Here is a 60,948-nt window from a genome sequence, read left to right as displayed (position 1 = left end):
CTCAGTCTCAAGTTGCATGGTGTACGCAGATTATATATCTGTGAAAGATTATTCAAACACATTGTTGGGATTTTTGACAGGAGTGCACGTTTCAATTTTGATGACCAAAGTCTTGCGCATGTCTGTCAAGAGATCGATCATCTGACATGTGTAATCGATTATTTAAACAATTTGGACATTCGTGGAAAAAAACTCAACCATATCGAATCACAATATGATATTAAGTACATGGGAGAACACGTGGTACGGATCGAGCACCCACAATAAAACAGATTCGGCACATAAATCGGTTCAAATACTTTAATAAATTGGACAACCCAACGAGTTAAATGGAACCGGGTCAGATGAATAGGACTCTTACTTTATCCCTTTCAAATTTGAGATTCCCCTTCCTCTGCACCTCGACGACGAACTATGATTATGCTGATTCGGGGGTACCTAGGCGGAGCATGGTGGCAATGGTTTAGGGGTCGCTCACAATGCCTCTTAGGCGAATTTTCGATATAGTCGGTCGCCAGTTATTTGTAAGAATCGGTTCTCCTTATTTACCTTGAAAATAACCATGACTAGGAGAATCACCATTTTGGTTTCAAAGCTTGCTATGTTCGTTGAGAAAGACAAATGCTGAGTGGCTCGTGACCTGACCATGAAGGACAAATGCTGTTGTCGGCAGGAATCATCAATGGAACAAAGCAAGATAAAAATCTGCCACTGGGGTAAAGCTAGCCTATATTCCTTACCTCGAAGAGCAAACCAAAGGAAGCTCCAATTCCTTTAGTTTAGGGCCCTTTCTTCAAATGCTTTGCTTGGCTATCAACTGTGGAATAACCATATTGGATGCGTCATATTGACGCCTAATAGACTAACTCAAAGCCCATTTTGATGTTCATTCAAAGGATTCTTTATTTTGGTCTCAGACAGTACCACCCAACTGCGATACCCTATTTCCTTGTTGCCTGAGTATTGATCTCGTGAGTTCAGTGAGCAAGAGAGATGGCAGAATCCGCAGTGTCCTCTTTGGTTTCAAAGCTTGCTATGTTCGTTGAGAAAGAGGCGAAACTACTGAAAGGGGTGCGTGCAAAAATTGAAGTCATCAGAGTTGAATTTGAGCACATGAAGGCCTTCTTAAAACGTGCCGAGTCTTTGCAAGAAGATGATCCTGAGTTGAAGGTATGGGTGAAACAGGTCAGAGAGGTTGCATACGATGTGGAGGATGTTCTGGACGAATTCACACTCAACTTGGCAAGAGATCACGGACATGGGTTCATGAAGTACTTTCACAAGATCAAGTCATCCATACAGAACTTGAAAGCACGCCATCATATCTCCTCCAAGATAGATGATGTCAAGTCAAGAGTCCACAGCATCACCGAAGGGCATCAGCGATACAATTTGAAGCCATATGACGCAGAGCAAAGTGTGAGGGCATCCAGCAGAGGCGCCTCCTGGCACGATCTCAGGGAGGAGATTTTTCTTGTCGAGGAAGGTGAACTGGTGGGGATTGACCAGCCGAGAGAAAAGCTTATTAGATGGCTTGTTGATGGACAACCGGGACTTGAAGTTGTGTCGATATTAGGGATGGGGGGTTCAGGGAAGACCACTTTGGCAAAACGAGTCTACGACGATCGCCAAGTGAAAGCCTACTTCCAAAGCCATGCATGGATCAATGTCTCCCAGACTTATAATATTCAGAGTATCTTGAGGGACATAATTGCTCGACTACATAAAGAAATTCAGCAGCCGGTTCCTCAAGGATTAGAATCCATGAATATCACGAGCCTCAAACAGATAGTGAAAGACTTTCTGCAGCAAAAGAGGTACGTCATTGTTCTAGATGATGTATGGAAGTTGCAAGCACTAGATGGTATAAAAAATGCATTGCCTAATAGCAGCTTCTGTAGCCGAATAATAATCACTACTCGCAAAGCTGACATTGCTACTGTCTCTTCCCACCCATCAAAAGTTTATACCCGTATGCCCTTATCTCCAGAAGAGTCATGGTCCTTATTCTGCAAGAAAGCCTTCCGTGGGAAGCCCTGTCCTCCTCACATAGAACACCTTTCTCTACAGATTTTGAGAAAATGTGAGGGTTTGCCCCTGGCCATAGTGGCAATTGGTGGCCTTCTCTTTGCAAAAGATGACCAAGAATGGGAGATGATTGCCCGCAGCCTTGCTGCAGAACTAGAAACCGATGACAGGATGCAAATTTTCGGGAAAATTCTCAGCTTGAGCTACAGTGATTTGCCTGATAACTTGAAAAGCTGCTTTTTGTACTTGGGAGTGTTTCCAGAGGATCATGTGATTCAGTGTAGGAGACTCTACCGTCTGTGGATTGCAGAAGGATTTGTTGAGGAAAGAGAAGGGATGACACAAGACGAGGTTGCTGAAAGACACCTGAAGCAGCTTATAAACAGGAGTTTGGTGCAAATTGCAGAAACAAGAGGTGGAAGGCTAAGTCGTTGTAGGGTACATGACCTAATGCGTGAAAGCATCCTTTCTAGGTTAAGGGATGAAAACTTTGTTTCATTCGCATCTGAGCAGAGAAAAGAATTGAACGAAAGAGCGCGGCGTCTGTCAGTCCAGTCCACCAACAACAATGCACTAAACCAGCTAAATCTCCCCCGCCTACGCTCTCTGCTCGTTTTTGAGTTTGGAGAATCGTCAACCACAGATGAGCAACTCATCCCAAGTGGCTCTAAGCTGCTGAGGGTGTTAGATCTGGGAGGCTCGTCCCTTCACAACTTCCCCAGACAAATACTAGTCCTGTTCCACTTGAAGTATCTAAGTTTGAGAGGGACCAAAGTGCGCATCATTCCTAGTTCAATCGGGAAACTCCAAAGTCTGGAGACTCTGGATCTTAGACAGACGTTGGTCTCGGAGCTGCCTGTGGAGATAACCAAGCTCAAGAAATTACAGAATCTGTTGGTGTACCGTGATTCAGAGCTCACATTTCCTCCACCCTTCGGTCCTAGAAAGGGAATTTCGGCTCCCGAGGGCATGGGAGCGCTAAAATCACTGCAAAAACTGTGCTATGTGAAAGCTGGAGGTGGTCGGAGCAAGAATATTATGCAAGAGCTGGGAGAGCTAAGTCAGCTAACGAGGCTGGGCGTAACGGAGTTGAAGACAGACGATGCAAAGGAACTATGCCACTCCCTCGAGAAGATGACCAACCTTCGATCGCTAGATGTGACTGCAGAAAGTGAGTCTGAAGTTATTGATTTGGATATTCTGTCTTCACCTCCCCTGCTCCTGCGGGGTCTATATATGGAAGGATGTCTAAAGGAGCTGCCTCATTGGGTACCTCTGCTGAACAGACTGACCGGATTGCGTTTGGGATGGAGCAGATTGAAATCGAGCCCCCTAATTGCTCTCCAGAATTTGCCCAATCTGGTGGATCTTTATCTACATAATACCTTTGATGGGGAAACATTGGTTTTTGGAGATGGAGGGTTCCCAAAGCTGAAGAAGTTGCACTTTGAAGATCTGGAAAATCTGAGCTTTGTGTTGATGAATGGTCAGGCAATGCCTTGCCTTGAGAGTCTCTCCATTGTCGGATGCCGGCACTTGGACTGGCAATCATTACTGGTTGTTATCCGCGGCCTCGCAAACCTCAAGGATCTCGAATTCTTTGGGATGCCAGAAGAATTTGCTCTTGCGTTCTATCCGCAAAGCAGTAGCGGAATGAGGGAGGGTGTTGTGCAAGAGTGCTATGAGGTGGTGATGGAACGTAACCCGAGAGTCTCCTTTATCTGGCAGATAGAGGGTCACTGGGAGATGCATGATCTTAGCATCCAATCCTACAATGTCATCAAGGGTAGGGCGATGAGCCGCGATGAGGTTCTGCCTCAAGTTTCGTAGATCGTAGGGATATGCTGGCCCCCCTGCTAGTCCCTTTGGTCCGTCATTGATCCTAGAAGACCATCGTCACGAGCAAGAAGATCCTCCGCCGCTTTTATGACTCCTTCCATTATCGATATTTTTTATCTAAGAACTTTCATATCCCCGGGCTGCAATCTTGTTGCTGTTGTTGTCTTATTTAGTTGTCAGTGCTTTTTGTTCCTTACTTTCTGCATATATTATATTATATGGGTTGTTTTACTTTTAGCCTGTATGGAGTCAAACGAGTGGTTTGACTAAAGAAACGAGAAGAATTACAATTTTTGCGTCTTGGAAGATTACATGCCGTGAAAATAGACGGAGGATCGACAGATATGATAAATTGAATAGAGGACACAATTAACGTTCTGTCATGAAAAACAGAGCCAGGCAAATGTTACATGCGCCTGCTGTTTTTTGTTGTTCCCATTTTTATTTTATTTTTTCCAAGTATAGACAGCTTGGGGATAGAGCAGTAAAATTGACTTCTAAAACCTTTCCTTTATTGCTAATAATTCAGACGCATCTTGAGAATTAAATAAACTCGGACCTCAACATTGCATTACTCCTGGCTAATTTGTTTCTACGGCTTCCAATTTTGAGATCATTTAATTTATTGCTAATAAAAACATCATCGTCCGTTTGATTTAAGTTCTTTTATTTGTCGTCCAGACTGTTTTGCCTTTTCCTAGTTCCAACATAGGAATAATATATCTTTGGTTTTGGTGTGTGTAAGTTCTTATTGTTTTGTGGGATTTAGGTTCACATTTTGACGGGAAAAGTGTCAAAAAATTCCTAAATCTATTGCATTTGTGCCAATTCAATCATAAACTTTTTTTTTTGTGCAAATTCAGTTCAAAACCTTTAATTGGTAGCAATTCAATCATAAACCTTTTATTGGTACTAATTTAATCATAAATCGTTTGTACTTGTGTCAATTTAGTCCTAAGACTTTTTGCATTTGTACTAATTGAATCAATCCGATCAATTTTGATCGGAAATCGCTAACGTGGACGTCGATTGTCCTACGTGACACGGCCGGCGCTGACATGGAAAATTTTAATATTATTTTAAATATTTTTAATACTTTTTTAAAAGTTATTTATTTATTAGAATAATATTAAAAAAATCTACGTTGGCACTAGCCACTCAACATAGGATAACCGATGTCCACGTCGGTAATTTTCGATCAAAATTGACTAAATTGGTATAAAAACAAAAAGCTTAGGACTGAATTGACACAAATCTAATAAGTTTATGGCTCAATTGGTACCAATAAAAGGTTTATGATTGAATTGGCACCAATGCAAAAAGTTTTGAACTGAATTGACGCAAAAAAAAAAAAAAGATTTAAGGTTGAATTGGCCCCAATATAATAGGTTTAGAACTTTTTTTAACATTTTCCCCCTCGTGTGTTTGTGTGTGTGGCATGGAACTATTCCCAATGAATTAGTGAGTCAATAAACCAAATAGACCCAATAATACATCATCATGGCATCAGGATCGTCGAATCCATCCATTTGTGGATATCTTCACCTTTGGCCATGATCCATGAATGTCATGTCATATGTCTAATTTGATGTTTATTTCATCTTCCTCATATGCTATGTTGTCTCTTACTTAATATTTGTACTTATTGTAGCATGTCGACAAGGAACATGGAGGAAATTAAGTGGAAAAACAAATGATCTTAAGGGACTAAACAGTGCCTTCGCAATACTACTTTATGTAAAAAATTATAGGATTAATACAGCAAAAAATCTCAAACTAGTACATGTTAACACCTAAATTTTAATTTTCATTTATCATTTCATAAAAATGAGAATTAATAATGGTTCTCACAAAAATAATTTTATCATGCATAGCACATTTATTTTCCGTCAGTCAAAAGCATGTTATGGCATTTAGGGTCGGATGTCGGGTCAATTGAGCTTAATTTGATAGGCGGCTGGACCATACTAGTTTGCAAATTTCGAATAAGGCCCCGAGGGGATGCCGAATTTTTCATCATAATTTTGGACTTAAAACAGCCCGTTTGAGCTCTTAAAATTGCAAAAAGGCCTAAATTAATTATATAATTGATTAGTTAAGGTCCAATTGGGTTCGGAATGATAAAATGAGCCCACAAAAGCCTAGGATTTTGGTCCAACTTGTGGGAGTCCTCATTTGAACGAAAATTCTAGTTATTTTTAATAAATATGACTCCTTAAAAGTCAGAATTTTTAATCCGACGATCGATATCTAATAAAGTTTATGAATCGAACGGTCGTCGGTAAACCCTACGCTTGTGCGCAACCCTTTGTTCTATAAATACACAATTATGCCTAGGGTTAAGGGGGGAGGAGAATTGACACGTTCAGAAAATTTAGAGTATTCACGTGAGAGTTGAGGGGAAAAAGAAACAGGTTCTCGGCAAAAGCTCCTTCGGCGGCAAAAGCTCCTTCGGCAGAAGAATCACAATTTCTGGAGGGTTCGAGTTGCTATCCAGGAAACGATTTTGCTGATCTTAGGAGGCTATTCTACTGCTGTTTGGAGTGAAAAACAGCACCATTTAGAGACGATTTTCAGGCGAATTCGTTGCTTTTGAAGTACAGATTTACGGGCTCGATTCAAGGTAATCTCCCTATATTTTTGCAGTCCTACTTGATGACTTTTTGAGTTGAAAAGCAAGTTGTTTTGCCACCGTTTCAATGCTGTTTCGCGCTGTTTTCAATGCTGTTTCACGCTGGTTTGCATGCTGTTTCGCGCTATTTTGCATGTTGTTTTGTCTGAATCAAGTCCGTTTTTGATGTGTTTTATGATCTCTAACCATGCAGATTTTTGGGGGAGCATAAAGGTAAGTTTCTTGACTATTTCTACACAGATTTTGCATGAATTCCACGTTGAATTGCTGTTGTCTTTGGACTAAAACGCAGTTTTTTTGGGAATTCAAGAAGCAATTATTTTGTATGATCGAAATATCAAAACCCTAATTTTATCACAAGTTTCAAAAGTTGGATTTTAATTGGATTCATTCGACATGCTTTCAGAATAAAAAATTCTAAATTAGGAAATTTTATTTCCTAATAGGTAATATCCTTATCTCGATATATTCTGGAGATTGTTTGCACTCCTTGGATGTGAACAAATTGTTGATGAATATGGAAATTGATTTTTTCGGATAAGTTATGTTGCTCAATTTTAATTTCTGAACTTGAAATATATCTTGGGGATATTGAGCATATATATTTCTAGATCACTATGAGCATATCCTTGAACAATTTTGTCGCCAAATCTTGTATGTTCGAAATTTCTGAGTGAATCTTGAGATATGATGCTTATCTTCTTGGATGTTTTACATATCTTCCGGTGATGGATTTTGAGGTAATCCGATATCGACATATTTTCGAAATATTAGAACAATATCTCATGGCCTAATCAAAATTTTCGAAAATATTGAAGAAATCTTTAAATTTGGAAGTTATCTCGATTATCTTGAAAATCCTAAGAGATAATCTTTCCCATTTTAAAAGATATCAATCCTACGTGGATAGAAGCTCATCTCCTTGAAAATTTCGAAATCTTGTAGGGATTTTCGAAAATTCAATAAATATTTGCACATCTTTAAATAAAAACAGCCCATAATATATGCTCCCTTGTGCCCGACCCTTCAGAATATTAAATTGCAAGCCTTAACCATGATCTTATGGGATGGGACGGCAATTTAGTATAAGATTTTGTATTCTGCCCTTTGGCGAGAAGGGATGATGACATCTTATACCATTATTTGCATATTAGCTTGAATCCTCGAAAATATAGCAGATGAAATCTCGCTCTAGCCCGAATCTTCGGGAATGAGAAGATTTATCGGAAAATTCGGAAATTAAGGTATATTATGGGCATTTTTGTTTAACTTTGTTCAAATTCAAGCTTAAAAGAAATTCGAAAAAAAATAATAATAAAAGGGAAACAAAAAAAAAAAACATTCAATTCACATCATCAATCAAGAAAAGGCATTTTCATGAAATCCGGTACCGAAAGGGTGTTAATTAAAAATTAACATAATCAAGTCCCCGAACCCTAAATCTCTGGTTAGCAGAAAATAAAGTATTCTCCCATACTTTATTTAGGTATCTAATCTACCTACCAAAAAAGATTAGTGGCGGCTCCTACAAATGAAAAAAAATCAAACCTAAGTTGCGAATTGGTAGGGCTTGGGAGAGTCCGTATTAGGTTAGTTAATTCATCTAATTAACCTAATAATCCATTAACCTAAATTAATTTTTTAGATCGTGACAGTACACATGTGATAAATTTACTCCAAAATATTTTTTTACTATCAAAAACTCCAAACCGATACATGTGATGAATTTACCCCCATTCGTTTCCGTTAAATTGGGTTAATATCACGAAAAATTCCAAACCGATAAACATATGACAAACACATAGTAAAAATCTCAAACCGATACACCTCGTCAATTTTTTTTTTTTTTATAACCGAGATGTCCGCGCGGCCGGCGAGCTATGGCTCAAACCGGTGGTAGAGCACGACTATTCCTCGGGGGACACACCCCGTCAATTGTTACGTGCCATCAAACTCAATAATTTGATGGTAAAATTTAATGGAAACTAACGGAATGTAAATTTATTACAGGTGTAACGGTTTGGAGTTTTTCGTGGTCATAAAAATAATTTGGAATAAATTTGCCACGGGTATTTGAGGTTTTTCGTGATATTAACCCAAAAATGGATGGCCTAGACAGAATATTTGTCTGTGAAAGATTATTCACATGCATTGTTGAAATTTTTACATGAGGGCACGCTTCAATCAATTAAGATTATTCATTGTGATGATTAAGTCATCAAAATGTCTGTTAAGAGGATAATCTGATTTAGGTAATTGATTTTTAAACATATGATCATTGCAAAAAAAAAAATTAAACCTCGTTATTTTGACAATATTTCAGCTACGTAACTCCTTGCAAATGAGTAACTATCATCTCTAGGTTAATTACCAATTTTAGATAATTCAGACATCCCTTCCAAGCATATGTCGCAGCGAGATGCAGAAATTGTTGTATGGATCGAGTGTATATGCCTTGTGACCTTCCGGACTATCATACTTGGCAGGCATCGTGTGAAATTCATTGCGATGCACAAGTTTAGTGGTGCAGATGGATCCGGAGAGTGCAGGCACCGGGCTCATGCCGCGGTGAGCATTATTGTCCTCCTTGTAAACTAGAGTGCCCCCGGAATGCAATATACGTGAAATTTCTCCAATTTCCCAGGGTTATGGGGTGACTTAAATTGGTCACTATGTCGGATCGAAGTATAACATTTAATAGCTGATTTTAATTATTTAGGAGGAGATACATGCTAACTACAAAACTGTTCAAACACTTCTTCAAACTGGACAACCGACAGCATGGACATGGGTCAGATCATTAGAACTTATGTACTTTATCCATTTCTCATCTCAGGTTCGTCATCCTCCACCATCTGCAAACCGTGATTACGTGGATTTTGGGGTACCTAGGCGGAGCAGGGCGGCAAGGGTTCAGGGATCGGTCACTATGCCTCAGTTCAGGATCAATCGTTCATCCGCAAGGCGTTTTCTGCAGTTGCAAGTAAGGCAATGGCGTTAACAAAGAAGAATTCCACCGTGCGTTTTGGCCAAAGTTCAAGAGGCGTTTGTCTTCGCCCGCTTCCACTGCTGAGTGGATTGTGAGCAGACCAGTTACGGAGTAGCAAATTGCCAAGTCCCACTTGTCGGCTGGAATCCTCAATGCAACAGTGCAATGTGAAAATTTGCCCCCCTGGGGACCAATGAAATGCAGCGGGCAACTTGGCAGTTTGCTTAGTATCCTAATCAGTGTTGTAACATCAAAGTGCAGAAGTCATGAGAATACTTCGCCAAATAGACGCGCTCAAGCCTAGTTGGCCGTTCATTTAAAGGATTCTTTCTTTTGGTTCAGAAGGTACTTGCAAACCGCCATACCTATTTCCTTCTTCGCTAAGTTTTGATCTCGTGAGATCAGTGAGGAAGAGAAATGGCAGAATTCGCAGTGTCCTGTTTGGTTGAGAAGCTTGCTATGATCGTTGAGAAAGACGTGAAACTATTATTGAAAGGGGTACGTTGATAAATAGAACTCATCAGAGATGAATTTGAGCGCATGAAGGCCTTCTTCGCAAGTGCCGAGTCGTCGCAAGAAGATGACCCTGAGTTGAAGGTGTGGGTGAAACAGGTCAGAGATGTTGCATACGCTGTAGAGGATATTCTGCATGAATTCACGCTCAACTCGGCAAGAGATCACGGACATGGGTTCATCAGGTACTTTCACAAGATCAAGTCATCCATAAAGAACTTGAAAGCACGCCATCATATTTCCTCCAAAATAGCTTATATCAAGTCAAGAGTCAGCAGCATACGAGAAGGGCATCGGCGATACCATTTCAAGTCATATTTACCAAAGCAAAGTGCAAGTGCATCCACCAGAGGCACCTCATGGCCCGATCTCAGGGAGTATGCTTTTCAAGTCGAGGAAGGTGAACTGGTGGGGATTGACAAGCCAAGAGAGGAGCTTATGAAGTGGCTTGTTGTTGGAGAACTCGGACTTGAAGTTGTGTCAATGGGGGGTTCAGGGAAGACCACTTTGGCAAAATGAGTCTACGACGATCGCAAAGTGAAAGCCTACTTCCAAAGCCACGCATGGATCAGTGTCCCACAGACTTATAATATTCAGAATATCTTGAGGGACATAATTGCACAACTACATGGAGAAATTCAGCAACCGGTCCCTCAAGGAATAGAACCCATGAACAGCATAAGTGTAACACCCTAAATTTTGGGCAATGAAAATAGTGAAATCTAGTCTATGGAACGACTAGAAAATTTTAATTTGATGCTCAAAGTTTGGATGTTAAGAAATTAGAAATCGGAAATTTCCGGGACCGTTACTCGAATTGGAATAAATTCCGATTAAATGAGTAATTGCGTCTTAGAATTAGAAAATTCCATTAATCCTTGTTCGGGATAATTAGAACCGCCGGACTTCTCTGCTGCCCTGTTTTGACTTCTGTTACAATCGGTTCTGTGCTCAGCCCCTATTCGCCGTCACGCCGCCCTTCTCCGCCCACCTCCGGCCACCATAAACTCCCCGACACACCCTCGAACCATCCCCACCAGCCCCACGACCTCCCGCCGCCGCTAGAGCCCCCGGAACAGCCCCGACCTCCTCCCCTGTTTCAGTTTCCCCTGCTCTGTTTTGCTGCTGCAGCTGCTGTTTGCTGCTGCCGGCGCCACCTCCGGCCACCGTGAGCCACCACCGGCCACCAACATCTTTCCCCCGACCACCTTGCACCTCCACCATCAATCCCGAAGCCGATCGCCGCCCGTAGCCCACCGTAGGAGCCCAATTAGCCCCGGCCAGCTGCTGTTTCCCCTGTTTTGGGGCTGGGCTAGTTCTGTTGGGCCTGTTTATTGGGCCTGCGAGTTGGGCCTCGGCCCAATCTTCTGTGGGTTGTTAAATTGGGCTTTATATTAGACCCGTGGACTCATTCAATCAAAAGTTGGGCCCGTAGTTCGAGGATTTTGGTTCGCGATCCGTTCGAGCCCAAAGTTCGCGCTAAGGATTTTTCGGAGGATCGTCATTGGCTTAACCTCGTGCAATTAACGGTGAGTCGACCTCTAATCCTTGGCTAAGTTATTAATTACGTTTGGATTAGTTTAATTAGATTATTAGGGTATTTTGGTAGATTAATTAGGGCCGATTTAGGTTAGAGACTCGGTTTAGGTTAAATGGCCCTAATTAATTGGATTAATTTGATTGAGGCTAGTTTGGACGGAATAAACGATTAATTGATTGGCTTTGTTTGATCGTCGAGCGAATAATAGGTCAAGGATGAGCGTATGACCGATGGATGATCCGAATTTAATTACGTATGATTGGATTGATCGTTTGCCATTGAATTACTTTTCTACGCTCGATTATGATTTATATGAATTAATTGATGAGATGCCTTGGTAGATGGCTAGTCAAATTAATTGATTGGTTGAGTTCGATCACTTGATTTATGGATGCGAGGTCGCATGTACAACATATGCATTTGTGTGATTACTCAAGAGTTTTGTTGTGTGAACATATCGTGTGAGCATTTGACTAAATGCGGATCATAAACTGGGTATTTGTTGAGTGTGCTTGAGTGGTCACACGATGGATTACTCCTGTCAAGTTAGTACCGTGCCGCTCGTGCGGAATCATACCACTTGTCGGATGCACGTCAATTCGTGCCGTGCCGATCGTACGGATCACACGGATTGACGGATGCCGGTCGCAACTTGTGACGGAACGAAGCTCCTACGGGAATTCCCGATAGTGCCGTGTCGTGCCGGTCGTACGAGTCACACGGGCTATTAGATGCCGTCGCCGGAAGTAAGGGACGAAGCCTAGTCCCGCCAGTAGACACCGTCGGTCGTAGTGTAAAGTCACACCGGTCGTGTGCAATTGGGCCGGATGGTCATTAATAATCGGACCACGTGTGGTGTCTGCGTGTGTGATTGAAGTGACAATCATGATTGATATGTGTGGTATATTATGTCCAATATTGCATAATGCGTGATTTCAATCGGGTAAGCCGCATGTGATTGGAATAAATATATACTATATGTGATTGACTGTTAGGACTCTCTAGACGAATCAACGCCTTAGCCGGGCTTAGGCGTTGACTCACGGAGATTTTTATCTCACCCCGTGTTAACCATTTCGGGTCCACAGTGATGCGGCGACCCTTCGCCATGACTTCAAGGGTTCGTAGGCTTTTGGATAGGTACTGATGTAGATGTTGGGAGTAGATGAGAATTTAACCCTACCCGACCTTATACCTTTTTGTTGGTCTTAGAAAGCCGCCCCGAAGAATCGGGTTATATATGTAACTATAGCTCGATAGGGTTAATGATCATCTGTTTTTAGTACTGTATTGACAGTTGTTCTTATATATGACTGATGTTGTTGACTTTATTTCTATCCCCGCTGTTATTCTTGATTTGGGAGAATTCGCGTTTCCGCATGTGCGCTATAGTATGGATGGTCAATAACGCACCTGGGGTGTTATCTTTTATGACCAGAGGCGTTTTGGTAGGGATGCCGCGTACTCGAGAGTCGGGTCGTGACAATAAGGCTCAAGCAGATACTGAAAGACTTTCTGCAGCAAAGAAGGTACGTCGTTGTTCTAGATGATGTATGGAACCTGGAAGCACTAGAAGGTATGAAAAATGCATTGCCTAATAACAGCTTCTGTAGCCGAATAATAATCACTACTCGCAAAGCTGACATTGCTACTGTCTCATCCCACCCATCAAAAGTTTATTCTCGTAAGCCCTTATCTCCAGATGAATCATGGTCCTCATTCTACAAGAAAGTGTTCCGTGGGAAACCCTGTCCTCCTCACCTAGAACACCTTTCTCGGCAGATTTTAAAAGAATGCGAGGGTTTACCGCTTGCCATAGTGGCAATTGGTGGTCTTCTCTTTGCAAAAGATGTCCAAGAATGGGAGATGATTACTCGCAGCCTTGCTGCAGAACTAGAAAGCGATGACAGGATGCAAATTTTCGGGAGAATTCTCAGCTTGAGCTACAATGATTTGCATGATAACTTGAAAAGCTGCTTTTTGTACTTGGGAGTATTTCCAGAGGATCATGTGATTGAGTGTAGTAGACTCATCCGTCTGTGGATTGCAGAAGGATTTGTTGAGGAAAGAGAAGGGATGACACAAGAGGAGGTTGCTGAAAGATTCCTGAAGGTGCTTATAAACAGGAGTTCGGTGCAAATTGCAGAGACAATTTTACACGGAAGGCTAAGACGTTGCAGGATACATGACCTAATGCGTGAAAGTATCCTTTCTAAGTTAAGGGATGAAAACTTCGTTTCGTTTGCATCTGAGCAGAAAAAAGAATTGCAAGAAAGAGTCCGGCATCTGTCAGTCCAATACACCTGCAACAACGCACTAAACCAGCTAAGCCTTCCCAGCCTATGCTCTCTGCTCGTTTTTGTGTTAGGGAAATCGTCTAGCTCAGATGAGCAATTCGTCCCAAGTGGCTCTAAGCTGCTGAGGGTGCTAGATCTGACAGGCTCATCCCTTCACAAGTTCCCCCAACAAATGCCGGTTCTGTGCCACTTGAAGTATCTAAGTTTGAGAGGGACGCAAGTGCGGATCATCCCTTAACTCCAAAATCTGGAGACTCTGGATCTTAAGCAGACGTTGGTCTCTGAGCTGCCTGTGGAGATAACCAAGCTCACGAAATTACAGAATCTGTTGGTGTGATTCAGAGCTCGCATCTCCTCTACCCTTCGGTCCTAGAAAGGGATTTTCGGCGAGGACATGGGAGCGCTAAAATCACTGCAAAAACTGTGCTATGTGAAATCTGGAGGTGGTCGGAGCAAGAATGCAATGCAAGAGCTGGGAGAGCTAAATCAACTAAGGAGGCTGGGTGTAACGGACCTGAAGAAAGACAAATGCTGACTGGCTTGTGACTTGACCATGAAGGACAAATGCTGTCGTTGGCAGGAACTATCAATGGAACAATGCAAGATAAAAATCTGCCACTGGGGTAAAGCTAGCCTATATTCCTTACCCCGAAGAGCAAACCAAAGGAAGCTCCAATTCCTTTAGTTTAGGGCCCTTTCTTCAAATGCTTTGCTTGGCAGTTTGCTTCGCTATCAAGTATGGAATAACCATATTGGATGCGTCATATTGATGCCTAATAGACGAACTCAAAGCCTATGTGGATGTTCATTCAAAGGGTGCTTTCTTATGGTCTCAGACAGTACCAGCCAACTGCTATACCCTGTTTCCTTCTTGTCTGAGTTTTGATCTCGTGAGTTCAGTGAGCAAGAGAAATGGCAGAATCCGTGGTGTCATGTTTGCTTGAGAAGCTTTCTATGTTGGTCGAGAAAGAGGTGAAACTATTGAAAGGGGTACGTGGAGAAATTGTACTCATCAGAGATGAATTTGAGCGCATGAAGGCCTTCTTGGCAAGTGCCGAGTCGTCGCAAGAAGATGACCCTGAGTTGAAGGTATGGGTGAAACAGGTCAGAGATGTTGCATACGATGTGGAGGATATTCTGGATGAATTCATGCTCAACTTGGCAAGAGATCACGGACATGGGTTCATGAGGTGCTGTCACAAGATCAATTCATCTATAAAGAACTTGAAAGCACGCCATCATATCTCCTCCAATATAGCTGATATCAAGTCAAGAGTCAGGAGCATTGCCGAAGGGCATCAGCAATACCATTTCAAGTCATATTGCACAGAGGAAAGGGCAAGCGCATCCACCAGAGGCACCTCTTGGCACGATCTCAGGGAGGACGCTTTTCTTGTCGAGGAAGGTGAACTGGTGGGGATTGACGAGCCGAGAGAAAAGCTTATTAAATGGCTTGTTGATGGAGAACCCAGACTTGAAGTTATATCGATCTTAGGGATGGGGGGTTCAGGGAAGACCACTCTGGCCAAAAGAGTCTATGACGATCACCGAGTAAAAGCCTACTTTCAAAGCCATGCATGGATCAGTGTCTCACAGTCTTACAATATTCAGAATATCTTGAGGGACATAATTGCACAACTACATGGAGAAGTTCAGCAACCGGTCCCCCAAGGATTAGAATCCATGAATAGCATGAGGCTCAAGCAGACACTGAAAGACTTTCTGCAGCAAAAGAGGTACGTCATTGTTCTAGATGATGTATGGAACTTGGAAGCACTAGAAGGTTTAAAACATGCAATGCCTAATCCTAATAGCAGTTTCCATAGCCGAATGATAATCACCACTCGCATAGCTGACATTGCTACTGTCTCATCCAACCCATCAAATGTTTATACCCGTAAGCCCTTATCTCCAGAAGAATCACGGTCCTTATTCTGCAAGAAAGCCTTCCGTGGGGAACCCTGTCCTCCTCACCTAGAACACTTTTCTCGACAGATATTGAGAAAATGTGAGGGTTTACCACTTGCCATAGTGGCAATTGGTGGTCTCCTCTTTGCAAAAGATGTCCAGGAATGGGAGATGATTACTGGCAGCCTTGCTGCAGAACTAGAAAGCAATGACAGGTTGCAAATTTTCAGGAAAATTCTCAGCTTGAGCTACAGTGACTTGCATTATAACTTGAAAAGCTGCTTTTTGTACTTGGGAGTATTCCCAGAGGATCATGTGATTGAGTGTAGGAGACTCTTCCGTCTGTGGATTGCAGAAGGATTTGTTGAGGAAAGAGAAGGGATGACACAAGAGGAGGTTGCTGAAAGATACCTGAAGGAGCTTATAAACAGGAGTTTGGTGCAAAATGTAAAAACAGGTTCAGACGGAAGGCTAAGGCATTGTAGGGTGCATGACCTAACGCGTGAATGCATCCTTTCTAAGTTAAGGGATGAAAACTTTGTTTCGTTCGCATCTGAGCAGAGAAAAGAATTGCACGAAAGAGTGCGGCGTCTGTCAGTCCAATACACCGGCAACATCGTACTGAACCAGCTAAGCCTCCCCCGCCTACGCTCTCTGCTCATTTTTGAGTTAGGGAAATCGTCTAGCTCTGATGAGCAATTCTTCCCAAGTAACTCTAAGCTGCTGAAGGTGTTAGATCTGGGAGGCTCATCCCTTGACAAGTTCCCCCGACAAATACCAGTTCTGTTCCACTTGAAGTATGTAAGTTTGAGAAGGACCAACGTGAGCATCATTCCTAGGTCAATCGGGAAACTGCAAAATCTGGAGACTCTGGATCTTAAGCAGACGTTGGTCTCTGAGCTGCCTGTGGAGATAACCAAGCTCAAGAAATTACAGTATCTAGTGGTGTACCGTGATTCAGAGTTCACAATTCCTCAACCCCTCGGTCCTAGAAAGGGAATTTCGGCTCCCGAGGGCGTGGGAGCGCTAAAATCACTGCAAAAACTGTGCTATGTGAAAGCTGGAGGTGGTCGGAGCAAGAATATTATGCAAGAGCTGGGAGAGCTAAGTCAGCTAACGAGGCTGGGCGTAACGGAGTTGAAGACAGACGATGCAAAGGAACTATGCCACTCCCTCGAGAAGATGACCAAGCTTCGATCGCTAGATGTGATTGCAGAAAGTGAGTCTGAAGTTATTGATTTGGGTCTTCTATCTTCACCTCCCCTGTTCCTTCGGTCTCTATGTATCGAAGGATGTCTAAAGAAGGTGCCTCAATGGCTTCCTCTGCTGAACAAACTGACCAGATTGCGTTTGGGATGGAGCAGATTGAAATCGAGCCCCCTAATTGCTCTCCAGAATTTGCCCAATCTGGTGGATCTTTATCTACATAATGCCTTTGATGGGGAAACATTGGTTTTTGGAGATGGAGGGTTCCCAAAGCTCAAGGAATTAGCCCTCGACTGTCTGGAAAACCTGAGATTTGTGTCGATGAATGGTCGGGCAATGCCTTGCCTACAGTTTCTCCGCATTGCCGGATGCAGGCACTTGGACTGGCAATCGTTACTGGTTGTCATCCGCGGCCTCGCGAACCTCGAGGAGCTCGAATTCGTTGAGATGCCAGAAGAATTTGCTCTTGCGTTCTATCCGAACAGCAGAAGCAGACCGAGGGAGGGTATTCTGCAAGAGTGCTACGAGGAGGTGATGGGACGTAACCCAGAAGTTCGCTTCTTCTGGCAGAAAGGGGATCGCTGGGAGAAACATGATCTCAGCCTCGATTCCTATAATGTCATCCAGGATAGGGTGACGAGATGAGCCCCTCCGCCACTCCCCTTGCTCCGTCCATTGATCCCTGAGGGAAAGAAGAGGAAATACTCTGGTGCTTTTCTTTGTGATTTCTTCCTTTTATCAATATGCTATCTTCTCGTTGTTGTCGTTACCTTATTTGGAGATCATTGCAATTGTTTCTGATTTTTCTTGCATTAATTGACCTAAATAAATAACAATGTATTACAATTTCCCTATTGGAAAAAATCACACGTGGGTACACAAGTACCTGCGAAACATATTAATAGGACCTGCGAAAATACAGATATGGGAGGAATTCATCTAAAGCACATTAATAAGAATCTTTAGATTAGGCAAAACTAGAAGTTTGTCATTAGAAAAGTTGCGTATACTCAAAATGAAGGGAATGCAGATTAGCCACAAAAGTTAAAAGAGTGTAAAAATTCATTACTAATATCTTCGTAATGAGAAGAGTAAAAAAAGGATGCTCTCCTAATCTCGTGCATTGCAACGGTCTTCTATTCTTATGGATCCATTTGCGTGCTCTCTCAATTCATGATTTATTCCACGCAACATTTATCAATGGCTAAGTTGGGCCCCACTGGAAAGGTGCGGTGCTATTGATTTCGCGAGCATCATTGCATCCGACTTTATTTGGCATAGAGTTTTTGTCAATAGAAAATAAAAGGGACGAGGTTGACGGATTTCATAGGATTGCGATTAGCTGTACTAAAAGCGTAAGCTGGTAGATGACCTAAAACTGAGCATGAAAATTTATAATTAGGGAGGTATAAATAACGGAATTGGATAGATTTGATCTCGAACCTTCTGCTCCGATACCGCGAGCTTAAGTTATTATATGAAAGCATAATTTAATATTTAAATGTCCTAATAATGTCAGTATTTTGTAATAACAGCATGTATTGTGGCTGAAAGATTGGGATTTTATTATTATTGTTGTTGTTGTCATCGTCGTGGTCGTGGTTGCCGTTGTTTTTGCCCTATTTCAGTAGGAGTATATGTCTTTCTGCAAATTCGACCAGAGGACACACTTGACTTCTCCACAAAAGCCCCAAGTTTCAGTTGTCCCATTTTCTTTCATAAAAGTAAAGACAGCCATGTGATAGAGCGGCAGAATTGACTCCTTAAACCTTTAGTTTATTTCAAATCATTCAGATGTTCTCAGAGAATTTAGTAAACTCGGACTTCTAGATTGCATCCCTAGTAGCAAATTCTTCCCCCTCTCCACAATTTTGCCATCATTTTCAGTAGAATTTATTCGCTCCGCGAGGTATCCTCTAGTGTCTTGTCCATGCCCGATATCGAAATGTCGTCGCATTGTTTCTCCACCGAGTAGCTCGATAAGGAACAAGAAAAACGTCCCCACATTCTCTGGAGATTTAATCTTCTAAATTGTTCGGTTAACGATTCTATCGGAAACCCTCTAGGAGCATCTGGTGTGTCTATTGGTTTGCCTCGGATTCTGCAAATGATATTAAACCAGCTCTTTATCAACTTGGACTCCAAGTGAAGGAGACTGTAATTTCCGTAGTTCATCGTCCAATAACCATCCATCATTGGCACAAAGGCACTGATTCTCCACAAAAGAAGGGGGCAGCCCAAATCCAATTCTTCTGCAAATTTAATTTACATTCTTAATTGAAGGCAAACCATCCTTTCATAAAAGCAGAAGTAAAGTCTCTTACCTTCTATTCACACCCTTTATTCTCTCCAAGTATCAGGAAAAAATTCGAAAAGAGAAGGACCAGAAAAACTCTTCAGCCACTAGTATCTATATACTGTCTCAGATTCTCATACAAACCTTAGTTTATACAATAACCAGAGAAGATAGAATTAAAAACAATGTTTGCTGAAATTCTGGGGGAAGAAGAAGCTGCTGGCACTTGTGGGGGCGGACTCATGTGGCCGCTCACCAACTGCAGAGTCGCACCAGAAATAAAGCTTGGTGGGTCATTGGAGTCATGTTCATCCCAGGAATCTTCAGTTTGTTGCATCAGACAAATGCAATGCAAGCTTGGTCATCTTCTCAAGAAAATTATTCATATGGCCCACTCGATATGCAACATCTATACGCAATTTTTGACAGTGATAGTCTCTTTGCACTTCTGAGACATACATGTACCTTTTCTTAGGTCAGATCAGGCAAGTCCACGGTCTCCCCTCCACTCAGGATCCGAGGGTGTCCTGCTCAAGAAAAACAGAGCAAAAACAGAGCAAGAGGAGTAAAATAAGAGAGGCACAAAAAGATTAAAAAGTACAATTCCCTAAATTAAGATGATTGCTTAATCTTGGAGAGGTTAACACGTTAAATCGAACATGACATTCCTTAAATTTCTGGAAACGCTGAAAAGAAGCTAACAAATAAACTTCCGTTTTATTCAGATAAGAACTTTCCTCCAATTCTTTTTGTCTAGCGATAGCAGAATAAAAGTCTATAGCTGCATAAGACCTTTCAACGCCATTTTCAAGGCCTGCAAAATCTACTATCATTGGGCTTTGAACATTTTAATGCAATGATGGGTGTTAGAAAGTCTAACCCAAAAGACTAAGTTAGTAGATGGAACTAGACCATATGAATGCTAGTGAACACACTTTCGCGAGCTACGATATCATGTTAGAAAGTTTAACCCAAAAGTTTAAGCAAGTAGGTGGAAGTAGACCACATGAATATAAAGAGCATCTAAGACCCGTTATCAAGCGATGTGAGACAACAACTTCAACAATGGCCACAATGGCCAAACAAGTTGGAAGCACTCACTCAAGGCCTAGAAGACCTTCGAGGCCGACTTGCCTGGGAACGGCGGCCACCCCATGATCATCATGTACAACACCACCCCGGCACTCCACACATCCACCTCCTCCCCATCGGCACCGCTGGTGCGATGTAGAACGGAGTCCCCGCGATGCCCTCCATAGGCCCGTCCTTGTACAACTAGGCCCTGGAGCCAAAGTCCGCCAGTTTCAAGACTCCCCTTGAATCGAACATGTATTCTCGGGCTTCACGTCCTGGTGCACAACACTGTGCCAATGTGCGAGGGCGAGGAGGAGTTGCGCCATGCACACGGTGGCCTCAGGCTCGGGGAGGGCAACTTGCGGGACAATACACGGTCGTGGAGAGTGTCAAGCTCATAGAGCTCTAGGGCGAGGAAGAGGCGGTCGTCGATCTCAAGGTGTAGAGGATTTGAAGGATGTGAGGGTGAGGGTGAAGGGAGAGGAGGGTCACGAGCTTGGCTTCGTTGACGAGGCGTTGGCGGTCCGTGGCATCGGAGAGCCGGTGCTTGTCGATGACCTTGCAGGCAACGAAGGAGTTGTCAGCCGGGGAGAAGCAGCGGAATACCGTGCCGAAACAGCCTCGGCTGAGTTCATCTAGCAGTTAATAGGTGCTGTACTTAAGTGTTTCCCTAGCTATGGACATTTTTCTTGTGTGTTTCTTCTCCGTCTCTCTCTAGACGTGATTTTCTCATTGTTGGTGTCTTTTTTTTTTTTTTTTTTTGGTAGGAAGAAGAATAGTATCAATACTAAAAGCTGTGTACAACACTTACTTTGATGCCAAAAAATTTTGTCGGATCTCATAAGTGCTAAATCAGGGAAAAAACAATCACTTTAATGCCTTCGAAAAGAAAATTCGGCCAAATTAATACATGGCATTTTGAATTAAATTTTTAATAGAAAGTAACATTATTTAAAAAAATTAAGTTCATTTGAACTTCTAAACTTTAAAAAATTTAAAAAATAAATTAGACTTAGAAAAAAATAAAATTAATATTTTTTTACAATACAGATTCTATTTAAAACAAATTGAAAAATTAGCTTAAAATTTAAACACAAAAAAATCTATTAAAAAAAGGCCAAAATTTAAAAAATAAATAAAAATAAATAAAAATAAAAATAAAAAATTATTAAAATACAAATTTCATTTAAAATAAATTGAAAATTTAGTTGAAATTTTTAATAAAAATAGATAAAATAAAAAAAATGACTAAACTTAAAAAATTAATAAAAATTATAAAAATTAAAATTAGCTTTTAGAAAAGCAAAATTAACAAAAAAATCTAAAATACAAATTTTATTTAAAACAAATTGAAAAATTAGCTGAAAGTTTTAACAAAAAAAATATATAAAAAAAATAGCCTGGCTAAAATTAAAAAAAAATAAAAATAAAATTAGATTTGAAATACAAATTTCATTTAAAATGCATTGAAAAATTAGCTTAAAAATTTAACAAAAAAGCTTAAAAAAGAAGATGATATAGAACCATGCAGCGAGGGATTTTTTTTTCCTTTTTTAAATGTTTATATTTTTTGTTAAATTTTAAGCTTATTTTTAATTTATTTTAAATAAAATTTTCTACATTTTATTTTCTAATATATATTTTTTCAATATTTAGCTTTTTATATTTTAAACTAATTAAGTTTGTATTTTTATTTTTTAATATTTATTTTAGCTTTTAGCTTTTTTTATTGTTGACCGGACCTCCGGCGAGCCACATCGGCTTCAAATATTAATAAAAAAAAATGCCACGTCGGAATTAAAGCAATGCATATCAGAGTTGGCAATCAAACGTCTGTTTTGTTAAAAAAAAAAATAACACTTAAGTTATCCGGATGAAACTTTTGGCACCAAAATAAGCGCCGTACACAACTTTTCGCCCTTATGTTATTCTTCTCCCCTTACAAACCTATTGACATAAGCAATGTCTGATTTTCTCTTTCTGTTCATCCTGTAGTGAAGGAGGACATTATCTGGATGTATGAGGATCTTCCCCCGCATTTTGAGTCATCAGTCCATTGATTTACATGGAAAACTTTATCAGGGGATCTTTTCATTTCGAGAATAGGACGTTGGGAGTTTTTGAGCACCTGACCGATTTCCTACGTCACATGTCAAGGTGATTGTCGAAGGCAGAGATTCCTACAGGCTGAGGGTAACCAAGTGTGGTGATTCGAACTCTCATGCCTCGAGCGAGAAAAACCGATATAGTTATCACTTGAAGCGATCACTTAAGAGTGTTACCGTAGCCTATTTCAAACTTTGCTCACTGTCAAAAAAGACTTTATGATTTTTCCTGTTTCAACGATTCAAAGAAAGACCAAAAAACAATTGGCGACTTTACATGAGTGTTGACACCTAAATTTTGAATATTTTCTTAGTCATTTATGGATAAAAAACTAGAACTAATTTTAGTTCTCATAAAAAATTCATCATCTTTAGCATATTTAATTTTTACTCATGCATTGCATCTTGCATTGGACCATCGGCGGCACAAATTGGAACTTAAATTTCACGGGCAGGAGCAATAGGGCATTTTTGGGCAAGGCATTTGAAATGGGTGTGCCGAATTTGAATAAGTGTTGGACACTTTTAATTAATTATTCGAGCTCAAGATTGCGCAAAAAGCCTATACACACGTAAAATACGGCAAGCCCACATGCATATTCCTTATAGCCGAATATTTTATTAGAAAATAGGAAAGAAATTGTGCAATTCGGCTAGCACATTTGCATGTCTCTTTGGCTGATAACTGCACTCCAAGAGGGAATATTTATCAAATATTCAGATTTTTAAGATACACATCCAAAAGGATATGTGAATATTGCATTCTTGCCCATCAAGCTAGGCCAATTCTCTCTATAAATACAAGGTCCTAGCAAGAGATTATGGGGGCTGACTAAAAAAAATTAGAGAGAGAACGTGCGAACAACGGGAGAGAAGTCCTTGGCGATCCTTCCCTAGCTTGCGCTGCAGCTTCCCTCCGTAGAGCCTCCTCTTCTATTTCCGTTGGCAAGCAAGAGGACAACAACTGGTTGTTCCTTTCCTGCACCACAAGCCAGTTGTCACCGATTGGAGGTCCTTGGCGAATCAGCACCATCTTCCTACGAGTTCCCCTAAAAACGAGCATCACAACAAAAGGGAGAAGAGCTTGGAGTGTGGGCTCGTTTTCTCTGGATTTTGTCCAGACTTGCTAAAGAGATCAACAGATTTTTGTTAGCCTTTAAAACATTTTTCCGTGTTTTGTCTTGTTCACGTGCAGCTATTGGTCTCTATTTTGTTGTTGAACCTCCAACAACAAGCCGCTAGGCTTGGACTGTACTTGGAGAATACATTGTTTACGTCGCCGAAGATATCAACGAACCGTAGCAACATCAGCAGATATTTTGAATAGCCTCTACGACGAGTTGCCCACCTTGAATCCTCGTGGAGTCCCATTGAGCCGCCGGTCCCTCAAGTTGTCCTAGCTGTGCAAGGAAGGTCCCCCATCAAGCAGGTCCGTGAGGGCAAATGCAGGGCTGCAATTTGTCGTTCGAAAATCCAAATTAGGAAAGCGCAAATTTTGCAGACAAGGTAAGTTTCCTATCTTGAGCTTTGATATATTCACTTGCTTATTTTGTGATTTATTTGCATATCCTAAATATTGCATCGAAGTGGATATTTTTTTAAAATACAGGTTGATTAGGAAAATTTCCTTTCCTAATCCGCAACTTGTCATATGATCGAGAACGTCCATCTTTAGGATTATTGATGGAATACTCGATTAGGCAAGGATTTGGGTTCAATCGTTAATCGTAGGATTACGAATTAAAGATTGACTCAAATATTCGCGAAATATTCCAAAACTTGATTGATATATCCACTTTCTTGTTTGACATTGATTGGCATATTCACTTTCCTCATTTGATTTGAATTGCTTGATTGTCATATTTTTTAGAATATACCCGTCGCATGATGTAATCTCAAAAATTCTAAAAAATTGCATTCATTCACTTTGCATATCTGAAAATTGCATCTTTTAAAAAATAACATCATGTAGATATTGCATATCTAATTTTTTAGGTTAGATTGCATACTAGAATAGAAATTGCATGTTTAAATAGAATCTTATGTTTAAAATGATATATCTTCAATATATTAGGGTTTAGGTCAATGTAAACTCTAAAATATACAAGATAAAAATTGTTTTGACATAGTTCTATTTTAGGAAATTAATTCATCCGAAAAATATAAAAAAATCATTCATTCTTGCCATGTCATCCATGCCATGTCATCCTTGCCACGTCATTTTTGCCATGTCATTATTTCTTGCCATGTCATACTAGGTTGCATTTTAGCTTAAATTGCATATTAGAATTGCATGTCTTCTTTTTAATTAATACACGTGTCACGTAGTTAATTTAATCATGGTCCTACTTGTGCATTCATTTAGTTTGCATGTAATCTAGTTTAGTCTTGCATTTAATCCATGCCATTGCATATAGTGTAGTCTCTCATGCATTCATATAAAAATCGAAAATAAAAAAATAATTTTGTGTGGCGCATGCTCCCTTGATTATATTGACTTCTGGATGTTCATTAATTGATTGTGTACCCGCATGATAACCTTTGTTAGTGACTTAGGTTAAAATCAATGTTGCCTTCTCTAATGATTTTTCATGAAATAAAATGGTACCGAAAGGGCGTTAGAGTAATCTGGCGTAATCAAGTCCCCCGAACTCTTCATCTCTGGTTCGTAGGAATAAAATAGTTCTCCCGCTATTTTATTTAGGTTTCTAATCGACCTACCATAAATGATTAGTGGCGGCTCCAAAATTAAAATATATTGCATGTTAATCAATTGAACCTTAAGTTGCGATTTGGTATGGACTTGGGAGAGTCCGAGTTAGGTTGGTTAAATAATTAACCCGATAATCCATTAGCCTGGAAATTTTTCCGAATTTTTAGGTCGCGACAGCTTGGCGACTCATTGGGGATTTGAACAACTTGATTTTCTCGAAAAAAATTTTGATTAATCAATCACTTTAATTTTCGAAAAAATTAAAAAGCACCTTAGTGGACTTAGGCCGGCAATTTCATGGAAAATCGCATTTTTGTTTGGCAATTGGACTCCAGGTAAGTCTTTAACCATAGTGTTAAATGATTTTGCAGATTGGGAGTTATAAGGGGAGGAGTGTTTGGCTAACCCTTTGTTTTACTGATTGGTGTTTGGGATTGTTTGTTTAATTATGCACATTTTGAAGCGGTGATTGGATTTAATTGTTGTGCATGATTAATTGCTTTAGCACTACATCATGCACTACCCGTGGTCGGACTCGGGCCACTAGTTTTAGGATGGTATCGAGATTGGATCCTAACGTTCTCCGTGAGATCACGGTTGAAAGTTAGTCCAAATTCGATCCCGACTGTCTCTTCAAAAATGAGTTTCAAAAGTTAGAACCCACGCTTGGTAAGATTACCAAAGTGGGGTTATAATTTTTAACTCGAGAAGCTGAAGTTGAAATGATCCGGCTAATCCTGGTTATATCGTGGGATCCCGATTAATCTTGATTATGTGCGCGAGATTGTCGCCTTGCCGTAAGTCTTTCACTTCATTTTGCCAGCCTTTAGGATAGTTAGAATAAGTTTAACTCACGACTCATATGCATGTCTTTGTGATTGGCATTTTCTCCCTAAAGGTGATAATTTCTTGAACCTATCTTTTTTTTCTTCCTTATCTTATTTTGGGTCAGTCCATGATCTAGGTTGATTTATTCAATATTTTTATGGATCATTGGAGTATTCTTGATACTGTTTATGTTATTGGTCTTCCTTAAAAAATTCTGTCATTCGAATTGGCCCACAAAGTCTTCATGAAAAAACATTTCCAAGATTCTAATCTATCACCTAAAAATTTTCGAATCGGTGCATTTTTTATGAGAACAAATCAATCTCGATTTCAGCAATTTTGGACGAAACCGACGGTTTTCCGAAATGGAGCATTGGTGTCTTGTTTACACTTTTCACCTTGCTCACCATTTGCACTCAAATGGAAAGAGTCTAGGCACATGTCATGGATTGACCTACTATTCTCATCAAGTGTATTTATTCATGTGTTTACTATTTTTAGGGATTTAGGTTGTTACGGATCCTCCACGAGAACCCTACGGCACACGGTCTAGGACAAGGAAGATGGCCGACAAAGCTGAAATTGCGGCGCTTGTTGAAGAAAAGGTGAAGGAACAAATGAAAGGACTAACCGAACAAATGTCCTTACTGATGGACATGTTCAAAGCCCAACAGCAGCAACAATCCAGTTCAAGTTCCCAATTGGAGATGGTTCCGCCGATGCGTCAAGGCCTTCGTTCGATAAAGCTGTGGAAGTGGATGCCAACGAGACGTTACCCTTCGAGAATTTTATCATGACTGGAACTAATGCCATTGCACCTAATGTGACCACACCCCCTATGATCAATACTTCCCAGATTCCCGTGGCTGAACCATCAAATGATGAAAGTGCAAAGCTATTGGCCAAGCTTGATCGGAGGCTTCGCGAGGTAGAGGGCTCGCACCACCCGCCTCCCATTGACTTCTCCATTTATGCTAAGGTGCAAGTGCCGGAAAAGTTCAAAATGCCAGATTTTGAGAAGTATGAGGGCACCTCCAACCCTATCCAGCATATTCGGATGTACCAATCATTGATGTATAAGTACATATCCAATGGCCCCTTCATGGTCCAAACTTTTCAAGCCGGTCTCAAGGATGCAGCAATGAGATGGTACATTGACTTTAAAATTAACCGGATGGAGAACGGGAAGAGGCGGCCAATGCTTTTGTCAAGCATTTCAGATTCAACCTGGATATTCTTGTTTCTAGGGAAGACCTTGAGCAAGCCGAGATGAAAAAGGGAGAGAATCTCAAGCAGTATGCCACTAGATGGAGGAATATCGCATCTCAACTAAGGCCCGAGCCTCCCGAGCGTGAGCTAATGAGGCTATTTGTGTCTACTCTTCCCCAAGCTATGAGATCACGATTGGTAGGAACCGCAGCCCAATCTTTCGGTCAACTCGTTATAATGGGTGAAGATATTGAGATTGCTATGAAGAGGGGATGGCTCGGTGATAATAGTTCAGCAAGCAAGCGTCCTCTAGTAAAGAAAGAACCGACAGCTGAGGTGAACATGGTCTATGCCCAAAAAGCTGTGGCTCAGAATCCTGGAAAGCGGTTTGCCGCTCAACAGCAAGCCGGCTCTAGTCAACAAAATCAGCGGACTTATCAACGTAAGCCTCGGCAATATACTCCTCTTCCTGGAACAGTGTCACGGGTTTTTGCTGTATTACAAAAGAAGGGGTTGTTGACATCAGAACCACAACGACCCAATCACGCATCCTTCCGCAACTATGACCCATCTAAGAAGTGTGACTACCATAGGGGAGAACCCGGTCATTCAACCGATGAGTGCGGGGTGCTAAAAAATCGAATCCAAGATCCGTTAGACACGGGGGCATTTGTACTCCAGCCGACCGCACGACCAAACGTTCGTAGTAATCCGCTACCCGATCACGGGGGCAATTAATCTTGTTTTTGGGGAGGCGGGCAAAGACCTAAATTAGTAACTTATTTATTTTTATGCAATCCCCTGCGTGGGATATTTCTTGCTTTTTAGGTGTTTATGTTGCATTTTCATTTCCTAAGTTGATTGTCAGAGTCAAATTTCTCACCGTCGAGGAGTTTTCCGCATTTTGAATTCAATAAGATGTAATTTGTTGAGTTATCAATAAAATTACAGATGTTTTTCATTATATTTTGAATCTTGTCGAAGTATCTCAAACTAACCCGATGACGATAACCAACGATAAAAAATATGTCATCTATGGTAAGCACCGAGGGTTGGGCTTCTCCAAGATATCTCGTCCCGAGGTTTTCTAAAATCAAAATGTTTTGTAAAATGTTCGAAATAATGCTGCATGCTTAACCCTGTTTATCTATTTGACTCATTTATTAGATGTTTCAGGAATTTCTAAGAGGCGGGCAGCAAATCGTGTATCGGGCCATTAGACAAATGAAGCTTAATCATTGGGCCACGTCCCGACATGCATCCTAATCTTCAGAGGAACATATCTCTCACCAAGTTTGATCATTCCTAAAAAATAATGTCCGATTTTCCTCATCGCAGGATCAACGGAAGAAGCGATTATCATGAACTCCCAACTTGAGGCACATCCGGAGGCACTTCCAATCCCCCTTCATGGCAATGTCACGATCATTGGACATGATCCATTCCGATAGAAAATGGGGCAAATCGACAGCAAACTCCGACTTGGGAAGGGAAGTACCTCTTTCTCTATCTTATGTTATTCTCAATGTGACACTCTTTTTCCTCCTTGCGGGAGCACATGATAAACATATAGTCATCTCCAAATAGCTAGAGCATCTCAAGTCCTCGATTGACTGATCTCATGCGCGTTTCTATCTCCCCATTCCTCGAGATTTCTTTCACATCTGAATATACTTGATTTGCATTTTTTTTTGTGAATAATTAAATCAAATTGAATTTCATTTCATCAAATTTTTGTCTGTATTGCAATTCTTTATTGGGAGATAATTTAAATCAAGCAATCTTTGTGGTCCAAATGATCATATCGAATGAGAAAATCTCGGGATGACGAAAGGCAAGCCATTTCCATACACGTTCTGGATCCCCGGTGAGCCGAGTGAGAATTTCCATGCTCACAAGGTAAAGGGTTATCTCGCGAGAAGTATGACAACCAAGATGATATGAGGCATTTATTTCCTCTATCCAAACACTACAGGTTGCCCTTTGCTAAACCCCTTTTGAACCGCAATCTCATTTCATACCCCTGTCAGGAACAACCCCACACCGGGGCAATTCTCGAATCAAAGAATGGTTAAAATTTTCTTGCTTTCACTTGTATCAATCTTCGAGTTTATTTATTACATACGAGTTTTGCATTATCTCAAGTGCCCTAGAAATGACGAAGAGCATTTCTTTTCTACACCATATACATTTATCCCTTGCTTAAACCAACTTGAGCGGCGGATTCATTTCTCATAACCCGATCGATGATCACTCTTGTGATGAAAAGGAAAATGAGAATCTTAAAGTATCAAGCGGGTGAGGAGCAAGGTCCCTTGGAGCAAGATGAAGTTTGAAAGTTCCATCATGAAATGTGCAGAAGATTCAAATGAGATCCTCTTTTCCTCCCGAGAAGAAACTTTTGAAAAAAGAAAAAGAAAAAGAAAAAGAAAAAGAAAACAGGAGTAGGGAGTAAGAAAAGCAAAGGCTCACCATGCAGAAAATTTGGGGCATCCAAAAATTCTATGCACCCAAAAGGAAGGAGAAACAAGTGTAGCCCAAAAAGAAAAGGGCCCACTCCTGTAAAAAAAAAAAAAAAAAAGGAATCTTTGGATGGAAGGAGATCTCAACTGGTTTGGCTCACAATATGTTCCTCATGGATAGTCATTTTTTATGCGGATCGAGAGAAGTTGCTCGCTCGGAGCGATATCCACGCTTAAAAGCGACAAGGATGAATGATCACGGATCTCATCTTCATACACCTCTTTTGTTATAAATAAGCCTTTCATTTTCCAAGCCTACCCTGAACCTACGTTACAACCCTTACCGAAGTCTCTTCGGATTAAGGCACTTGAGCTAACGTAGGATTTCAAATACTTATAAATGTCACTTGAAGAAGTGCAAGCAAGATCATTTTATCTCATTTTGCGGGGTTCCCGACTTGTAAACCCGATGCAGGTGATGAAGATCTCATTTCACTTCTAAGCCTTATGACTCTTGTGAGTCCCCTTTGATCAACCTTTGACCGAGCCTGAATTACGGTCCTTGCAAAAGACCGCATGGATTGGTCCGGTCATACTAATTGCGAGAATACCTAGACCCTTGTCGAGTGTGATGATGACAGTTTTGAGTGTTTCTCATGCCCGCATTGATGGTCGGGGTTTCAAAAGCCTTTTCATGAGAGTGAGTGAAAAGTCCTTTCTCGATCGAAGGTTCCTCATTCAACTTAATCAAATTTATCAAAAGGATCAGATAGATTTCCTCACTAATAAATTCTCCAGTGGAAGCTTGGTAACGCGAACAAGTTTTGACTTAGGATGTTGCATTTTTGTTATGAATACAATTATTTGCAACTTTATTTTAAGTGAATGAATAGGTATGATGCAGTCGGCCTAGCCATTCCTTAACCATTGCTCAGAAAATCCAGGTAAGTTTTCTGAAACCTTTTCCAAATTGACCTTGGTTGTCATTTTAATCCCTATGTATGTTCGTGCTGATAAGGTCCGTGCGACATACCTCTGTTATGTTTACGCCGATAAGGTACACGTGACATATTCATTTTGTGTGCATACTAACAAGGTTTGTATCACACTCTTTTTGTGAATCGTACTGGCAAGTTTCAGGCGTCACATCATCTCTTGCATTCATACGGAGAGACTCGCTAAAACGGAGAAGGTCACAAGAGACATTTTACCGACTCACGGTGACCCATTAAAACGGAGGTGGTCCCGAGAGACATTTTATCACTCGTAGTGGCTCGTTAAAACGGAGGAGTCACGAGAGACAATTTTACCGACTCATGATGACCCGCTAAAACGGAGGTGGTCTCAAGAGACATTTTCAAGCGATACGTGACCCGCTAAAACGGAGGAGGTCGCGAGAAGCATTTTACCAACTCATGGTGGCTCACTAAAACGATGGCAGCCCCAAGAGAAAAGATAGTGCAGCTTGAACCATAACTCAAGCACATTTCTTCATTACGGATCTCGCGTCGTCTCGCATCGGGGAGAAGTTTCTGATAACAGATGGGCCCAGTAGCTTAAGATCCTCGCATTATAAGCTTGGAAATTAAGGGAATTGTCAGCTTATGAGGTATCTAGTAAAACAGGTATTCTCGTATGCGATCCATGTGCAAGCTTCTCTAATATGGAAAAAAGAGAAGCTCTGGCGCATGTTATTTATAGTCTTGCACATCATGCATCATTTCCTTTGCATTAAAAAATGGGATTAAAACTCCCGCAAAAAAAAATATCATTCATTCACATACATTTGCAAAATTTAGGTTTCAATTTTAGTCTTTGAACGAAACCTCTGCGAGCCTCCACTCAAAGAGGGGCAGCTGTTGACACCTAAATTTTGAATATTTTCTTAGTCATTTATGGATAAAAAACTAGAACTAATTTTAGTTCTCATAAAAAATTCATCATCTTTAGCATATTTAATTTTTACTCATGCATTGCATCTTGCATTGGACCATCGGCGGCACAAATTGGAACTTAAATTTCACGGGCGGGAGCAATAGGGCATTTTTGGGCAAGGCATTTGAAATGGGTGTGCCGAATTTGAATAAGTGTTGGACACTTTTAATTAATTATTCGAGCTCAAGATTGCGCAAAAAGCCTATACACACGTAAAATACGGCAAGCCCACATGCATATTCCTTATAGCCGAATATTTTATTAGAAAATAGGAAAGAAATTGTGCAATTCGGCTAGCACATTTGCATGTCTCTTTGGCTGATAACTGCACTCCAAGAGGGAATATTTATCAAATATTCAGATTTTTAAGATACACATCCAAAAGGATATGTGAATATTGCATTCTTGCCCATCAAGCTAGGCCAATTCTCTCTATAAATACAAGGTCCTAGCAAGAGATTATGGGGGCTGACTAAAAAAAATTAGAGAGAGAACGTGCGAACAACGGGAGAGAAGTCCTTGGCGATCCTTCCCTAGCTTGCGCTGCAGCTTCCCTCCGTAGAGCCTCCTCTTCTATTTCCGTTGGCAAGCAAGAGGACAACAACTGGTTGTTCCTTTCCTGCACCACAAGCCGGTTGTCACCGATTGGAGGTCCTTGGCGAATCAGCACCATCTTCCTACGAGTTCCCCTAAAAACGAGCATCACAACAAAAGGGAGAAGAGCTTGGAGTGTGGGCTCGTTTTCTCTGGATTTTGTCCAGACTTGCTAAAGAGATCAACAGATTTTTGTTAGCCTTTAAAACATTTTTCCGTGTTTTGTCTTGTTCACGTGCAGCTATTGGTCTCTATTTTGTTGTTGAACCTCCAACAACAAGCCGCTAGGCTTGGACTGTACTTGGAGAATACATTGTTTACGTCGCCGAAGATATCAACGAACCGTAGCAACATCAGCAGATATTTTGAATAGCCTCTACGACGAGTTGCCCACCTTGAATCCTCGTGGAGTCCCATTGAGCCGCCGGTCCCTCAAGTTGTCCTAGCTGTGCAAGGAAGGTCCCCCATCAAGCAGGTCCGTGAGGGCAAATCCGGGGCTGCAATTTGTCGTTCGAAAATCCAAATTAGGAAAGCGCAAATTTTGCAGACAAGGTAAGTTTCCTATCTTGAGCTTTGATATATTCACTTGCTTATTTTGTGATTTATTTGCATATCCTAAATATTGCATCGAAGTGGATATTTTTTTAAAATACAGGTTGATTAGGAAAATTTCCTTTCCTAATCCGCAACTTGTCATATGATCGAGAACGTCCATCTTTAGGATTATTGATGGAATACTCGATTAGGCAAGGATTTGGGTTCAATCGTTAATCGTAGGATTACGAATTAAAGATTGACTCAAATATTCGCGAAATATTCCAAAACTTGATTGATATATCCACTTTCTTGTTTGACATTGATTGGCATATTCACTTTCCTCATTTGATTTGAATTGCTTGATTGTCATATTTTTTAGAATATACCCGTCGCATGATGTAATCTCAAAAATTCTAAAAAATTGCATTCATTCACTTTGCATATCTGAAAATTGCATCTTTTAAAAAATAACATCATGTAGATATTGCATATCTAATTTTTTAGGTTAGATTGCATACTAGAATAGAAATTGCATGTTTAAATAGAATCTTATGTTTAAAATGATATATCTTCAATATATTAGGGTTTAGGTCAATGTAAACTCTAAAATATACAAGATAAAAATTGTTTTGACATAGTTCTATTTTAGGAAATTAATTCATCCGAAAAATATAAAAAAATCATTCATTCTTGCCATGTCATCCATGCCATGTCATCCTTGCCACGTCATTTTTGCCATGTCATTATTTCTTGCCATGTCATACTAGGTTGCATTTTAGCTTAAATTGCATATTAGAATTGCATGTCTTCTTTTTAATTAATACACGTGTCACGTAGTTAATTTAATCATGGTCCTACTTGTGCATTCATTTAGTTTGCATGTAATCTAGTTTAGTCTTGCATTTAATCCATGCCATTGCATATAGTGTAGTCTCTCATGCATTCATATAAAAATCGAAAATAAAAAAATAATTTTGTGTGGCGCATGCTCCCTTGATTATATTGACTTCCGGATGTTCATTAATTGATTGTGTACCCGCATGATAACCTTTGTTAGTGACTTAGGTTAAAATCAATGTTGCCTTCTCTAATGATTTTTCATGAAATAAAATGGTACCGAAAGGGCGTTAGAGTAATCTGGCGTAATCAAGTCCCCGAACTCTTCATCTCCGGTTCGTAGGAATAAAATAGTTCTCCCGCTATTTTATTTAGGTTTCTAATCGACCTACCATAAATGATTAGTGGCGGCTCCAAAATTAAAATATATTGCATGTTAATCAATTGAACCTTAAGTTGCGATTTGGTATGGACTTGGGAGAGTCCGAGTTAGGTTGGTTAAATAATTAACCCGATAATCCATTAGCCTGGAAATTTTTCCGAATTTTTAGGTCGCGACAATGAGCATCAAGTCATTCCCTCTAAAAGCTACATCGACTGTAAATGAATCATCAGGAGGGCATTTGAAGGTAAATGTGCTAAGTGATATGTCATACTTTCTTGTTATGAATAATCTGAGCAAGTAACATGATATTATTTTTTGGACAATTGTTAGGGGAAACCTATAGTATACAAGAAAAAATCTCGAGTACAACTAACCCAGATCTTACAACTAAATCAATGCGAAAAGCTCGGAGAAATAACGATGAACAAAAAAGGACATTAGAGATTACGTGATTCGGTCCGAATATCGGTATTTACATCCATGGGAGAGCTAGCAAGAATAATCCACTATAATCGGAAAATCGGAATTACAATCACTCAATACGCTCGTGTTTCTCGCACCTAAATTATATACAAATCAAAAGTGTTTACAAATAAAATAATTTAATTGGATATAATAAATTCACAAAGCATAAAATTGAATCGCGTTCAGAACTCCTCGCAATTAAAGGGAGAACCCAAAGAAGAGCGTCGTCCTCTTATCTCGCGGCACGAACCTGCGGTGCGGCTCTTGTCCTCTCTGTCTCGTCTTTTCTGTTTTGTACGGCTCGTCGTGCTCTCTACCTTGGCTATTCAGAACAAGGCTAGAACAAGGGCCCACAAAGTCTCCTTTTTGACCTTATATCTCTAGCGGCTACTGCAGGATAGAAGTAAAGGCCAAGAAACCCTTGTTCTTTTTTCTTTCCTGACAAAAGACTTCTTTATCCCTAAATAATGAATATACATATTTATAACACATGTGCCCCTTATTTTGTCACGTAGTGTCCAATATTCACTTTCTGTTGAACACGTCCTCCATTGCACGAGATTCAAAGAACTCACTTCTTGATCGGTCAAATCTTGCATATTTAACAAATCAACCTACATTCGTAAACAAATTCAAAATTTGAGACATATTTAATAGGGTCGAAGGTTCAATTGCTGGGGTCCTCAACGGGCACTTGGGCATGCCCACCGACTGGGGCACAAGCACCGAGTTCTCAATGGACTCGAACCTTGCCTCGGGGCACTTGGGCTCGTCCTCTAGATACCCAAACATGGATCTGAGCTCGGTGAAACGAACGGATTTTTTTGTAACACCATTTGTCATTCAATTCCTTTTATCATGTCTCTTCTGAACGTTTGCCTAGCTTCTTCCCCCGATTAAGGATGTCCAAACTCCAAAAAAGAGTGCTCAATGTGTCAGAATTGGGTGAACAATTACCTAAGATTTCGATGTTACTTGAGTTCGTTTTCAAATTATAACCTTGCCTTAAAAGAAGTCTTCTTTAAAAGAATAAGAAAGCAAGTTGATGTCACCCTTCCCATCCCCTTTTCGATTACCCTAGTAATATCGGTCAAAAGCACTCAACCACAACACCCACAAAGCATTAATCAACCCCCTTATTTAATAGTCACTTGCATCAAGATGAAGATCACGAGCTCAAGTAGGTTGGCTTACGACGCGAATCGTCATAATTTTGTGAAAGGCGGTTGACTTTTTAACCAGTAGCGCAACCACTTTGGTGATGGAATTAAGCATAGTTGCTTCATTAAAAAGAAAGAATTGGACGTGCCATTAATAGAGACTGGAACCATATAATTAGTTGGGTTCTAAAGAAAAGAAAAACAGGCCTCTCTCTCCGTCATGACCAGCTAGTCAGTTTCCAAAATCTTTTCTTCTTCTTCTTTTCCTCGTACTTCTTTTTCATTACTCTGAACAAGAGATGCTAAGATTTGGTACATTTGACTATATACCTGCCCACTCTGCTATTTTCTTAGAGCAACAAATCATTTCTGTCCTCTTTTTCATTCTTTGAGAATTCCTAAATTAATTTGAAAAGAAAGTATGACATCTCAGAGTCACACATCGGATGCAAGAGGCTCTGTTGAAAGACCGTAAGTCTAAGTTTCTCTCAAATGATCATTAATTTAAAAACAAGGGCTCGCGACTCTCACTACCCTTGGCTCACTCCCCTTGCCTAATGGCTCGTGGAGGTCATTGAGCCTCGACGGGCGGCGACAAGCAGCCTCCTGCTAGTACAAAAGAAAATAAAAAAAATATAAAACTTTTCACTTCAGCGGCGATCATGCCGCGTAAGATAGCCAATGAACAGTCAGCGTTCATGTCATTAATTTCCAGCTAAAATTGGCCGAATAAACTTAATTATTGTTATAAATATATTAATCACATGTGGATGTTTCACTTTTCACCATTTTCTCTTCCAATGTATGTTACAAATATATTGATGTATATTGATACGGATTGATGTTTCACCTTTCACATTTCATAAGCGGTTTTTCCTCTCTCAATGTAATGTACCATCTAGCCTATAAATAGAGGCTTTTGTAAACTTATTGAGGAAATAAAAAGTGAGTTAACATTTGCTTCCGCTTCTCTCATACCTTTTTCTCTCATATTATATTTTCAAGTTCACTTTGTATTTACGAGTTGATTCCAAATATCACCGTTTACTTTTACAACACGTCATCGGCACCAGCCGATTAGAATCTTGGATATCACTCAAGGTAACACGTATTTACCTCTTCATTATCTAATATTTCTACATTTTCTTTTTAAGTATGTCAAACATACCAAGAGAGAGTTTGCAACGTTAGATATTACCGGAAGTAATTATCTAACATGGGCTTTTGATGTCAAGATACACTTAACATCATTAGATCTCAATCGATCTATTCTCCCAGAATCTAATTATACCCCAGCCCAGAAGGCTAAGGCTCTTATCTTCATTCGCCACCATTTACATGAAGATTTAAAGGCCGAGTATTTGACCGAGGAGGACCCCGCAATTCTATGGCAATCCCCGAAGGATCGCTTTGATCATCAACAAGAAGTGGTCCTTCCTCATGCCAGGTTTCAATGGATCAATTTATGCTTTTAGGATTTTAAGTCGGTAGCATAATATAATTATGCTATTCACCGAATTGTATCACAATTAAGACTACGTGGACAGCAAATCACAGAGACTGAAATGTTGGAAAAAACATTATCTACTTTTCATACCAATAACCTTGTACTCCAGCAGCAGTATAGGGCAAAAAATTACTCCAAGCATGCATAATTAATTTCTGCACTACTTGTAGCCGAAAAGCACAACCAATTGTTGATACAAAATCATAATTCCCATCTTATCGGATCTGCACTTGTGCACGAAGCACACGTCGCACGTCATAAAAACAAGAGTCACCGGCATTGGAAGGGCAAAAGGCGTAACTTGAAAAATCGGCCTTATAAGAGCCGAGATAGAGATTCACAAGGACCTAAACGTGGTTCACAAAGAAAAGAAGGTCTAGAAGCACCTAACCAGGTCGGTGCCAATGTTTTTCATAGATGTGGTTCTACGGGCCATTGGTCTCGCACTTGTCGCACCCCAAAACACTTGGTTGACCACTATCAAAGGGAACAAGATGAGAGAAAAAGGGAAGCTAATGTTACAACCAAGCCCTTTATGGAGAATAAAGAATCATATCTTTACAATACATCTTTTGATATTGATCATTTTTTGGATTTAGATTAAGCAATATATAAGTTTATGTTTATTCATATGTATTCTCTTAGTTTTTGAATAATATTCATGTCTAATATTATTTCATTACTTATTCTTTTATGTTAGTTATCAATGATGATGAGCAATTATCTCGAGGAGAACAATGGTATTCTTTGTCTTGTGGACAGTGGTACTACACATACTATCCTCCAACAGAGGAAGTTCTTTGAGACATTAAAAAAATGCGAAGGGAATATTACCACTATTTCAGGCAATAGTAACATAATTACGGACTCTGGAAGATCTCGTGTAATATTACCAATGGGCACAGAAATTTTCATTAACGATGCTTTATTTTGCCCACGATAAAAAAGAAACCTACTCGGCTTTAAAGATATTCATTCCAATGGGTTTCACGTTGAAACCGAGACCGAAGGTAGTAAAGAATACTTATATCTAACTCGGATAGGTGGATATATAAAATAAATTATGGAAAGTTACCATCATTCTCCTCCGGGTTATATTATACTTACATAAATGTGAGTAATAAACATGTTGCGATGAACCCGAAGTTCACAAATCCACAAGGTTTTCAATTATAGCATGATTGTTTGAGTCGCCCAGGGTCGAATATGATGCGTCGAATATTGACACATTCAGTTGGACATGCATTAACAAATCATGGGCTCCATTCACCTACTGATAATGTATGTGATTCGTGCACTGATGGTAAATTAATTATGCGGCCGTCTCATACAAAAGTAAGAGTGGAATCTCCTATATTTTTGCATAAAATTCAAGGAGATATATGTGGGCCTATCCACCCTACATGTGGACTTTTCGGGTACTTCATAGTCTTGATTGATGCTTCAACGCGATGGACATACGTTGACTTGTTGTCAACACGTAATATGGCCTTCGCAAAATTATTCATTCAGCTAATTAAATTACATACACAATTTTCTAATTACTCGATCCAGAAGATCCAGTTAGATAATGCTGGTGAATTTACATTAATAGCTGCAGAGTCGTACCAAAGATAAAGCTTGGTGGGTGTTTGGAGTCATGGTCATTCTCTCTCTCTCTCTCTCTCTCTCTCTCTCTCTCTCTCTCTCTCTCTCTCTCTCAGTAAATTATTCACATCGATGGCATAATGAATAGGCAACCTTTAGATGCAAATTTTGACATTAACAGTTTCTTTGCGCAACCGACAGATGCATGAATCTTTTCTTAGGTCAGATTAGGGGATTCCAGAGTCTACCCTCCACTCAAGATCCCAAGACGTCCTGCTCAAGAAAAACAGAGCAATAGGATTACCAATAAGAGGCACAAAAAGATAAAGGAGCATCATTCCCTGGACTAAGATGACTACTCATTCTTTTCGTCTAGCAAAGAGACTCAAAGGTTTTAAGCTGAAAAGACCTTTCAACACCGTTTGCGCGCTAGAATGTTTTAACACCAAATGAAATCAAATGGATAAAGAAAATGATAGGCAAAAATGTTGGAAGCACTCACTCAAGGCCTGCTCTGCCCAAATCCTCCGCAACAAAGCATATCTAGCACATAAATCGGTTCCCAAGACGCTTCCTTCAGGAAGCAACAGTATTAACCACGCTGCGTTTTGGGTCGCTCACTCTCACTTTTAGCTCGCCCCGTTCCACAATTCCAGCATCCATTGTTGACTGGATAGTGAGTAGACGAGTCTGCCGATGCAGCAGTGCAATAATTGCCAGTGGGGCCATGCGAAATTGCAGCTGGAGTTACTTGGCAGTTGACTTGGCTCGGCTAGCGCAATTATAGTTGTACTATCAGAGTGGAGAAGTCACATGAAGGATTCGCCGAGTAGATGAGCTGGAGCCCATTTTGATGCTCGCACAAAGGATTCTTTCTTTTAGTCTTAAACAGTACCAGTGATTACAATACGGACGCGATACACGTAATTTTTAAAAAATAAAAATTTCTGATATGTTGAGAATATGTTATATATTAAATATATAATTACCATTTTTATAATTTTTTAAAAAATGAAAAAAAAAAGTCTACCATTAATGGTCCCGTAATTTGAACTAGAGTCTAGACAATTGTTTCTTTTTTTGGTCGAAGAGTTTTCTAGACGATTGATAGACCCCACAGACAAAACACGCTCCCCCGCGCTCCCTTCGTTTACTTTTTTTAAAAAATATCCTGCGCTCAGCCGAGTGAGCCCAGCGGATTTCCGAAAATCTGCCTTCTTTTCTTTCCCATTAAATGGAAAAAACAGAGCTTTACACTGGCTAGCTCCGTACACTGCACAGTAGATTAGACACAAGTCAGAAAATGCTCTCTCCTCCTCTCTGATCTTACGTCTTATACCACCACCCCCTTCTTCTCTTTACTTTTTAAAAAAAATCTCTGCTTCACCTCTCTCTCCTCTCTGTCTCGCGAAGGGAATGACGACCCCCCTGGTTTGGCTGCTTCGTCTCTCCTCCAGCGCTCGCCGCGGATCGCCGGCTCTCTCCCTCGTCGCTTTCATGGCCTAAGAGGCAGACAACTCCTCAGTCCTCCCCTTCTCCTCCGATCTCTACCCTCCAGATCTGTGCCATCCCTGCTCTCCTTCCTCACCGACACGCGTGTGCCCGGCCTGTCGCTGCCGTTGACCTCGCATCGAACGCGTGTAGGAGCGTGTCCGACACCGACACTGCAGCTATTTCCTTCTGGCCTGAGTTTTGCTCTCGTGCGATCAGTGAGCAAGAGCAATGGCAGAATCCGCAGTTTCCTTTCTGCTTGGGAAGCTTTCTATGCTCGTCGAGAAAGAGGTTAAACTATTGAAAGGGGTACGTGGAGAAATCGTACTCATCAGAGATGAATTTGAGCACATGAAGGCCTTCTTAGAACGTGCCGAGTCGTTGCAAGAAGATGATCCTGAGTTGAAGATATGGGTGAAACAAGTCAGAGAGGTTGCATACTGTAAAATATGGTTTTGACGAAGTCAAAAAAAAAAAAAAGAGAAAAGGAAAGGGTTGAAAAGTCAAAGAAGAAAAGGGGCTCATATTATAAAAGAAAAGAGGGGCAGCAACGGGGAGAGAGAAAACACTCGGGAGAGAAGAAGAAGAAAAAGAAGAAGAAGAAGAAAGAGATGGCGTACGAGAATCGGATGCCCTTCAAGACGATTCAACTTCGATTCACAAGGCTCTGTAAGTGCTTGTGCTCCTCGTTCATATAATCGGAATGGTTTTCGTTTTTAGGGCTCAAATTCGGATTTATGGGAAAATTGAGCCGCGAAGTCAGATTTTGGAGTCGTTAAGTTGAGATTCTTTAGGGTAACGATAGTTTAGGGTGTTGTGGTGCTGTGGGACTTTACAGAACTCGATTTGGACTTGTGGTTTGTCCGAAACAAAAATTGGAAGTTTGACACGTGCAGTGAACAGTGCGCGACCAGAACATGTTGCGCCCGTTCTTGCCGATTTTTGGATAGATTATGGATGAGCTGTGTTGGGGGTTTTGTTGTACATTAAAAGAGCTTTCTTTGGACTATAAGTTCGTTTAAATCGAAGCTCGGAGGAGGGAGTTATGGTTCGTTTAAGTTTAACGCGCAAGCTGCGTGTAGCGGACAACATGCGTGTTCCTCATGAGCGAGCGTTTTGTTGGTGCGTAGGTGTCGTCTTAGTGACAAATAGACATTTTTCAATCAATTCATGCTGTAGAGTAGCTTGTTATTTTTGATAATGGTTTTCATTATATCCGATAGGAACACGTGTGTGTCGGCTCGAGTAACAATCCTAAGCTAGTTTTTGGCTTTTCCAGGTGAGTGGTGTTATCTCTTCTTTGAATTAGTAAATGCATATTTTGAAAAATAAAAAGTATGAGATGTATTATGTGAAAAGTGTGATTTCGCTAAAAGGGAAAAGTGATGTTTATAGCATATTTAATGCATAACTTCGGATCGGGCATTTGCTACCCCATTTGCTATTTGAAATGGTTTAAAAAGTCCGTATGACAGCCATTACGAAAAGTTTATAAATGTGTTATGAAAGGTATGGTGAAAGTCATTTTCATTATATACTTGTTTATATACATGTGCATTAAGTTGCAAACTAGCTTGTGGAATGAGTTTCGAAAATGATTTGGGAAGTGCTTTACAAAAGTATTTCTAGCGGTGAGTTTTTGCGAAAAGGCTATCGGTTTTAGTTGAGAAACCAACTTGTGATATTGATTTTGAATTGTTTTGTGAATTGTAAAAATAGTACTATGAGTTGTGTTGATGCTCAATATCGCTATGAGCCCATTGAGGGACTTGTGGGTATGCGCATACTAATGTTAGGATATCCTTGTGGGCCGAGCCACCGGCATTATAGGTGGAGACCTTGTCAAGGGGGGAATCTTGGTCGCCTTGTCACGAGGCGTTATACGTGACCATAGTTAGATATTTGAGCATGAGTTTGGTCAATAGAATGGACTATTGACATGTGATTTGAGATTAGTCGATGGAATGGACCATCGTCATTGATTATGTATGAGATTAATCAATGGAATAGACCATTGATATTTGATTTGAAGTTTTGTTGATTTAAATGAAGATTTTTGATATTTATAAAGTTATTGTAGAAAGATATAACTCACTTTTGGTTTTGTATATATATGAACTGTGATAGCTAAAAGTAACATGTATTTAAAGACTTTGTTATTCACGTGACCGCGTACTTTAGTGTGTATTATGACCGATGAAAGTAAATAATTTATATTTGTAGTTGTGCTCATATTATCAAGCGAGTTTGGGATTATTGAGTTCGGTTATGATTTTGTAAATATGCATAGTGGGTGCTCGATCTGCTTAGAAGAGGTACGCACTACTCACTGAGCTGTGGTTGCTCATCCCTTTCTTTCCCAATCTTTCAGGTTGCCATTAGAGCCAGAGCATTATCAATGGTGATTTTTGGAAGTTCGATTTTGGGTGGTTTAAGGCTGCGTCCTTCGGAAGGGAGGACGGCTGTGTCATTCCCTTTTTTTGCTAGGAATTGGGGTGTTACACATACGATGTGGAGGATATTCTGGATGAATTCACGCTCAACTTGGCAACAGATCATGGACATGGGTTCATGAAGTGCTTTCACAAGATCAAGTCATCCATACATAACTTGAAAGCACGCCATCATATCTCCTCCAAGATAGATGATATCAAGTCAAGAGTCCACAGCATCGGCGAAAGGCATCAGCGATATAATTTGAAGCCATATGACGGGGAGCAAAGTGCGAGGGCATCCAGCAGAGGCACCTCCTGGCACGATCTCAGGGAGGACACTTTTCTTGTCCAGGAAGGTGAACTGGTGGGGATTGACAAGCCGAGAGAAGATCTTATTAATTGGCTTGTTGATGGAGAACCCGGACTTGAAGTTATATCGATCTTAGGGATGGGGGGTTCTGGGAAGACCACTCTGGCAAAAAGAGTCTACGACGATTGCCAAGTGAAAGCCTACTTCCAAAGCCATGCATGGATCAGTGTCTCCCAGACTTATAATATTGAGAGTATCTTGAGGGACATAATTGCTCGACTACAAGGAGAAATTCAGCAGCCGGTTCCTCAAGGATTAGAATCCATGAGTATCGCGAGCCTCAAGCAGAAAGTGAAAGACTTTCTGCAGCAAAAGAGGTACGTCATTGTTCTAGATGATGTATGGAACTTGGAAGCACTAGATGGTATAAAAAGTGCAATGCCTAATAGCAGCTTCTGTAGCCGAATAATAATCACTGCTCGTATGGCTGACGTTGCTACTGTCTCATCCAACCCGTCAAAAGTTTATACCCGTATGCCCTTATCTCCAGAAGAATCATGGTCCTTATTCTGCAAGAAAGCCTTCCGTGGGAAGCCCTGTCCTCCTCACCTAGAACACCTTTCTCTACAGATTTTGAGAAAATGTGAGGGTTTGCCACTGGCCATAGTGGCAATTGGTGGCCTTCTCTTTGCAAAAGATGGCCAAGAATGGGCGATGATTAATCGTAGCCTTGCTGCAGAACTGGAAAGCGATGACAGGATGCAAATTTTCAGGAAAATTCTCAGCTTGAGCTACAATGACTTGCATTATAACTTGAAAAGTTGCTTTTTGTACTTGGGAGTATTTCCTGAGGATCATGAGATTGAGTGTAGTAGACTCATCCGTCTGTGGATCGCAGAAGGATTTGTTGAGAAAAGAGAAGGGATGACACAGGAGGAGGTTGCTGAAAGATACCTGAAGGAGCTTATAAACCGAAGTTTGGTGCAAATTGCAGAAAGAGTTTCAGGCGGAAGGCTAAGACGTTGTAGGGTACATGACCTAATGCGTGAAAGCATCCTTTCTAAGTTAAGGGATGAAAACTTTGTTTCGTTCGCATCTGAGCAGAGAAAAGAATTGAACGAAAGAGTGCGGCGTCTGTCAGTCGAATCCACCAACAACAATGCACTGAACCAGCTAATCCTCCCCCGCCTACGTTCTCTGCTCATTTTTGAGGTAGGAGAATCGTCAAGCTCAGATGGGCAATTCGTCCCAAGTGGCTCTAAGCTGTTGAGGGTGTTAGATCTGGGAGGCTCGTCCCTTCACAACTTCCCCAGACAAATACTAGACCTGTTCCACTTGAAGTATCTAAGTTTGAGAGGGACCAACGTGAGCATCATTCCTAGGTCAATTGGGAAACTCCAAAATCTGGAGACTCTGGATCTTAAACAGACGTTGGTCTCTGAGCTGCCTGTGGAGATAACCAAGCTCACGAAATTACAGCATCTGGTGGTGTACAGTTATACGGGAGTGAATGACCTAGGTTTTGTTACGGGATTTTCTGCTCCCCAGGGCATTGGAGCGCTGGCATCACTGCAGAAATTGACCTGTGTAAAAGCTGGACGGGGTCGGAGCAAGAATACAATGCAAGAGCTGGGTGAATTAAGTCAACTAACGAGGCTGGGTGTGATGGGCCTTGAGACAAATGATGCAAAGGAACTATGCCTCTCCCTCGAGAAGATGACCAACCTGCGAACACTAAGTGTAACCGCAGCAAGTGAGTCTGAAGTTATTGATTTGGATTTTCTATCTTCTCCTCCCCTGATCCTTCGGACTCTAAATATCCAAGGATGTCTAAAGGAGCTGCCTCATTGGGTACCTCTGCTGAACAATCTGGTGAAAATGAGTTTGTCACAGTCCAGATTGAAATCGAGCCCCCTAATTGCTCTCCAGAATTTGCCCAATCTCGTGGAGCTTGGACTGGTTAGTGCCTTCGATGGGGAAACATTGGCTTTTGGAGATGGAGGGTTCCCAAAGCTGAAGAAGTTGCACTTTGAAGATCTGGAAAATCTGAGCTTTGTGTTGATGAATGGTCAGGCAATGCCTTGCCTTGAGAGTCTCTCCATTGTCGGATGCCGGCACTTGGACTGGCAATCATTACTGGTTGTTATCCGCAGCCTCGCGAGCCTCAAGGATCTCGAATTCTTTGGGATGCCAGAAGAATTTGCTCTTGCGTTCTATCCGCAAAGCAGTAGCGGAATGAGGGAGGGTATCGTGCAAGAGTGCTATGAGGAGGTGATGGAACGTAACCCGGAAGTCTCCTTTATCTGGCAGATAGAGGATCACTGGGAGATACATGATCTTAGCATCCAATCCTACAATGTCATCAAGGGTAGGGCGATGAGCCGCGATGAGGTTCTGCCTCTAGTTTCGTAGATCGTAGGGATATGCTGGCCCCCCTGCTAGTCCCTTTGGTCCGTCATTGATCCTAGAAGACCATCGTCACGAGCAAGAAGATCCTCCGCCGCTTTTATGACTCCTTCCATTATCGATATTTTTTATCTAAGAACTTTCATATCCCCGGGCTACTATCTTGTTGCTGTTGTTATCTTATTTAGTTGTCAGTACTTTTTGTTCCTTACTTTCTGCATATATTATATTATATGGGTTGTTTTACTTTTGGCCTGTATGGAGTCAAACGAGTGGTTTGACTAAAGAAACGAGAAGAATTACAATTTTGCGTCTTGGAAGATCACATGCTATGAAAATAGATGGAGGATCGACAGATATGATAAATTGAATAGAGGGCACAATTAACCTTCTTTCATGAAAAGCAGAGCCAGGCAAATGCTACATGCGCCCGCCGCCTGCTGTTTCAGTTGTTCCCATTTTTATTTTATTTTTTCCAAGTATAGATAGCTTGGGGATAGAGCAGTAAAATTGACTTCTAAAACCTTTCCTTTATTGCTAATAATTCAGACGCATCTTGAGAATTAAATAAACTCGGACCTCAACATTGCATTACTCCTGGCTAATTTGTTTCTACCGCTTCCAATTTTGAGATCATTTGAGTAGAGTTATTCGCTTCGCAATGTAACTTCTCGGGCGCTTTAAATTATGTCTCAAGTTTAAGCAAACAACTCGATTGGAGGATGTAGATTGGTTTGTTAACCCAAATCTCGTAAGAAAGAAATTTTAGAACTCGTTAGCTTAATCTTGTGAGCAAGGTGGGGTCTAACTAGATATGTTGACGGGCTTATATTCGACCTCTCTCTTAACAAAATCTATAGGTGAAGATATCGGATTTTTACTACGCGCACCCACCATCTTATCTATGCTAAATGTCAAGATATTAGTTGCATAATTTCTCCAACGACTGGGTCAACAAGATATGACAACATGAACGTATTCGGGTACCAATTCAATCATTTATTCTAAAATAATATTCCCTTTTTCATTGTGGAATGTTCGGGCAAGTCTACATTTTGTCGGGGTAGAATAAATAGGAATGATATTTTGAAGCAATTGAAAATAGAATCGCTCAAACCAACTCAGACTCCGCGAGTACAACGGTTGGAGCCGAAGAAAGAAGGAACCGGTGAACTGATAAATCCCACTTATTTCAAAAGCATTGTTGGTAGTTTGAGATATTTAGCTTCTACGTGGCCGGATACTATCTATGGTGTCACGCCCCGACTCTCGAGCCCGCGACATCCCTACCAAATTGCCATGAGGTCACGAAGGATAACGTCCCAGGCGCGTTATCGACCTATCAACTATATACGCATGCGGAAACGGTTTACTTCCGGACAACATATAAACAAACAGGGATAGCATAGCGGGAAATACATACCAAGGCAGATAATCAAAAGGTAACATATACAATCACCAAATAGCAGATGAGCCTTAACCCTCCTGAGCTACAGAAAGATATACAACCCCATACTTCGGGGCGGCTCACTAGACCTCAAAAGGTTACTAGGTCAGATAAGGTTAACTTCTCATCTACTCCAAAAGACTACCCTCATAACCTGGCCTTGGTGTCCGCAAAGCTCCATCGCTTGGGACCCGAAAGTGGTTCCCACAACGGGGTGAGATATATATCTCGGTGAATCAAGCCTAAGCTCGGTTAGGACGATGATTCACCTAAAACATCCTAAACACAAGGATTATAAAAATCACGATATAGACATATATCCAACAATTATACCACAAGGCAATAATCATCCACATGCATACTTACCGGTCTTGAGCCACACATAATGCAATGCTTAACTCAACTCAATAGTCACATCGGACGACCAACCGAACACGCATCACACTCACAAGTATGCACTTGACACCACACAAGTCCATTTATTAACGATGATCGCGCCCTTGGCGCCACGGTGATGAGGATCCACACGACCGGCGTGATCGACTCTCACAATTATCGCGATCCCGCATTCTTTCGGCAGGACCGGGCTACGTTCCTTTTCCCTCTCGGCAACGGCTACTACAAGCGGTGTATCCAGTGCATCATGCACGGCACGGCAAGTAGGCATCCCTATACGGGGCTTCGGTCCATCACAAGCTGCGACCGGCATCCGATAATCCCTTAAAACCGTACGTACCATACGGAGTATGAATTATCGTGCTTCTGGCAAGTCGTGTGGCTCCATAAAAATGGTACGGTGTGTACTATGTGTACAGTTCGAACTTGCTAGGAAAACCCATCATCGTTCCTTCATATGACCATACAGCACACCCGATACAACAATCAATTTATTCTCTTTGATTTAGGCCGGATGCTCACACAACGTGCTCAAAGACTCGGCCCAAGGTCATTTTCATACTAAAATATGTCTTTGATTTTGCACACGGTCATATGCATATGCAGACTACCAAATAGACGCTGTAAAGACACACGGGACAATTAATTCCCAAACAAACACTAATTCACTCAACGAGCATTTAAGGTACTCAAATCAACATTTCAACAGGGTGATCCACCCAAACAAAGTCATCAATTCAATTAGGCCACATAAAGGCTCAATTTTGTGCCGTAGTCATTAATTAGCCAATTTGATTTATAGTCGCCAATCGATCGCTCGTCCTTAACTTATCGCTCGCTCGCGATCAAATCACAACATACAGTCAAATTCATTTAACAACAATTAGCCACAGACAATTCTAATTTAATCGATTATGGTCATTTACCCTAAACCGGGTTTCTAACTAATCCAACCATAATCGGATCTACCTAAATTCCATACCGACTAGCTAACTAATTCTAGGCGCAATTAGCGCCCTAACCAAGGATTAGGGTTAACTCACCAAAAATGGTGGTCGAGGTCGGGCCGGGCACGATTTTCGAGGCCGGGGCCGAAATCACTATTCACGCGAGAAATACTGTTCACGCCGGAAACACTGTTCACCGGCGGCACTGTTCCGGCAACACTGTTCACAGCCGAAATAGTGACGAGTTCGGTAGTGAAATCGCTGCAAACGACAGCAGCTCGGCGACTGGAGGTCCGGCGAACAGCGGAGGCTGGAAAAACAGAATCAACATAGGTAAAAACAGGGGCAACCGGGGCTAAATCGAGGGGAAAACGATCTCACGGACTGAGGCGAGGCTGGGGAAGGCTGGGGGACTCACCTACAGGTCGAGGACGACCTTCGGGACCAGCTGGGGGCGGCGGACGGCGGCCGGAAGCGGCGGAACAGCAGCTGTACAGAATTGCAGAGCAGAAACAGAGGAAAACGGCAGAACAGAGGAGGTCCGATCGGGGCTCAAATCGGGCTCTACGGGCTGCGATCGACTTCCGGTGACTTCGTGGAACAACTAGAGGTCGAGGGTGACCGTTTGGGGTGGTCGGTGGGTGGTGGGTACGGCTGAATCGCGGCAGAGAGCGGTGAAACAGTAGCCCGGCGAAAAACAGAGTAACCGGGACTTCGGGTCTATTCGGGGTTGTTCAGTGGCTCCACGGCGATGCGCGGCGGTGGGATGGCGTCTGGAGGTCGAGGGGAAGATGGTGTGGTGGTGGGTGGTGGTCGGAAGGGGCTCGGGACGACCGAAGCAGCTCGGGTGGCCCGTGAACGCGAAACAGGGCAGGATTTCGCCGGGGCTGTTCTGGGCTTTCCGGCGGCGAACGGCAGCCGGGATGACGGTGGTGGCGGCGAGGAGTGGTGGATTGAGGAGTAGGGTGGTGGATGGAGGTGTTCGTTTGGCAAATTTCGCCAAGGAAGAGGAGTTGTGCACGGTGGGAGCTGTTCTCGCGCAAAAACATAGGAGGAAGAGAGAGCAACGGGAGAGAGAGAGAAGATCACGTGGGCTTTGACTGGGGTGGCTGAGGATTGACTGAAGGTGGGGTCCGCAATCACCTCAAAATTTATTTTCTTCGTCTTATACGTATAATATCCAAGGGCGGAACGGTCTTTTGATAAATCGGGACTGATCGGATTTTTGGCTCAATCGATTGGGAATAAAATTTGGATTTTCACGGGCTAATTTCGGTCCGAAAAAGTTTAGGCGCGACGAACAAAAATCCTAATTCGTGGCGACCACGATTTCGAGACCCGATCGAAATCGAACGACATTTCGGAAATTGTTCAAAATTCGTCACGTACGTCCTTTCGATCCGAAATTTAATACCAACTAAAGTTCAATAATAATCCTTTTTATTGAACTCGGTCTCTGTACCAAGGGCCTAATTTCCAGGGCGTCACATATGGAGTGGGTATTATTAGCGGGTTCATGGAAAAATCGTACCAATCACATTTGTAGGATGCAAAAAGAATTTTACAGTTTGTCCAATGGAACTCGTGATCATGGAATTCTATATTCTTGTATTGACAATTTTAGTCTAGTGGGGTACAAGTGACATCGAGACTCGAAAGATTACTTATGGATATGCTTTATTTCTTGGATTGGGAGTAATTTCTTGGTCCTTGAAAAAGCGACAAGTTGTCGCACTCTCCACAGCTGAGGCGTAATATATGGTGTTGGCTTCAACAACATGTCAAGTCATTTGGCTTCGATGGATGCTGCGTGAATTAATGCATGAATAAGCAATCCTACCAAAATAACATGTGACAATAAGTCGGGTATTGCATTAGCCAAGAATCCTATATTTCATGACAGGAGCAAGCACATCGATATTAAGTATCACTATATTCGTGAGCGAGTCAAAGATGGTGAAGTTAAATTTAATTTATGCATATCAAAAGATCAAATTGCAGATATTTTGACAAAAGCACTGAAGGCAGATTCATTCGAAAAGTTAAAGAAGATGTTTGGTGTCGCTAAATTTCAAAATCAATTTTGAGGGGCTGTTAAAATTGATCGTTGGAAACGACAAAAAAGGAGAAAGATACGCTGAGTCCATGCTACATATAATGAGATCGGCGTGTGTTCTGCATTTAATCTTCGCGTGCAGAAAATGTCAGGCGCTCTCCATGGCTCTCTACGTGCAACTGTGAAGAAAAGCGACGTTCCGATGAAATTAAAATTGGAACGAAGACAAGGATGCTTCCCCTCCATTAAATGCTATGGAGTGAAGAAGTCAAGTGTGCAATACTGTTTCCCAGCAAGAAGACAAAGGATTTCTCCAGCCCGCTACGTGTTTCTTCATGATGTCCTTTTTGAATGTTTGGTACTTTCGTTTTGTTGTGAACTCTCTCTTCTTCCTTTATTAACGGTACAAGACTTCTGTGGGCACGTCCCATTCACTTCACTGTAAAGTGCGGGACTTCAGATTTGTAATAGCAGAAGCCGAAGCAAGTACTCTCCAATAAGAATATTTTCTCCATCCGTTTCGTGCCTCATTTCATATAATCCGAAAGTCACCCTTATATTTCTTTTGGTTCAACAATATTGGCCCCTGCCAGTCCCCTTTCTCCTTGTTGACCCCTGGAGGAGAGGACCATCATCACGAGACAGAAGATCGTATGGTGCTTTTATGATTTCTTGCATTATCATTATTGTTCTCTGAACTTTTCAATTCTTTTATCTTTGAATTCACTACCCTCAGATCCCCCCGTGCTACCTTCTTGTTCTTGTTGTTTTCTTGTTTAGTGATCATTACGTTTGTTTCTGATTCTTCTGCATGTGTTGTATGAAATTTTGAATTGTTTTTTTTTTTTTTTTTGCCAGTATGGAGGCAAAAGAGTAATTTGACTGAAGAAATGAGAAGTGCTATAATTTTCATCTTGAAACATCACACGTTAGGCATATGCAAACGGAAAACTATACGGAGGGTTGACAGATTCTCAAGTCAAATTCTTCTGGGTATTAGTTTACATTCTTAATTGAAGGCGAATCATCTTTTCCAGAAAGCAGTAGAAGTAAATTCTTTACTTTCAATGCACATCCGTTAATCTCTCTTAGTATCAGGAAAAAAAAATCGAAAAGAGAAGGACCAGAAAAGTTCTTAAGCGGCCACTAGTATCTATCTGCTGCTCAGATTCTCATATAAACAACGGCTTATGCTATACGCACGGATGACAGAAGTAACAACAAAGTTGCTAAAATTCTGCCGAAAGATGAAGTCTTTGTCACTTGTGGGGCGGACTCGTGTGGCCACTCAATAGCCGCCGGTCGTACCAAACATAAATCTTGGTGGGTATTTGTTCTCCTTATGTTCCTTAGTCGGAGAATTACCCATACGCATCCACTGTTGACTAGTTGTGACTTTTTTTTTTTTTGGGTCCGATCCGGTTCTATACTATCTTATTGTATAAGTCATGCTGCGTGCGCTATATGTTGTGTGCATGCTTACCAAATTAGTTTACTAAGTGGTATGTTAGACCGTCAAAAACCTTAAATACTCCCTCGCTAAATCAATTTTGTAAACCGGTATAAGTCTAGCATTTTCAAACTAAGTTCATGGTAACTAAGGGAAAATGAAACTGATTTAGATGACATGACCTTTGACCACGTTGTATTCGTGTGAACAGACCGGCCGCACCAAATAAAAACATCATCGTCCGTTTGATTTAAGTTCTTTTATTTATCGTCTAGACTATTTTGCCTTTTCCTACTTCCAACATAGGAATAATATAACTTTGGTTTTGGTGTGTGTGAGTTCTTATTGTTTTGTGGGATTTAGGTTCACATTTTGATTGGAAAAGTGTCAAAAAAGTTCTAAATTTATTGCATTGGTACCAATTCAGTTTTAAACTTCTTTTTATACAAATTCAATTCGAAACATTGAATTGGTGACAATTCGATTCTAAACCTTTTATTGGTGCCAATTCAATCCTAAACCTTTTTGCATTGGTGCCAATTCGGTCATAAATCTTTTCGCATTGGTGTCAATTCAGTCCTAAACTTTTTGCATTTGTACTAATTGAGTCAATCCAGTCAATTTTGATAGGAAATCCCTTACGTGGATGTCGATCGTCCTACGTGGCATGGCTGGTGCTAACGTGGACATTTTTAATACTATTTTTAATTATTTTAAATATTTTTTATTACTTTTTAAAAGTTATTTGAATATTAGAATAATATTAAAAAAAATATCTACGTCGGCGCTAGCCGCTCCACATAAGATAACCGACGTCCACGTCGGCGATTTTTGATTATAATTGACTGAATTGGTATAAATATAGAAAGTTTAGGATCGAATTGGCACAAATCTAAAAATTTTAGGAATCAATTAGCACCAATAAAAGGTTTGTGACTGAATTGATACCGATGCAAAAGATTTGGGAATGAATTGATTAAAAAAAAGGTTTAAGGCTAAATTGACCCCAATGCAATAGGTTTATGACTTTTTTAACACTATGGACGGTGGAATTACGTGAATGCCGAGACCCTTGTGGCTTTGTGTGTGTGTGTGGCATGGAACTCTTCCCAATGAATTAGTGAGCCAATTGACAAAATAGACCCAATAATACATCATCATGGCGTCAAGATCGTCGAATCCATCCATTTGTGGATATCTTCACCTTTGGCCATGATCCATGAATGTTATGTCATATGTCTAATTTGATGTTTATTTCATCTTCCTTATATGCTTTGTTGTCTCCTACTTAATATTTGTACTTATTGTAGCGTGTCGACAAGGAACATGGAGGGAATTAAGTGGAAAAACTTATGATATTAAGGGACTAAACAGTCCCTTTGCAATACTACTTTATGTAAAAAATTATAGGATTAATACCACAAAAAATCTTAAACTAGTACACATGTGATAAATTTATCCCAAAAAAAATTTTTACCATCAAAACTCCAAACTGATACATCCGTAATGAATTTATCTCCATTCGTTTCTTTTAAATTGGGTTAATACCATGAAAAATCCCAAACTAATACACCTATGACAAACATAGGGTGAAAATCTCAAACCGGTACATCCGTCAATTATCACGTGTCATCCAACTCAACAATTTGATGGTAAAATTTAACAGAAACTAACAGAGAGTAAATTTATCACAGGTATAACGGTTTGGGATTTTTTGTGGTTATAAAAATAGTTTATGGTAAATTTGTCACATGTGTACCAGTTTGAGGTTTTTCGTGGTATTAACCCAAAAATGTATAGCCTAGACAGAATATTTGTCTGTGAAAGATCATTCACATGCATTGTTGAAATTTTTACATGAGCGCACGCTTCAATCAATTAAAGATTATTCATTATGATGATTAAGTCATCAAAGTGTCTGTTAAGAGGATAATCTGATTTTTAAACATATGATCATTGCAACAAAAAAAAAATAAAATAGACCTCGTTATTTTGACAAAACTTCAGCTACTTAACTCCTTGCGAATGAGTAACTACGCATCATCTCTAGGTTAATTACCAATTTTAGATACTTCAGACATCCCTTCCAAGCATATGTCGCAGCGATATGCAGAAATTGTCGTATGGATCGAGTGTATATATGCCTTGTGTCCTTCCGAACTATCATATTTGGTAGGCCTCCTGTGAAATTCATTGCGATGCACAAGTTTTAGTGGTGCAGATGGATCCGGAGAGTGCAGGCACCGGGCTCATGCGATAATACACACTACGGTGAGCATTATAGTCCTCCTTGTAAACTAGAGTGCCTCCGGAATGCAATATACGTGAAATTTCTCCAATTTCCCAAGGTTATGGGGCGACTTAAATTGGTCACTATATCGGATCGAAGTATGACCTTTAATAGCCGATTTTAATTATTTAGGAGGAGATACGTGCTAACTATAAAACTGTTCAAACACTTCTTCAAACTGGACAACCGACAACATGGACCTGGGTTAGATCATTAGAACTTATATACTTTATCCATTTCTCATCTCAAGTTCGTCATCCTCCACCATCCGCAAACCGTGATTACGTGGATTTTGGGGTACCTAGGCAGAGCAGGGCGGCAAGGGTTCAGCGATCGGTCACTATGCCTCAGTTCAGGATCAATCGTTCATTCGCAAGGCGTTTTCTGCAGTTGCAAGTAAGGCAATGGCGTTAACAGAGAAGAATTCCACCGTGCGTTTTGGCCAAAGTTCAAGAGGCGTTTGTCTTCGCCCGCTTCCACTGCTGAGTGGATTGTGAGCAGACCAGTCACTGAGTAGCAAATTGCCAAGTCCCACTTGTCGGCTGGAATCCTCTATGCAACAGTGCAATTTAAAAATTTGCCCCTGGGGACCAATGAAATGCAGCTGGCTTTACTTGGCAGTTTGCTTAGCATCCTAATCAGTGTTGTAACATCAGAGTGGAGAAGTCATGAGAATACTTCGCCATATAGACGAGCTCAAGCCTAGTTGGCTGTTCATTTAAAGGATTCCTTCTTTTGGTTCAGAAGGTACTTGCAAACCGCTGTACCTATTTCCTTCTTCGCTAAGTTTTGATCTCGTGAGATCAGTGAGGAAGAGAAATGGCAGAATTAGCAGTGTCCTGTTTGGTTGAGAAGCTTGCTATGATCGTTGAGAAAGATGTGAAACTATTATTGAAAGGGGTACGTTGATAAATAGAACTCATCAGAGATGAATTTGAGCGCATGAAGGCCTTCTTAGCAAGTGCCCAGTCGTCGCAAGAAGATGACCCTGAGTTGAAGGTGTGGGTGAAACAGGTCAGAGATGTTGCATACGATGTAGAGGATATTCTGCATGAATTCACGCTCAACTCGGCAAGAGATCACGGACATGGGTTCATCAGGTACTTTCACAAGATCAAGTCATCCATAAAGAACTTGAAAGCACGCCATCATATTTCCTCCAAAATAGCTTATATCAAGTCAAGAGTCAGCAGCATACGAGAAGGGCATCGGCGATACCATTTCAAGTCATATTACCGAAGCAAAGTGCAAGTGCATCCACCAGAGGCACCTCATGGCACGATCTCAGGGAGGACGCTTTTCTAGTCGAGGAAGGTGAACTGGTGGGGATTGACGAGCCGAGAGAAAAGCTTATTAAATGGCTTGTTGATGGAGAACCCAGACTTGAAGTTATATCGATCTTAGGGATGGGGGGTTCAGGGAAGACCACTCTGGCCAAAAGAGTCTACGACGATCGCCGTGTAAAAGCCTACTTTCAAAGCCATGCATGGATCAGTGTCTCACAGTCTTACAATATTCAGAATATCTTGAGGGACATAATTGCACAACTACATGGAGAAGTTCAGCAACCGATCCCCCAAGGATTAGAATCCACGAATAGCATGAGGCTCAAGCAGACACTGAAAGACTTTCTGCAGCAAAAGAGGTACGTCATTGTTCTAGATGATGTATGGAACTTGGAAGCACTAGAAGGTTTAAAACATGCAATGCCTAATCCTAATAGCAGTTTCCATAGCCGAATGATAATCACCACTCGCATAGCTGACATTGCTACTGTCTCATCCAACCCATCAAAAGTTTATACCCGTATGCCCTTATCTCTAGAAGAATCATGGTCCTTATTCTGCAAGAAAGCCTTCCGTGGGAAACCCTGTCCTCCTCACCTAGAACACCTTTCTTGGCAGATTTTGAAAAAATGTGAGGGTTTACCGCTTGCCATAGTGGCAATTGGTGGCCTTCTCTTTGCAAAAGATGACCAAGAATGGGAGATGATTACTCATAGCCTTCCTGAAAAACTAGAAAGCGATGACCGGATGCAAATTGTCGGGAAAATTCTCAGCTTGAGCTACAATGATTTGCATTATAACTTGAAGAGCTGCTTTTTGTACTTGGGAGTATTTCCAGAGGATCATGTGATTCTGTGTAGGAGACTCTACCGTCTGTGGATTGCAGAAGGATTTGTTGAGGAAATAGAAGGGATGACACGAGCAGGTTGCTGAAAGTCACCTGAAGCAGCTTATAAACAGGAGTTTGTTGCAAATTGCAGAAGCTGCTGAAGACGGAAGGCTAAGCCGTTGTAGGGTACATGACCTGATGCGTGAAAGTATCCTTTCCAAGTTAAGGGACGAAAACTTCGTTTCGTTCGCATCTGAGCGGAAAAAAGAATTGGACGAAAGAGTCCGGCGTCTGTCAGTCCAGTACACCTGCAACAACGCACTGAACCGGCTAAATCTCCCCCGCCTACGCTCTCTGCTCGTTTTTGAGTTCGGAGAATCGTCAACCACAGATGAGCAACTCGTCCCAAGCGGCTCTAAGCTGCTGAGGGTGTTAGATCTGGGAGGCTCGTCCCTTCACAACTTCCCCAGACAAATACCAGTCCTGTTCCACTTGAAGTATCTAAGTTTGAGAGGGACCAACGTGAGCATCATTCCTAGGTCAATCGGGAAACTGCAAAATCTGGAGACTCTGGATCTTAAACAGACGTTGGTCTCTGAGCTGCCTGTGGAGATAACCAAACTCAAGAAATTACAGTATCTGGTGGCGTACCGTGATTCGGAGTTCACATTTCCTCAACCCTTCGGTCCTAGAAAGGGAATTTCGGCTCCCCAGGGCATGGGAGCGCTAAAATCACTGCAAAAACTGTGCTATGTGAAAGCTGGAGGTGGTCGGAGCAAGAATATTATGCAAGAGCTGGGAGAGCTAAGTCAGTTAACGAGGCTGGGCGTAACGGAGTTGAAGACAGACGATGCAAAGGAACTATGCCACTCCCTCGAGAAGATGACCAAGCTTCGATCGCTAGATGTGATGGCAGAAAGTGAGTCTGAAGTTATTGATTTGGATCTTCTGTCTTCACCTCCCCTGCTTCTTCGGGCTCTATTTATCAGAGGATGTCTAAAGAAGGTGCCTCATTGGCTTCCTCTGCTGAACAATCTGGCCGGTGTGTGTTTGACATCGAGCAGATTGAAATCAAGCCCCCTAATTGCTCTCCAGAATTTGCCCAATCTTTTGGTGCTTGAGCTATGGAATGCCTTTGATGGGGAAACATTGGATTTTGGAGATGGAGGGTTCCGAAAGCTCAAGAAATTAACCCTCGTCAATCTGGAAAACCTGAGATCTTTGTCAATGAATGGTCAGGCAATGCCTTGCCTTCAGAGTCTCGACATTGCCGGATGCAGGCACTTGGACTGGCAATCGTTACTGGTTGTCATCCGCGGCCTCGCGAACCTCAAGGAGCTCCAATTCTTTGAGATGCCAGAAGAATTTGCTCTTGCGTTCTATCCGTACAGCAGTAGTAGAACGAGGGAGGGTATTCTGCAAGAGTGCTACGATGAGGTGATGGAACGTAACCCAGAAGTTTACTTCCTCTGGTGCGTAGAGGATCAATGGGAGCGATTTGATCTAAGCCTCGATTCCCATAATGTCATCCAGGGTAGGGCGACGAGCCGCGTTGAGGTTCTTCCTCAAGTTTCGTAGATCAGAGTGATGCATTGGGCCCTTGCTCCGTTATTGATTCCTGAGGGAAAGAAAAGAAAAACACTCTGGTGCTTTTATTTATGATTTCTTCCTTTTATCAATATGCTATCTTCTTGTTGTTGTCGTTACCTTATTTGGAGATCATTGCAATTGCTTCTGATTTTTCTTGCATTCATTGACCTAAATAAATAACAAAGAATTACAATTTTCCTATTGGAAAAATCACACGTGGGTACACAAGTACTTGTGAAACATGTCAAAGGACCTGCAAAAATACAGATATGGGAGGCATTCATCTAAAACGCATTAATGAAAATCTTTAGATTAGGCAAAACTTAAAGTTTGTCATTAGAAAAGCTGCAAATACTCAAAATGAAGGGAATGCAGGTTAGCCACAAAAGTAAAGCGTGTAATATTCATTACTAATATCTTCGGGATGCTCTTCTAGTCTAGTGCATCGCAAAGGTCTTCTATTCTTATGGATCCATTTGCGCACTCTCTCAATTCATGATTTATTCCACGCAACATTTATCAATGGCTATGTTGGGCCCCACTGGAAAGGAACTATTGATTCGCGAGCATCATTGCATCCGACTTTATTTGGCATAGAGTTTTTGTCAATAGAAAATAAAAAATAAATAAGAGAGACGAGATTGACAGATTTTGTTGGACTACGATCAGCTATTCTAAAAGCATAAACCGGCGGATGACTTAGAACCGAGCATGAAAATATATAATTAGGGAGGTATAAATAACGGAACTAGATAGATTTGATCTCGAACCTTCTGCTCCGATACTGCGAGCTTAAGTTATTAGATGAAAGCATCATTTAATATTTAAATGTACTAATAATGTCAGTGTTTTGTAATAGCAGCATGTATTGCGGCTGAAAGATTGGGATTTATTATTATTATTATTATTATTATTATTATTGTTGTTGTTGTTGTTGTTGTTGTTGGTGCTTCTGCTGCTGTAGCTGCCATATTTCAATAGGAATATATGTCTTTCTGCAAATTCGAATGGAGGACTCACTAGACTTTCTCCACAAAAGCCCCCTGTTTCAGTTGTCTTATTTTCTTTTATGTAAGTAAAGACGACCATGTGACAGAGCGACAGAATTGACTTCTAAAACCTTTAGTTTATTTCAAATCATTCAGATGTACTTAGAGAATTTAGTGAACTCGGACTTCAAGATTGTATCCTTAGTAGCAAATTCTTCCCCCTCTCCACAATTTTGTCGTCATTTTCAGTAGAATTTATTCTCTCCACGAGGTATCCTCCAGTGTCTTGTCCATGCCCGATGTCGAAATGTCATCGCATTGTTTCTCCACCGAGTAGCTCGATAAGGTACAAGAGAAACGTCCCCACATTCTCTGAAGATTTAATCTTCTAAATTGTTCGGTTAATGATTCTATCAGAAATCCTCCGGGAGCATCCGGTGTGTCTATTGGTATGCCTTAGATTCTGCAAATGATATTAAAACAGCTCTTTATCAGCTTGAACTCCAAGTGAAGGAGACTGTAATTCCTGAGTTCATCATCCAATAACCATCCATTATTGGCACAAAGGCACTGATTCTCCACAAAAGAAGGGGCAGCCCAAATCCAATTCTTCTGCAAATTTAATTTACGTTCTTAATTGAAGGCAAGCCATCGTTTCGTAAAAGCAGAAGTAAAGTCTCTACCTTCTATTCACACCCTTTATTCTCTCCGAGTATCAGGAAACAATTCGAAAAGAGAAGGACCAGAAAAACTCTTACGCCACTAGTATCTATCTACTGTCTCAGATTCTCATATAAACCTTACTTTATAGTTTATACAATAACCAGAGAAGATAGAACCAAAAACAGTGTTTGCTGAAATTCTGGGGGAAGAAGAAGCTGCTGGCACTTGTGGGGGCGGACTCATGTGGCCGCTCACCAACTGCGGAGTCGTACTGGAAATAAAGATTGGTGGGTTCATTGGAGTCATGTTCATCCCAGGAATCTTCAGTTTGTTGCATCAGACGAATGGAATTCAAACTTGGTCATCTTCTCAAGAAAATTGTTCATAACATTGGCCCACTCGATAGGCAACATCTATACGCAATTTTTGACAGTGATAGTCTCTTTGCGCTTCTGAGACATACATGTACCTTTTCTTAGGTCAGATCAGGCAAGTCTACGGTCTCCCCTCCACTCAGGATCCAACGATGTCCTGCTCAAGAAAAACAGAGCAAAAACAGAGCAAGAGGAGTACCATAAGAGAGGCACAAAAAATTAAAAAGTACAATTCCCTAAATTAAGATGATTGCTTAATCTTGGAGAGGTTAACACGTTAAATCAAACATGACATTCCTTAAATTTCTGGAAACGCTGAAAAGGAAGCTAACAAATAAACTTCCGTTTTATTCAGAAAAGAACTTTCCTCCAATTCTTTTTGTCTACCAATAGCAGAATAAAAGTCTATAGCTACATAAGACCTTTCAACGCCATTTTCAAGGCCTGCAAAATCTACTATAATTGGGCTTTGAACATTTTATCTACTATAATGGGCTTTGAACATTTTAATGCAATGATGGGTGTTAGAAAGTCTAACACAAAAAACTAAGCCGATAGATGGAACGAGACCATATGAATGCTAGTGGACGCACTTTCGCGAATGGGATAACATCCGTTCTGATATCATGTTAAAATGTCCAAGCCCGAAGTTTAAGCTAGTAGGTGGAAGATGGAAGTAGACCACATGAATATAAAGAGCGCATAGAACCCGTTAGCAAGCGATGTAGGACAACAACTTCAACAATGGGCAAACAAATTGAAAGCACTCCCTCAAGGCCTGCTCTCCAGAAGTTCTCCTCAAAACATCCCCGCAAATCATCTTCCTCAACAAGTCTTTTGCCGTCGATGGCACCGTCCTAAAGGGGGCCGGGAACTTGAGGTTCCCCCTCAGCACTGCCTTGAAGACCTTCGAGGCCGACTCACCCGGGAACGGCGGCCACCCCATGATCATCCACTACAAAAAAACACGGATTTAGCCACGAAAAATTTGCCACGAAAAAAATTTGTCGCTAATTTCCGATGAAAATAGTGACAAAATAAATATTCGTCGCTATTTGCGATGAAATAAGCGACGAAAACATTCGTCGCCCATTAGTGACGACTATAGCGATGAAAAATAATTTGTCGCTAATTTGCGACGAAAATTCCCACGAAAAATTTTTCGTGGCTAATTAGCGACGAAAATGGCCATGAAATAATTATTCATCACTATCTCCTTTGCGACGAAAATGGGCTTCGTCGCCAATTAGCGACGAACGTCCTTTTTCGTCACAAATTCTTTTATTAAAAGTTAGCGACGAAAATTGACGTTTGTCGCTAATTAGCGACGAAAATAAACGTTC

At 41.0% G+C, this 60,948-nt stretch overlaps 5 protein-coding genes and 2 pseudogenes across 5 annotated transcripts; 6 read left to right on the top strand and 1 right to left on the bottom strand.

Moving 5' to 3' along the window:
- Nucleotides 1-993: 993 nt before the first annotated feature.
- On the top strand, nt 994-3,858 carry LOC125314889 (disease resistance protein RPM1-like). Its single transcript, XM_048278160.1, has one exon. It carries the CDS (start codon nt 994-996, stop codon nt 3,856-3,858), a length of 2,865 nt encoding a protein of 954 aa, XP_048134117.1.
- A 9,261-nt stretch (nt 3,859-13,119) lies between these two features.
- LOC125314888 (putative disease resistance RPP13-like protein 3) lies at nt 13,120-14,076 on the top strand. The gene has a single exon (XM_048278158.1). The coding sequence runs from the start codon at nt 13,120-13,122 to the stop codon at nt 14,074-14,076; it is 957 nt and encodes a 318-aa protein (XP_048134115.1).
- A 415-nt stretch (nt 14,077-14,491) lies between these two features.
- LOC125314887 (disease resistance protein RPM1-like) lies at nt 14,492-17,597 on the top strand. The gene has a single exon (XM_048278152.1). The coding sequence runs from the start codon at nt 14,751-14,753 to the stop codon at nt 17,595-17,597; it is 2,847 nt and encodes a 948-aa protein (XP_048134109.1). The 5' UTR covers nt 14,492-14,750.
- An 8,934-nt stretch (nt 17,598-26,531) lies between these two features.
- Nucleotides 26,532-28,397, top strand: LOC125314885. Its single transcript, XM_048278148.1, has 4 exons — nt 26,532-26,573; nt 26,657-27,117; nt 27,216-27,619; nt 28,354-28,397. The coding sequence occupies exons 1-4, from the start codon at nt 26,532-26,534 to the stop codon at nt 28,395-28,397; spliced, it is 951 nt and encodes a 316-aa protein (XP_048134105.1).
- An 11,971-nt stretch (nt 28,398-40,368) lies between these two features.
- LOC115730926 (disease resistance protein RPM1-like) lies at nt 40,369-45,436 on the top strand. The gene is made up of 3 exons (XM_048278142.1): nt 40,369-40,560; nt 42,509-42,538; nt 42,625-45,436. Exons 1-3 carry the CDS (start codon nt 40,369-40,371, stop codon nt 45,292-45,294), a joined length of 2,892 nt encoding a protein of 963 aa, XP_048134099.1. The 3' UTR covers nt 45,295-45,436.
- A 9,222-nt stretch (nt 45,437-54,658) lies between these two features.
- LOC125314878 lies at nt 54,659-57,584 on the top strand (annotated as a pseudogene).
- A 2,733-nt stretch (nt 57,585-60,317) lies between these two features.
- Nucleotides 60,318-60,948, bottom strand: part of LOC125314875 — a 2,764-nt pseudogene continuing 2,133 nt past the window's right edge.

The sequence above is a fragment of the Rhodamnia argentea genome, chromosome 1, assembly GCF_020921035.1.
Source record: "Rhodamnia argentea isolate NSW1041297 chromosome 1, ASM2092103v1, whole genome shotgun sequence".
NCBI lineage: Eukaryota > Viridiplantae > Streptophyta > Magnoliopsida > Myrtales > Myrtaceae > Rhodamnia > Rhodamnia argentea.
The sequence above is the reverse complement of the archived record's forward strand: the minus strand, read 5'-3'. Positions and strand labels throughout refer to the sequence as shown.

What these genes read in the sequence shown, in the direction of transcription:
- LOC125314889 (XM_048278160.1), top strand. Translation starts at nt 994, where the DNA reads ATGGCAGAATCCGCAGTGTCCTCTTTGGTTTCAAAGCTTGCTATGTTC.
- LOC125314888 (XM_048278158.1), top strand. Translation starts at nt 13,120, where the DNA reads ATGAAAAATGCATTGCCTAATAACAGCTTCTGTAGCCGAATAATAATC.
- LOC125314887 (XM_048278152.1), top strand. Translation starts at nt 14,751, where the DNA reads ATGGCAGAATCCGTGGTGTCATGTTTGCTTGAGAAGCTTTCTATGTTG.
- LOC125314885 (XM_048278148.1), top strand. Translation starts at nt 26,532, where the DNA reads ATGGCCGACAAAGCTGAAATTGCGGCGCTTGTTGAAGAAAAG. An exon ending in CGGCGCTTGTTGAAGAAAAG is followed by an intron (nt 26,574 to 26,656) that starts GTGAAGGAACAA and finishes GCAACAATCCAG; the next exon opens with TTCAAGTTCCCAATTGGAGA. An exon ending in AAATCAGCGGACTTATCAAC is followed by an intron (nt 27,620 to 28,353) that starts GTAAGCCTCGGC and finishes TAGATGTTTCAG; the next exon opens with GAATTTCTAAGAGGCGGGCA.
- LOC115730926 (XM_048278142.1), top strand. Translation starts at nt 40,369, where the DNA reads ATGGCAGAATCCGCAGTTTCCTTTCTGCTTGGGAAGCTTTCTATGCTC. An exon ending in TGAAGATATGGGTGAAACAA is followed by an intron (nt 40,561 to 42,508) that starts GTCAGAGAGGTT and finishes CCAATCTTTCAG; the next exon opens with GTTGCCATTAGAGCCAGAGC. An exon ending in GAGCCAGAGCATTATCAATG is followed by an intron (nt 42,539 to 42,624) that starts GTGATTTTTGGA and finishes TTTTTTTGCTAG; the next exon opens with GAATTGGGGTGTTACACATA.